The sequence below is a fragment of the Armigeres subalbatus genome, chromosome 2 (genome assembly GCF_024139115.2).
Source record: "Armigeres subalbatus isolate Guangzhou_Male chromosome 2, GZ_Asu_2, whole genome shotgun sequence".
NCBI lineage: Eukaryota > Metazoa > Arthropoda > Insecta > Diptera > Culicidae > Armigeres > Armigeres subalbatus.
Window position 1 is genome coordinate 374,693,841 of NC_085140.1, and position 72,089 is coordinate 374,765,929.

The 72,089-nt window shown below is 41.6% G+C and overlaps 1 protein-coding gene and 1 pseudogene across 1 annotated transcript; one reads left to right on the forward strand and one right to left on the reverse strand.

The window, feature by feature from the left end:
- Positions 1 to 10,134: 10,134 nt before the first annotated feature.
- On the forward strand, positions 10,135 to 13,510 carry LOC134217256 (uncharacterized). Its single transcript, XM_062696025.1, has 8 exons — positions 10,135 to 10,634; positions 10,696 to 10,841; positions 10,902 to 10,992; positions 12,217 to 12,420; positions 12,480 to 12,641; positions 12,697 to 12,814; positions 12,877 to 12,995; positions 13,055 to 13,510. The coding sequence occupies exons 1-8, from the start codon at positions 10,449 to 10,451 to the stop codon at positions 13,337 to 13,339; spliced, it is 1,311 nt and encodes a 436-aa protein (XP_062552009.1). The 5' UTR covers positions 10,135 to 10,448; the 3' UTR covers positions 13,340 to 13,510.
- A 20,636-nt stretch (positions 13,511 to 34,146) lies between these two features.
- Positions 34,147 to 35,808, reverse strand: LOC134210125 (uncharacterized; annotated as a pseudogene).
- Positions 35,809 to 72,089: the final 36,281 nt, after the last annotated feature.

The following is a 72,089-nucleotide window of genomic DNA, read 5'->3' on the forward strand; positions in this document are numbered from 1 at the left end:
CCCGGAAAGTCCGATCGCTATCGTCGGAAAAGGGTATCCTTTTTTGTTTTAATTACTACCACTATTATCTCGAAACTATGTTTTCAAAATTGTTCGTTTGAATTTTTGAATTCTAAGACATTTTTCTGTCGTCGTGTGTCAAAACAAAATGCTCTTCGCTGCAAGCTTTTAGGTCCATTTCCTTATTTCCGAAAACCTGATTTTTTTTTAAAAGACGTTGTCAATTTTTATTTTCTAATAAAAACACAAAACTTGATTCTTCAGAGGAAAAAGCACCAGCAGGAAGATCGAGACCGTGAAGAGACGGAGCAATGGTGCTAATAACGCACGAAAGTTCTATGAGAAGTTAAACCGTTCACTTAAGGGCCACGTGCCACAGTCTGATATGTGTAAGGGCATAAACGGGGACCTTCTTATGAACGAGCGTGAGGTGATCCAGAGGTGGCGGCAGCACTACGAAAAGCATCTGAATGGCAATGTGGAAAACAACGGTGGCGGTATGGTAATGAATCTGGTAGCACGCGCGCAGGACATATGACTTCCGGCTCCGAATCTCCGGGAATTCCAGGAGGAGATTGACCGGCTGAAAAACAACAAATCCCCTGAGGATGACCAACTACCAGGAGAGCTGTTTAAACACGGTGGTGAGGCAGTGGCTAGAGCACTGCACTGGGTAATTACCAAGGTTTGGGAGGATGAGCTTCTACTACAGGAGTGGATGGAAGGTGCCATGTGTCCTATCTACAAAAGGGGGATAAGCTGGATTGTAGCAACTACCGCGCAATCACATTTCTGAAGCCGCCTACAAGGTACTCTCCCAAATTTATTGCCTCCGACTAACACCAATTGCAAGAAAGTTCGTGGGGGAGTACCAGGCGGGATTTATGGGTGAACGCTCTACCACGGACTAGGTGTTCGCCGTACGTCAGGTACTGAAGAAATGCCGCAAATACAACGTGCTCACACTACATCTATTTATCGACTTCAAAGCCGCATATGTTACAATCGATTGGGACCAGCTTCTTCTTCTTCTTCTTCTTCTTGTTGGCATTACATCCCCACACTGGGACAGAGCCGCCTCGCAGCTTAGTGTTCATTAAGCACTTCCACAGTTTTTAACTGCGAGGTTTCTAAGCCAGGTTACCATTTTTGCATTCGTATATCATGAGGCTAGCACGATAATACTTTTTATGCCCGGGAAGTCGAGACAATTTCCAATCCGAAAATTGCCTAGACCGGCACCGGGAATCGAACCCAGCCATTCTCAGCATGGTCTTGCTTTGTAGCCGCGCGTCTTACCGCACGGCTGAGGAGGGCCCCTGGGACCAGCTATGGCAGCTAAGGAAAACGATTTTCCGGATAAAATGATACAGTTGATCGATGCATCGGGTGATGTGCGTAGTTCGAGTTTCAGGGGCATTTTTGAGTACCTTTGAACCACGCAGAGGGTTACGGCGAGGCGATGGTCTTTTGTGTCTGCTATTCAACATCGCTTTGGAGGGGTTTTTACGAAGGTCAGTGATTGACACGAGTGGGAAGATTTTCACGAAGTCCGTCCAGTTATGTGGTTTTGATGACGACATAGTTATTATGGCATGTAACTTTGAGAGGATGGAGGGAGCCTACATTAGACTGAAAAGCGAAGCTAAACGGATGGGACTAGTCATCAACACGTCGAAGACGAAGTTCATGATAGGAAGAGGCTCAAGAGAGGACAACGTAAGCCACCCACCACGAGTTTGTATTCTTGGTGACGAAATCGAGTTGGTTGAAAAATGTGTGTACTTGGGTTCATTGGTGACCTCCGACAACGATATCAGCAGAGAAATTCGGTGACGCATCATGGCAGGAAATCGTACGTACTTTGGACTCTGCGAAACGCTCCGATCGAATAGAGTTCGCCGCCGTACCAAACTGACTAAGTATCTACAAAACGCTTATTAGACCGGTAGTTCTCTATGGTCATGAGACCTGGATGAATGCCGATGGAGGACCAACGCGCACTTAAAGTTTTCAAAAGGAAAGTTCTGCGTACCATCTATGGTGGGGTGCAGATGGCGGACGGTACGCACAGTGGCGGGCCCCAATTCAAATGCCGGACAAAAACTAATATGTTGCTCGAATCTTTTACCAAAGAGTAATTTTGTGACGCTAAATTAATTTTGAGTTTAGAATTGTTATCCAACATATACTATGCTAATCGAGTAGTTCTGGAGGCGCAAGTCTTAAGGTCTGAAGCATTAACAGCGTCTTCATTCTAACATTGAAGCAGTCAATTTCCAGCTTTGGAGCAACTATGAGCAAATCACCAAACTAACCACCGGAAAGTAGATCAAAAATAGGTTTCTATACATGACAGCAGATTGTTCCGAATCGTTCCCGAAAAAACTTTAGTCAAATTTTCATTTTCCATATAAATTTGTTCGGGAGATGCTTTTCAGCATTAACTTCAACAAGCCACCAAAAATTAAATTTACAAGCTACAATCATCAAATTTTGGAATCAGTTCATTTAATATATGTGTGAAATTAAAAAAAAAACAAGTTTTGTGAAACGAACGAAAAAAAAAATTGAGGTTTTGTCCGGGTTTCCGCCATTGTGGTACGTGGAGGAGGCGAATGAACCACGAGTTGCATCAGCTGTTGGGAGAACCATCCATCGTTCACGCCGCAAAATCGGAAGACTGCGGTGGGCCGGGCACGTAGCCAGAATGTCGGACAGTAATCTGGTGAAAATGGATCTCGACAACGCTCCGACGACGGAACAAGAAGGCGAGGTGCACAGCGAGCAAGGTGGATCGATCAAGTTGAGGACGATTTGCGGACCCACCGCAGACTTTAATGCACTGCACAGGCCTTTCCGGCCTTTGTCTGAAAACAAATAAATAAATAGATCTCGCCGGAACCGGTTGCTCGTTCCCCGGTTGACATCAGGAAGAGGTAGAGATAGAAGCTGAGGACCACGGAACGGAGTCTAATTTGATTCTTCTTGGTACGCGATGTACCACCTGTACGCATCACCAAGCATTTACCATTTACCTGTTAAGGGGTCGTTCACTAATTAAGTAAGCATTTTTTTCATGTTTTTCGGAGTCCCCTTTTCTCTTGTAAGGTTTTTCCCATAATTTTTTTTCTTGTTTATATAAAGAGTGAGATAATGGCAGATACCCTCTCCCCCTTATGTGCTTACGTTCTTATTGAACGACCCCATTATTTCCTCAATTTTCTTGTAGATGGTATGGGGTTTGAGTAAAATGCCTTCAGCGTGTGTTAATAGATTCACACATCAGCATGTCAATCGGCGAGCAGCAAGCCATGATCTAGCCTCTTCTGGTCAGACCTCCGCGGCATGCACACGCATCCACGGAGAGTCGCTGTCATAACTTCGTTCCGGCCATTTAGGGTCACACATTTTGGCGATCCTGCCAGTCTATTTTTTGGATTCTGTCGCTGATTTCATGAGGTGAGGTGGTTTGTGGTTTGCTAAATCACAGAAGCGTCTTGAAGACCGTCGGAAAATGGTTTGTGGTTTGCAAAATCACAAGACGCGTCTCGAAGACCGTCGGAAAATGGTTTGTGGTTTGCTAAATCACAAGATGCGTCTCGAAGACTGTCGGAAAATGGTTTGCTAAATCACAAGACGCGTCTCGAAGACCGTCGGAAAATGGTTTGTGGTTTGCAAAATCCCAAGACGCGTCTCGAAGACGTGAAAATGGTTTGTGGTTTGCTAAATCACAAGACGCGTCTCAAAGACCATCGGAAAATGGTTTGCTAAATCTCAAGACGTGTCTCGAAGACCGTTGGAAAATGGTTTGTGGTTTGCAAAATCACAAGACGCGTCTCGAAGACCGTCGGAAAATGGTTTGTGGTTTGCAAAATCATAAGACGCGTCTCGAAGACCGTCGGAAAATGGTTTGTAATTTGATAAATAACAAGACGCGTCGGAAAATGGTTTGTGGTTTGCTAAAACAACGCGTCTCGAAGACCATCGGAAAATGGTTTGTGGTTTGCTGAATCACAAGACGCGTCTCGAAGACCGTCGGGTTTGTGGTTTGCAAAATCACAAGACGCGTCTCGAAGACCGTCGGAAAATGGTTTGTGCTTTGCAAAATCACAAGACGCGTCTCGAAGACCGTCAAAAAATGGTTTGTGGTGGCGCGTCTGAAAGACCGCTGGAAAAATGGTTTGTGGTTTGAAGAACATCAAAACCTCGCCTTGAAGACCGTAAGAAATTGGTTTGTGGTTACAATGCGCATCTGGAAGATCGGTGGAAATAGTTTGTGGTTGTGGTTTGTGGTTTGCTAAATCACAAGACGCGTCTCGAAGACCGTCGGAAAATGGTTTGTGGTTTGCTAAATCACAAGACGCGTATTGAAGACCGTCGGAAAATGGTTTGCTAAATCACAAGACGCGTCTCGAAGACCGTCGGAAAATGGTTTGTGGTTTGCTAAATCACAAGACGCGTCTCGAAGACCGTCGGAAAATGGTTTGTGGTTTGCAAAATCACAAGACGCGTGTCGAAGACCGTCGAGAAATGGTTTATGGTGGCGCGTTTGAAAGACCGCTGGAAAAATGGTTTGTGGTTTGGAAAACATCAAAGCCTCGCCTGGAAGACCGTAAGAAATTGCTTTGTGGTTACAATGCGCGTCTGGAAGATCGGTGGAAATGATTTGTGGTTTGCTAAATCACAAGACGCGTCTCGAAGACCGTCGGAAAATGGTTTGTGGTTTGCTAAATCACAAGACGCGTCTCGAAGACCATCGGAAAATGGTTTGTGGTTTGCAAAATCACAAGACGCGTCTCGAAGACCATCGGAAACTGGTTTGCAAAATCACAAGACGCGTCTCGAAGACCGTTGGAAAATGGTTTGTGGTTTGCAAAATCACAAGACGCGTCTCGAAGACCGTCGGAAACTGGTTTGTGGTTTGCAAAATCACAAGACGCGTCTCGAAAACCGTCGAAAAATGGTTTGTGGTGGAGCGTCTGAAAGACCGCTTGAAAAATGGTTTGTAGTTTGAAGAACATCAAAGCCTCGCCTTGAAGACCGTAAGAAATTGGTTTGTGGTTACAATGCGCATCTGAAAGATCAGTGGAAATGGTTTGTGGTTTACAAAACTATACGGCGTGTCTGAAAGGTGTCCGAAAAAATGTATTGTAGTTTGTGAAACTACAAGGTGCGTATGCAAGACCAAAGAAAAATTGTTTGCGATCTAGAAAATTTAAAAGTCCTGCGAGCATTGATTTTGACTAAAACAAATTTAGATTTCATGAATCCACTTGGCGACGTACATGAGACTACCAGTTGAGCAATGATATAACGAAATCTGAGAGAAATGGAGAAATATTCAATATTATCTAGAAATTTATCTTGGAATGTACTGAATTAGTAGCCATATCGGGATTACCTGTAGGAGCAGATATCTTGGAATTTGAAAAATAATAAGGTTGCCGAGTTTTACAAAGCTATTCGGAAGATCGAATTTATTATGCGTAAGATTAGTTTGGATTTATTGGCTAGCAATACTAGTTGATGGCAAATTGTTGATGGTGTACTATACGCGAAACTAAAAGTTGGATTAAATGTACGGATTTAGATTGGATTTGGATTGTATTTAGATTTGGATTTAGATTGGATTTGGATTAGATTTGATGCGAATTTGGATTAGAATTGGACTGGATTTAGATTTGGATTTGGATTGGATTTGGATTTGAATTCTATTTGGATTGAGTTTGGATTGGACTGGATTGGATTTAAATTAGATTTAAATTAGATTTAAATTAGATTTGGATTGAATTTGAATTGGATATGATTTGGATTAGCATGGATCTTTATTAGGTTAGTTTTGGATTGCATTTGGGTAAGATTTGGAATTTTTTTTTGGAAGAAATCGTCATTGTATTTGACAAACAACAGAAGGCCATTGGCTTCGTAAAGCTGTTGTTCCCTAATCATCCAATGAAAGTATGAATCACGTTTTATCACACTCTGAATCATTGTTCTAGTATTAAACCAAGATGTTGAGTCAAGTTTATTTTGGTGTGCAGTTTTCAATGGAGCTAACCGGTTGCTCAATTGCAACCGATGTTCATCTTCGTCTCATTTAAATAACACAGGAGAAAAACAAGCATTGAACCCTATGCAAGAAGTTTTTTTTGCGTTTTTATTGAGAGAAGAAGGGAAATGTGGGGTTTGAGTAAAATGCCTTCAGCGTGTGTTAACAGATTCACACATCAGCATGTCAATCGGCGAGCAGCAAGCCATGACTTGGCCACTACTAGTCAGACCTCCGGGGCGTGCACACGCATCCACGGAGAGGATTATAAAATCGCAATTCAATCAACTTTTTGCTGGTTGCAAGATTGAGGACATGAAGCACCAAACTGCAGAAAATGGCAAACGAAATGATATCATGAGTAGCAAGCGCTGGACCTGGACCCCTTGAACATTAAAGTCACTAGATATCTAGATCAACAATTGAAAAGGGCGTAACAGCCAAAATTTATTCCTTCTGATTCTTCGTCTACATATATAGCTATGTATGTAGGCGAGGAATCAGAAAGAATAAATTTTGGCTGTTACGCCCTTTTCAAATGTTGGTCTAGAAATAAAGTGTGGCGAATTGAAAACCGTGAGATTTTCCAATCAGAAAAATCTTGTTAGATTTTGGCAGCCCTTGAAAAAGTTCAAGCTCTCCCACGATTATCAGCTTTATAAGTTGCTTTCACAAAGCAAAAACACTTATTCCACATTTTATTAGCAAAAAATTGAATAAAATGTTGCTCAACTAGTAAATCCTAGAACAAATTCCTTTACCTTTTTTCTTGGACTCTACACCCAACCAGAGATTGCAACATTTTATTGCAATCTCGCATTAGTTTCGTGTACAGTTTGCCATAATTTGCGACATATGCACAGATTGTATTAAGTAAACGGCAGGCCCTTGTATTAGGTCTCCGATCACGAGAAAATAAGAACTGGTTATGTGTTAGTGTTGTCTACATTGAATCTAATTTTACACTCCCCCATCGAGGAGTGAAATGCTGTATACTTCGACAACCTCAGCAACCACACAAAAAAAATTCGGTCAAAGACGAGAATTGAACCCGGACCCACCACCTTTAGCACATATAGACTGACGCGCTAACCATATGGACTATTTACCAGATAAGGAACGAGGCGACCGAAGGCAATCATAATCCACGTTTCATGCTATGCGGATAACAGGGATAGCAATGAATGATTCGAGTGGAATAAGCACCATGTATATTTGTGTCCTTTTCCGTTATCAAGCTGAATGGAATCGAGAAGATTGTGTGGGTTAAAGTTATATTGCTGTACACACACTTAACTAGATGTTCTGAGTTCGGTAATTAATTTTACCGATTCAGACGGTAATTTGAAAAATTACGGTTTTTTCGGTAATTTTGAATTCACGTCTTCATATCTGTAATCACAATTACCGAAATTCTGTGAATTAGTGCAGATTCACCGTATACGGTATTTATTTTTACCGATGCCTCTGTGAATCGGAGCAACCACTGAAGTCGGTAAAATATTTCGCTGGACTTTCGGTAATTGGAGCTGTAGAGCCCCGCACCAGACAGAGAGATGTCAAAATCGCCATTTTGTTCTTTTTGAATTTATTCAACACGTTATTACGGTCGGTTGTGTTTCCTGTGCGCGGTGGATAAAATTATCATCAAAATGGAGGCCATCATACAGCAGCTTCGTGAGCAGGATGAGCGAATCGTAGACATTTTCCGTAAGTACCTAGATGTTATTTTACTGACATGCGTATTGTTGCAGATGGCTGATTCGGTTACTTGCTTTTTCTGCCGGGCGCATGTTCCAGGTTATGTTACTGGACTGCATCGGCATATTAACGATCACATAAAAATGAAGGATTTTGTACCAGCGAACATTCTTTTCGATTGCACATTTTTGAAATGTGATGCAAGATATGGTAACTTTTATTCCCTCAAGCGTCATATTATTGAAAAACATCCACTTGCCAGTTTCGTGGCAAGTGGTAGTACTACGAAAGGCGAATCGTTCAATGACACATCGCACATTGATCATGAAGTTTCGAGCCGCAGCGAAGACCCAAATTCTTCTCATCCCGATGATTCAGCAATTTCATTGGATGAACTGCAAAAAATTATTAATCTGAGTATCTGCCGTATGACTTCAGATGTCGGCCTGCCACAAACTAAGATTTCAGAATTCATTAGGCTTTGCAGTGTTATCGTCAATCATATTTCTGAATATTTGGAGAATGAAACCATAAGTTTCATTAATTCCCATGTAGATGAAGTGATTCCAGAAGAAGAAATCGCTCTTCGAAACAAGTTCAAGTTGGGCCATCTGTTCGACAAAGTAAATACTTTTCCCAAACAAAGCAAATATCTAAAAGAACTTGCGGTTTCAACACCAGTGTCCCGAGAAATTCTCTTGAATCGGCGAGAGGATGTGCGCCACGTGAACGCCGTTCCGAAGAAGGTTTTTGTGAACGAAACTGCGTCATACATCAGTATCGTTGACAGTTTAAAGTTTATTTTACGTGATCCGGAAACGAGGCAGCTGATGAAGGAAACTGATTTAACTTCTGCCAATATTCCTTGCGTTACGGAATACAGTACTTTTCGGTCGGGAGAAACGTTCAAAAAAAAATCAGTATTCCAGGACTACCCAGACGTTGTAAGAATCAGCCTCTACCAGGACGATGTAGAACTGGGTAATGCATTCAGTTCGCGGGCAGGTATAAACAAGGTTTCGAATTTCAGCTTTAAAATTCAGAATATTCCCGATAAGTGGAATAGCTCGCCTCGAACTGTATTTCCGCTTTTATTCTGCACCTCCGTTGACGCTAAAAAATATGGTTACCGAAAAATATTGGAACCTCTTATTTCTGACTTGAAACGGTTAGAAGGAGGTATTGCTGTGTTTTACGGACAAGAGAGATATGTAATAAGGGCCGTGGTTACAATTTTTTGCGGGGACACATTAGCAGTCCACGATGTTTTCGGTTTGCTTGGACCTAGTGCAAAATATTTTTGCAGAATCTGTCAAATATCACGACAAGAATTCCACGAAAACCCATTCCAAGAGTTCCCAGAACGAACTCGTGGTTGGTACGACAAATGCCTTGAAGATGTACAAAACGGTTCAATCACCCCAAAAGATTGTGGATTGAAACAATCAGGATGCGTTCTCAATGAACTGAACTATTTTCATATCACAGACAACTATTGCCTCGACAGTATGCACGACCTAGCGGAGGGAGTAGTTCCACTGACCATACAGCTTGTCCTCGGGCAATACTACACGCGAAGCGATATGAATATGAATATCAAATACATCAACAATCGCATTAACACATTTTCATATGGGTTTTCGGATCGCTGTAATAAACCATCCCCCAACTTCACAGTTGAGATGTTGAAAAACCCTGCTAAACATAAGATGCGACAAACATCAGCCCAAGCCATTTTACTGTTACGTGCGTTTCCCTTCTTGTTTGGTCACCTGATTCCCAAAGATTGCGAATTAATGGCAATGGTAGGGCACTTGATTAATATCGTTAGAATAATAATGTCTCCGGTTGTATCGACGAACCTACTTTTCATGCTGGAGGAACATATTCAATTCTTTGAGCAAATTTTCTACAACAATTTTCAACGACGTATTAATAAGCTGCATCACCTGAAACATTACGCTACTTGCATTCGCAAAAGTGGTGCAATGAAGCAGTTTAACTGTCTTCAATTCGAACAAACGAATAAAGTAGGCAAAACTCAAGCAAATACATGCCGAAATTTTAGAAATATTTGTTCCAGTTTAGCTAGAAGACAATGTCTCAAAATGATTGTTAATGTTCTTGATAAGCCATGGCGCGACAATCTGAAATTCACTTCCGGAAAACTAGTAGCACGATCTGATTGCTTAAGTGAAGCGTACCTGGATCCCTGCTCGGAGTTCATTTTCATACCAAGCACTGTTACGCTGAACGGAATCGTTTTTAGACAAAATCAACTGATTGGAATAAAGCAACACAAAAACGAATACTATCCGAGCTATGGAATAATACGAGAAATAATAGTTGTTAGCGGGAAACTATTTGTGTTGCTACGTTTATGCGACACTGTATCCTATGATGATTTTCTTGGAGCCTACGAAGTCGAAGTCAGTCGAAATGAGGCATTGATAAGCATTGACGAATGCTTTACTCATGCTGTATTTTCATTCTGGTCCCCATACGGAAGTACGACGAAATTCATTTCGCGACGGTTTTATAACCGCGATTATTAAACCAAGCCATCTGTAAATATCACTTTTCAAATATTCCTAAAACTAGCTATTTCAAAATCCTAATAATTCTAGGAACAGAAGAAATCGACGACTTTGAAACTTTTCTTTCTCTGAACGATAATGATTTTATCAGATTAAAAATGACAACTAAAATGATCAAGACCATACAAAAAATTCAAAAGGAGCAAAATCCCGAAGAATGGATCGTTGAGGAAATCGTGGTATCTCCGACCAAAGCCCAAACTGACAACCATGCTGACAACATTGATGACGCACCGGAAAACAAAGATCTTGGTAACCCCTATAAAGGCATTAATTTGGACAACGTAAGTTGATGAATGACTCTACTAATTATATGATATTCATCCATTCTATAATGCATGTTAGGTAATTGACATAGACATCATCTTGGCAAGAACCAACGAAGGCATCACTATCATGGAGCTGTTGAAGGAAGGATTGCGCCCGAGTGAATCTGTTTTTAAAAAAATTAATGACATTTTATGTGATTGCCTGAAATCCGTGTATGGTTGGTGAGTAAAAGGATTTTAGATGTTCTGCTTTCTGACCACTTTACTCTATATTATTTTCAGTCGACCGAATCGTTTTTACAAGGATCAAATTGCACTCTCTCTCGTCCAATCTTATCCAATACTTGCTGCCAATGACGCAAATGTTCCACAGGTAAGATCACAAACTGAAAATGGATGAAGCATAATGCAACTTGAACTATTTTGTTTACGAGCCCATATGACGTAACATTTGTGCAATCAATTTGTTCTCATCCGCGGTTTCAACTAGCAACATCCGTAGATCTAACTGCACATTTAGTTCGGAAATGTCTTAAAACTACCGTAACAAGATTTATTTTTTGAGTCCGACTCTCGGTCCGACTGGTCTCATTCTCGATGCCGACCAGATAGGCAAGTAACATTGATTAAATTGCACGGACATGAATACTGTACTGCATTGTACTCAGCGGGAATTTCACTGTCTACATACCTGTTCTCAGAGATTATTCCTTTGGAGCACACCGGGCACTATTTCTTCTAAATTAGTTTTGCACATAAGAATAAAACTTTTTAAGATATACTGTATATACTGTATTGAATACTGTATTTTTAAATATTTGCTCCGAAGTAGCTTTTACCAGAAATCAGAACAACACAGACAATAACAAAAAATGACAGCTTATCATTAGAATCATTACTTTTGATGATTGAAATATATCATTTTCGATGGCACCTAGAAGTAACGCTACGTTTACACTCAGCTAGTAAAAATATGTTACTGTGATTATGTTATGTTTAGATTAGGCAAGTAAATTATCAAATTAAAAAAATGATTGAAAATTGAATTGATTTACCAGAAATTGAACGTTTAACTTTTGTTCAATTCGAATGAGTGTTTTAGTCGTTTGATTCTCGTTCGATTCAAGTAACTTCCTCATTTCATTTATTACACGAATATCTTTATGGCACTTCTTTTGAAAATAATTTTGTATTTCATGCAGATAGTGCAATTAAATGGAATGGTACAAACTCGTCTTATGCTATGTTTAGATAGTTCAAGAGAGCAAGTCGCTTGAATTGAACGCGAATTAAACGTCTTCAACTCAGGTGAGTGAAAAGAGAGTTGAACATGTTCAACTTTTGGCAAGTCAATTGAATTCAACTGAGTCGCATTATAACGAGTTTGTATTTCATTTGGTAATCTGTACTTAGCATTATTTTTTTCGTATCTATGTACCTAGTTCTAGTTGTAAACGTAATTAGGGACCTAAGTTATTCGCTCGTAGACTAAACGTAGCATAATTCGATTAGGACGGCCGAAATATGGGTACATTAAAAATAATTTTAAATTAATCAACGTGAATGCATTTTATTCATTTTCGGTAACATATTCCAGGCATTGTGGTTTCATGCTCACGCACGAGGACCAAACCGTCATGCCGGCCGCATACATTATCGCATGGAGTATATGGCAAGGACTTCTGGGGAACGCGTTATTAAACGTCGTCGTACCGAAGAACCACAAACTGATCCGCTTGCACTCGTAGGATCGGATGTATCTCATGCAAAAGAGGAGCTTCCTGTCAATCTGGAAGAATTAGTATGCAGAAACAACTGAAGTTTATTTATATGAATAATCAATAATCAATATTTTTGTAGATACTCGAGTTACAATATATTGTGCCGAATTCAGGGAGTAAGCATCGCGTACTAGAGCTGTGGAAGGCAACTTTCCTCAAGCGGCAGGAATCACGGGATGCGGGTGAATTTTTGCAGTACTTACAAACTTTTCCTGTTGCGGCAGCCTATGATGGAGAATTGGTAGGTAAATTTAATACAGTATTAATGACATTATTCTAACTAGTGCTATTTTCAGATTACATCTGACTTTTATGCATTGAACACTAAGGCAACCCTTTTCATAGAAGAGTGGAACAAGTTAGAACATAAAATTTTAACTGTTCACAAAGTAATGTTCAGAGAGATAACAAATGGTAATTTTCTCAAGAGTGTACAATTAATTGTAATTATAATACCAATGTTTGTTATTTACTAGATTTCGTACGTGCTCTGGCAATCGTCAGATTTAAAAATCCGTCACGTGGGTCCAAACGTTCAAGAAACGAGGAGCCGGCGTTGGACAATCCGCTGGCCGGTTTGATAAAATGGATACAGGTAAGATATAGATTTCATTATATAATGGTACTCTGACTAAATAATGTTATATTTTATAGCCCGAAGAAGATTTCCCACAGGATGCTGAAAGCGTTCCAATACTGGTGGTTCGTGGACAATTTCCAGACGTATCTGAAGGATGTGCGATTTGTTGGGAGTCTACAGTTATCCCTGTTGGAGAGGACTTTAAGGCGGCATTCGGCATCTTTTGTCAATGTTTCTCCGTTTTTAACCGAATTCCAAAACCTGCAGATAAGAACTTCTTCCTCTTTATCGAAGGAGCCGTTTTTAACACCAATACATTGACAACAACCGGAGCAAAATTTCTGCACGGTTTGCAATGAACGAATATTTGAATAAATATATCCGTAAGAAGAAAAATACAACGAATCAAATTGTTTTCTTAATTGAAATGTGAAACACGTCGAAATTAACTTACAGATTTTACAACAAGATTGGTAAAAAGAACCGAAGTGTCGGTAAATTTCATTTCCTTGTCAATTCGAAAATTACAGTATTTCGGTAAAAGCGAATACAAACTTAACATTTTTTTCGGTAAAATTTACCGATCTGTCAGTAAATTTGAAGGATTGTCGCCTCATGCAATTTACCGATCTGGTTCAGTTTTCGGTAAACTTTACCGAACAGTCAGTAAATCTGACAGTTTTTCTCCCCATCTCAGGTTACAGACCTTTCGGTAATTTTATATTTCACCGAAACCATTACCGACCGTTCAGCTGTTGAGAATTCGGTAATCGAATTACCGAAGTCGGTAATTTTTTCTAAGTGTGCACGATTCATATACTTGTTCTAGCAGGAGCCAACGAGATTCGTTTGGATGTATTGATCGAAACCAAATAAACTGATTTAATGCAATGAGCTGTATTAACTAGTATGACATTCTCTGATCGGTTTAAATGCGAGATTTGATATAAAATGGTTATTACAAAGAATGTCACACAGAATTGTTTTGGGTGTAGCTTTTAATATTTTTGGAAAAATGTTCCACTATATTTATCAGCACAATCTCAATACTCTCCATTGGTTCAAGCCCATTTGAAGCGCAATGTTCGATTGGATCCCGCAAATGACAGTTCGATTGGTGATCTGTCAGTGTCTTCGCCAGATTTTATATCTAGTGACTTCATTAAACATACGGCCTAGTTTTTGTAACCAAATTCAGAATAAATTTGACGAATCTGATAGCACTCTATCGCAAACTAACATCATCAATGCGTACCCGATAAAAATCGTTTACTACTTAATGGGTACTTTTTCTCTGCCATCTCTTTTTCTCTCCAGAAATATTTACCCATTTTTAGAGAATAAGTGGATCTACTCATTTAAATGAGTAGATCCGCTTTTCTTCCAAAATGTGTTTTCCGTGTAGGTGAACGCTTCTGCTGTGCTATCAGATTCGCCAAATAAACGTTTGAATCTTTGTTTCCAAAGCAGATAAATCATTTTGAACACTTGGTATTGAATTCTGTTTTGAGAAGATGGCTGTAAAAAACATGGCCTTGTGTGCCAATCACCTGCTACTAGCGCTCACTTCATACACTCGATGATTTGCCGCTGAAACGCTATAGACGCCATCTGACGCACGCTTGTGATTTTGCTATCGATTGCATTCGTGGTAATGTACACAAGTAGGTACTTCTTCGGGAAATTCCACGGAAATTTGTTCAAATAAAGGTAGGGTCATTTGCTTGAAAATCATTCAACGGAAAGCCATTTGGCCAAATTCCACTTTTCTATCTCGCTCTCCCTATGTAAGATTCCTTTCATATAAATCATCTATGGTAACGATGGTATTTTGGACATCTGAATATGTCGGGTTCCTTCCGACCTAGAATTATGTTTCCACCCACAAAAGCACCAGTGAACTCCCAATCCAAAACACTTTTTCTTAGGGGGGCTTTTCGTCATCCAAAGGGACCATCAGGCTCACAAAACGCTAATAGTTTCACATTCACTACGCATGTTTTGTGTACGTCGAACAACTATAACATTTATTTTACACTAATCAACGAAACAACTTTATTTACAACACTACATTTATTACTAATTAAGTCTAAACACGAAACAATTATTCGATCGAGGGTTCGCCCCTCGATGTGCGTACGACGACGGTTTGTTTTGAACTATTCTATGCAGCATTCGCTGCTGCTGCTGTAGCCCTTGCGCTACCGACGCCCCGAACGACGATCGCATCGTCCGCATGAGAAAGTGACTGCGAGAGAATCTGGTTACTACCACGACCGTAGCCAATACCAATAGAAGCGCGACATCATTGATATCGCGCATGGAGTACCTCACACTGGGAGTGTGGTTGTTTTGGTAGCTCGATCGATTGCTCGCAGACAGAATATATTTTGGACTTTTGGCTATATTTTCTTCAATTTATTACATAAATATGGTTAGAAACGTGAATATGAAAGAGACTAAACAGACACATGATTCCTATTTATTTAAAGAAAGCTAAGTAGAAAAACAGGCTAAATATACCTGTCATAAGACGAGTTTATACAATCCCATTGAATTCCACCACTTCGACTCTCACAAATTCGTGGGTGTTATAAGCATAGACGAAATTTAAATGTTATATATGCTTGTGAGTTAGAGAAGGATGAAATTTATTTAATATTTTTTATACTTATTTATTTAATTCATCTGATAGCAGTCTACATGAATGTCTTAGATAACTTATTTCGTCTTCCGGATCTTTTTACCCTAATAATGAACAATCTACAACTTTCCTTTCCATTGTCATAAGACGAGTTTATACAATCCCATTGAATTCCACCACTTAATTAAGTGGTGGAATTCAATGGGATTGTATAAACTCGTCTTATGACAGGTGAAAACATTCCACTAAAAAGCTCAAAATAATTTTCTTATCAACATGCTCAATATAGCCAAAAGTCCAAAATATATTCAGATGTCCAAAATACATCATTTACCCTATATGGTACGCAGAGGCGCATCCACGTTCCGAGTCGTGGGTAGGACAAATAGGAAATGTTGATTTGTCGAACAGTTCTGGTATAAGCATCAGCTTAAATCGACTCTCACAAATTCGTGGGTGTTATAAGCCTAGACGAAATTTAAATGTCATATATGCTTGTGAGAAGGATAAAATTTATTTAATTATTTTTTTATTTATATATTTAATTCATCTGATACCAGTCTACATGAATGTCTTAGATAACTTATTTCGTCTACCCTAATAATGAACAATCTACAACTTTCCTCAAAATCAAAGAGATCGTCTACTAATTATTCTATGTACGGATCAATAGTGTGAGCCATCTCACTAAAGGAGACAGACATTTTGTTCCCAAGATCCGATCCGCATAATAGATCCGGATCGTTCGACAGAATGATCTAGATCTGATCCGTTCAACGAAGGGATCTGTTTTATCCATCTCTAATTCTAACCACATTTTTTCGGATTTCAACGGGAAATCTTTGGTAGTTTTTCGGACAATTCTTCGGAATTTCCATAAAAAATCTCTACCGCTTTCACAAAAAGCTTCTCAAAATTTGTATGCTAACAATTTGCTAACGAAAAATTACAGCAAATTTATATGGAAACGGAATTTTAACGGGAATGTTTTTGGAAACTCAAGGAAAATTATTTGAATTTCAACTGAAACTTGTATAGAGTTTCACGGAAATTTTTTGGATGTTTTGGGGATAGAACACACATCTCACCTTTTACTTCTTACTTTTCATTTCTACCTTCTCGCAGCGAGAAGTAAGTATAAGTTAGAAGTGAGATGTAACAAGTGAGAAGAAGAAAGTTTTTTTCTCATTTCTCATTTTTTTTCTCTCACTTTTCAATTATCATTATCACTTCACCCTTATCACTTTTTATCTTGTACTCGGAAATCAGGCATTAAACCGAGCATTAATCTTTCGTTGAACTCAATATTTTAAATCTTGATAAAATGTGTATTCATTTAATTACTATTAAATAACTCATGATATCTGTTAAAACGCCTAGAATCAATATTTTTCTATTCTTTGGTGGATTCTTCATAGTGACGAGCCGACAAAACCTACCACCATTTTTCTAAATGGCATAAAATCAATGCCCAACAAAATATTTTATAATTTTTTTCACAATGTTTGAAGTTAATCAAATCTCTCCACCAGTAATTAGCTTATGCCTCTTCTAGGCCTTCATTGGTTTGTAAATATCACCACATCATGCAATTGGCTGCTAAGTTTATGAACCAAAAACAAAAAATCAAAGAAAATTCAGGTGGTTTTTAAAAGCTGTGAAAAATCAGGTTTAATAGTGAGATTACAATAGATTACAAATCTTCCGATTTTGTATATGTCCAAAACTTTATGAAGATTTGACATGGTTTTAATGCAGAACTGTATTAAAATCTAATACACAACTTTCTGGAACGCAGATCTTCATTATTTTCGTAATTAAATGTTGTATCCTTCAGTACCGTACGAAGACGGTCTCACACATCTTCTTCAGTTGCATCACCATCGCACATGATCATCCTAAGAACCTATAACGCTGATTAATTGTTATCCGATCGCATATGATCCATATGTAAACGTACATACATACCTACGTGGCCAATTAATGTAATAGCCAGCATAAATTGTCAGATTGCGGTCATCGTGCCAATCAGCTGTTTATGCGCTATCTACCAAACCTCTGAACCTCGGTGCCATCAGCTAGGCTCCATTCGCTGATTCCCATCCGGGGTGTTCACTTCAAATATGGTACTTACGCCTAGGTGCCACCAGCAGGTTCGATCTGTACAGCAGAACAACCATTCAATGCATAGCTCAAGCTGGCGCGTAGGCTCATAAACTATAACAAATGGTTGGTCGATCGCCGCACCGGAGCTGGAGTTAGTGCACCTGAGTCTGTGTGGTACCGTTTACCATCCCAGTTTTACTGGCTGAGTCCCTGGCGAAAAATTGAGATATGAACCAAGGCAGATATCAATCTCCCCGAAGCGATTTGCCGACTCGTGGGTAGGTACAGACTCTAGCAAAATTGAACCGCCATCGTCGTTGGCGTCGGTTTCAGTTTCTGCTGTACCTTGCAGTACTGTCTCTCCAGTCGCAGCGGGCGTCCTAAGAAGCTTTGTGTGTTGACGATTCAATTTGAATAATTTACTCCGATTAATGCAAACATAATTGACAGCTTGCACGCTGCGACGCGCCTGGGCTATTAATTATCACCCCTCGGACGACCCTGACGTGGAATAAGATCGCACAGGACCCCCCAGAGATGTAATGAGACCGAGAAGATCCGCTTCGAGAGAACACAAACATTAATCGCGTCCAGTCGGCCAATTCAGAAAATCCTGATACAGGTAAGCCGCCCGCGCAAGGGCAATGGATCACGAGGGATCAAGCATTAAAGTTGATTGATCTTTGACTATTGAATGGGATCGACCAGCTGGCGAGATGGAACTGTTTCGAAATCGATATTGTGATTTACGATTGAAAATCAATAAAAGAGCACAAGAAACTGTCCGCTACACTGTGAGAGTTGGCCTCAGGAGCAGATATCAGAAGATCGTTCAACCGGGGCTGATCGGCGGTGGCAGGCGCGGGCGTTCAGTTGGGTTCGGAGGTTTTGTACAGGTTGCCCAATGTGAGCTGAATAGAAAACAATGAAGTTGTTGCGAATGGCAGTAAAATAAAGTTTCCATAGAGAATTAGAAATTTTCCATGAAAAATAGCCAATGAAGAAATCAAACTATAAGCTCTAATTAAAAAAATTCCACAAGTAATGCAAAAACTCCATAAACAATTAAAAGATTTCCACATAACAAAAATAAATAAGCACTTTTAAAAGCAAAAATTGCGATTTTAAAAGAAGAATTCCCGGCACAAATAGAACATTATTTTGCTACAATTGCGCCGTAATCATGCTCACTCACTCACTCGAGAATTTACGATGTAGCTAATTTGAATTGAATTTAGAGATGCAATTGCGGTTTTAGTGAGGTGTGCCTTTTTTTATTTAAATTTAAAATTCTGTTTAATTTTCTGTTTTTGTACATTACAATATTATAACAGGACAAGTGTTTGGCCTTTTGGCCCAAATTTTTTTTGTGTTGGCTTTTACTTTTTAATTGAAAAATCATACAGGTTAGCCTTCAATAATGGCGTTGAGAGGTGTGCCAAAGCGCTCTAGACTGCCGGTAATACTTGTCGATACCTCACTTGTTGTAGTGCGGTTGTACTTGCTTTATAAACTCAGGGTTGTTAATCGATAAATTACTGAACACTTAACATCTAGCATGAGACAACGGACAGGACATTTATACAACACCCAGTGGACCAGTTGAGAGCTTTACGCTTTACGCTTTTCTCCTTCTCGGGCGGGAATCGAACCCACACTCCACAGCACATGCGTCTAGACGATTGACGTCGCTAACCGCACGGCTACGAAGCCCACATAAATTATCGGCGTTAATTTAATGCCATCTTCGAGAACGATTGCGATTGTACGATGATGCTTCGTTGACGATAAAGTGACCGTTGAATCACGCTAAAAATGAACTACTCAAAATTGAGTCGAATCCGACTCATTTTCATTAAAAACGGGACAACTCAAAATTTGAGTAAAAGATACTACTTCAATAAAATGATGATTGCACTTAAACTAGGAGTCTGTTTGTTGTAAAGTGCACATGGATAGATAGATAAACTTGATTCGCATCTGTCGTATTAAAAATTGATGGAAGGCCAAGCTTAACTTTCGCGAAATCATCATTTTATTGAAGTAGTATCTTTTACTCAAATTTTGAGTTGTCCCGTTTTTAATGAAAATGAGTCGAATTCGACTCAATTTTGAGTAGTTCATTTTTAGCGTGACTATCATTGTCGTTATCGAGTATTCGTTGATTTATCGACAATTATCGTGTTAACTGTAATGTGTACTACCGTGGGGCATCGAAACCCGTACACTTAAGCACCTTAGTATATGAAAAAGTCATTAGAAAATAGGAATTTAAATAAAACGTTTGTCATTGACACAGGCGCATGAAGGCTTCTACTTTTGAAGTGTTTCACATTCACATTCACAAAACTACGAAAAACTGTCCACCGTGGACGGATTTCGAATCAAAGGATCAAAAATCCGTACAGCTATTTCTTAACTAAATATTTAAATTGAAACAATCTGATTGACTAAACTACCACTGTAAATAGTTCGATGCGCACCTTGAGAAGCGATCCCTTCGATGAGTATTCCGCTTATCTTATGTAATGATTTGCAATTAGCAATTAAAACACAGTTACTTTTGGTGCAATCATGCTCTACCCGAAAACAAAATGGCGGCACGAACTCCGCGTTTGGTGGGTGGAGATTTGTTTTTGATTTTTATTGATTTAATTTCAAAGCCTTCTGTCCAATACTATGCCCTAAAAGCAAACTGTCAAGTATCTGAACAGGATAAGATTAATTATTCCTGCAATAATAACCTTTAACCTCCTTTAATTTATTGATATCTCATGAGGTGGACGGATTTCGGTCCCACACGGTAGAGTAAAGGGGGTCCCGTAGCGTAGTTAGCTACACGTTCGCCTTATAAGCGGACGGTCATGGGTTCGATTCCCAGCCCCTCCACCAAGCCCAGTCGCCTGAGGTACAGCCCAAACGGTGGCGTTTTGGGGTGCGCGTCTTACCGACACGGCTGCCCGATGACGACTGACAAATTGTTCTTCTCGGAGGCATTCCTCCAACGTACCCGGATAAACGGCAACCGAACAATGCAACGAGCAATTGGATACACGATACGGACAAAAGGACACAATGGACTCACGATGAGATGGACCCGGTAATTCGCTTTGACGCAGCCGCGCTGTTGCCATCTAGCGGTGACGGACGTGTGCGTGAAATCACTGTTTTTCAACATGGTGAAGTATAGGAAGTATATTTTAAAATGCTTTTAAAATGTTATTAACAGTGATATGTTGAAAACTTTTAAATACGTAGGGTTAGAATTTTGAAAAACTACATGTTAGGCTCTTCATCTACACATGTTTTTTTAATCAAAATAATTCAACTTTCGTGTTACCTAAAGGATAGTAAATTAAATTTCTAACCCAAAAAAGTGAACAATTTTAGGCTAAAATGTGTTTTAACGCTTTAAAAAGCATTTTAAAATTGACGTCCTATATCCCTTGCTGGGTGAAATAAAAAAGCATCAGTCGGCCCCCATTTTGTTTTCTCGCTTTCGTCAGGGCCAATGATAACAACAACGAATGTCTAAAAATAGATTCTGTGTGGATTCTGTACAGCAGAATACCACAGTAGATCACGGCACAATAGCGGTTAAGAAACACAGAGTGCCTACCAAATAAAGAAATGAATAAAAAAACGAATATGAACAAATTGGTTTTGCCAAGATGAGATGCGGAACACCTATATAGGGGAAAATACCTATTCTTGGCAGTCTAAGACATTCGCCAAATTGAATGATGAAAATAATGAATAATTACACTAAAACACAGGTACAGATTAACTGGTATACATTTGTATGCTCTTTCTTTGATGACTGGTGTTCACTAAATATAGCAGCTTTAACCAAAAACTCAGTAAATCAAATATAAAGTAACAGGTCAACGTTTCTTCTATTGGCATAGCAATTTCTATTATCAGCAATGAGTTTGCTCCCTTTAGCAACTAGACATGGAAGTAGAAAACTGGTAATGTATTGGTGCAAAATGCTGGTTGTTTATATCCTCCAGTGTAAAATTCATTCATATTAATCGGCCGCACGCTCATCTCGCTTCACTTAATTTTGGAACAAACTTTATTATTTATCAAAACTGGCTTAAAACAAAACATGAATTTTTAGCCTTGGCATCAATTTTATGTCATGTAGACAGATAGGCAAAAGCATTTAAACAAATTGTAAAACATTTAACCCTTATGCGAAAATCGGACGACTGCGATGGGCCGGGCACGTAGCCAGAATGTCGGACAGTAACCCGGTGAAAATGGTTCTCGACAACGATCCGACGGGCACAAGAAGGCGAGGTGCGCAGCGGGCAAGGTGGATCGATCAGGTGGAAGATGACTTGCGGACCCTTCGTAGACTGCGTGGTTGGCGACGTGTAGCCATGGACCGAGCCGAATGGAGAAGACTCTTATATACCGCACAGGCCACTTCGGCCTTAGTCTGAATAAATGAAATGAATTAACCCTTATGCGGCCAACAAAAAACAGACGTGAATGGCAGATAGGGTACTAGTGTATTCAGATATTGACGTTTTCATAACTATTTTCAACCTATTTGAATAATGTTGGCCATTCTATATGCTTTTTGTCCGCTGCCAAGATTTACATATGTTGTCTTTTGTAATGCCTTAGAGTCGTACGCAAAAGTCTATCAACCAGTTTCCAGAGGGGCGACAACGGATTTTTTCATATGGAGTTTGGCAAGTATGACAGTACCTCTTACCCAAGCAACACCTCTTGTTTCTCAGTGAGTAACAACAACTGTGGTGTGACTTACTAAAGGTCTGACTTATGCACAACGCGTCGTATTTGGAACTCCTTTGTGACACAAAAAGCGCAAGAGGTGGAGCCTATTTGCAACATCTTGCGGCTACAATGAAAATAAAATACAAAAACCTACCGGGAATCGAACCATGGACCTTGAGATTTGCAACCTGCTACTATAATCATCACACCAACAATTCTATTTGGAGATTCTGCTACAAGTGCACTACATAAACAACAAGGTCATTTGTAACTTCATTGTACCTTATACGGAAAATTACTGCTTAAAATACTGCTCAGCTGAGCTCAAAGTGTTTTGCAACATATCAGAAACACTGTCGTAACAGCAATGAACCGAAGTGTTATTAATTCTGCAACTTATCTGCTTTGTTTCTGACATGGAACACTTCGAATTTTAAACCACCCAAGAAGTCAGATGGGTAAAATATTGCGACGCCACTTAAACGGAAATGAAACATTGTGATTTTCTGAAACTGGAAAGTGGCTTTAATGTGACTCGATGTATTGCCAGTGTCTTCAATGCAATTTATTAGGAACAAACACCTATTTGAAAGATGTTGCGCGTGCTGCTTGAGTATTTGGCGCATAAATTTATACTCCAATGTCAAAATGCTCATATACTATCATAAATTGTCGTGGTATTTGTGAAAATTTGTATTGTTTACCGTTTTTACAAGAGAGAGTGGTGTCGAAAGCACACATGAAATTAAAGTTTGCTACGAACAAAAATACACCAAATCCGTAAAAATGTAGTGTTTTCACTTTGTTCCTTACGCGAAATATGCAGATAAATAATTATGTTGGTAGAATAAACTCTGTGCTGAGCAGAAACAGTTGTTTCTGGCTTTATCCAAACTTTGTGCGTTTTAGAACATTCTCACTCACTGCAGTGTTTATTTTTCATAGACTACAGCGTAGTGTTAGTGCCGTCGGCATTCGCTTGATTGGTGGCAACAAACATTTGACACCTTGGCACCCGCCTGCCAGTTTCAAATATACAACTTGCTCTTTGCGGTCTTTTCATGATATGTTTGTTTCACACAGTTGAATAATAGATAATACCCTAAAATTAGGCAATTATTTATGGTTGAAATGCCCTAAGTAGGAACGGTTATGATTTTTAGATAAGCTTGGAAAGTATTGAAGCTGCATAAGGAAAACGGTTCTGTCAGCCACATAAGGGTTAAAATACTACGGTGTTACTATCACTTTTTATATAATTCATGGTCTGCGTAAAAAAATCTGAAGCATTTGTATTTTAACACTTTTTTTTAAATAAATGCCATCGCCGGATATTTTGTTCGTATTTTACTAACATCAACTCACATAGAATTGTGCGTGGAATTTTTTAGCGTGTGCTTGATATGCTCACAAACACATTCTCTCGCTCTATTCCGAAGTGTGCTGCTGTCAAAGTAAACGAACAGTCCAGATTTTATTTAGTGAAACATAGAGCAAATATTGCATAAATTTGCTCTTTGTGGGGATAACCAAGTGGTGATAAAGTGTAAAAAGTAGTTTACGTACTTAATTTGTCGTGTCAAATGCAATAAAGAGGAGAAACAGGCGCTTCAAAAAAGTAAGTTACAGTTTGGTTTTCGTGCGCTGCTTTTTTTAGCGATGCAATAAGGGCAAGGATCTCGTAGGTGCAATTTTGTTGCGGTGATTAACACATCAAATCTTGTTACTTTCACATAAACAATTTATTCAAATGAATGCTTGGACTTGAAATTGTGTGATTGAATCAAAATTATGTTCATAAATAGTGTATGTTTGCTGGAAAACGCAAATATTGTTGAGGGTGCCAACAACTGCACACCCTGCCAATGCCGTATTCTACCTATACATATTTCTGGTACTTATTCAAAAGGAAGTTTGTGATTTTGTAAACAAAGATTCAAACGCCGATTTGTCCAATCTGATAGCACCCTCACGCAAACCATCACCACAGGCAGGTAGGGGAAGCCTCCGGCTACCTGTTGGTGGTGTTGGTTTGCGTGGGAGGGCCATCAGATTGGACAGATCGACGGTTGAATCTTTGTTTACAAAATCACATACGTCCTTTGAATAAGTACCTGAGATTTATAAATCCCGCATGGAAGGATGTCTAAAAGCGAACAGGAATCTACCTGAATAAGACGCAAACCTCCCTAGCGAAGTTTCAAATTCATCTTGGGTTCAAACCATTTGCCTTCGTCTAAGCGCAAATGTGTGTGTATTCATGATGTTCACCGGTTCACTCACACATCGAGCATTCTAAGCGGTTCAACGGGTTCAACAGTCAAATTTTTTCTTTTCGTCGCCATCTTTTGTACCGGATAAATCTCATTTCTTTCCCGGCCGTGACCGTTTTATTTATTGAAAGCTCCGACCGTTCAAACTCACGAGGTTCTCCCCCTTTCGGATCCAAGGAAAAGCCTACAGTCAAGAGGACAGTTTCCGGCACTTTGATTGGAGAAAATGCAAAACATACGTCGTAAACACAAACTTTTCAACTCGAAGAAGGCTCCATTCGAGGCTCCATCGTCAAGAATGAAACTGTTGGCGTTTGCTAGTGACGGATTTCGGCTCAAATGGCACTTTGAGATATTCCAAACCGTGCGTCGTCAACAGATTGGGAGCACAATCGAAATGCAAATCGATTCAGCGGCAAACTTCTCCCGCGGATGATCGTATACTCCAATTGTATACGGGACCGGCCGCTGCCTTTTGCTGCCCATGAACAACAGAGTGCTTTCCCCAGACGTGTCCTTGGTCAATGAAACCCGGAACGGATAACGGAACGATACAATAATTGTGGGTATGGTGTGGGTGTTTCATTGTTATTCAAAATGTTGATCATTGATTTCCTTTTTTGTTGTTGTTTTTCAGGTGATTTTATGACAGCAGGCACAGCCGCAGTGCAAATAAACCCTACGCCGAATATGTACGTCACGCAGACGGAACTCCCAGCAGCGACGCCATGCCAAATCGAGCGTCTCCAACAGATTGGCAGCACAATCGAAGTGCAAATCGGCAAATTCAGCGGCGAACTTCTCCCGCTAACGATACACCTAGTGGCGACTCCAATCGTACAAGACCGGCCGCTGCCTTTTGGTGCCCATGAACAACAGAGTCCTTTACCCAGACGTGCCCTTGGTCAATGAAACCCGTCACTTCGTCAAAAAGATACAATAATTGTGGGTATGGTGTGGGTGTTTCATTGTTATTAAAAATGTTGATCATTGATTTCCTTTTTTCAGGTGACTTCATGACAGCAGGCACAGACGCAGCGCAAATAAACCCTACGCCGAATATGTACATCCCACAGACATAACTCCCAGCAACGCCAGGCCGGCAGAATCGGCCGCTGCTCTTCGATGAGTTCCGGCAACGGAAAGATGCTTTCCCTGGCCGTATTCCCCGCTAGTGAACACTATCGCTTTATTGAACCAATTCTTCCATCACTCCTATAAGGATTCCGTTTTTGGAAGGATATAACGGTCTTGTTTTTCCCAAAAGGAACGGTTGGACCATAGCCGTTTAGAACGGTGGCGTCCAAGCTCCTCTCGGCGGCGCGGCATCACACGATGCCAAATCCCGGTGATGCCTACGGGTATTGCCGCGCCGACCTCCCGAGGGGGCCCTTCACTGGTTTACACCAGTTAGGGCATTGGGCGTCGGCAACCGCAACAGGGCCGCAGGTAAGCTTTCGTTTAATCTATGTCTTTTTTTTTTGTATATTTTTAGGACCAAAAATTTGCGAGCAAGCGTGTATCTGGAATAATGGATCCAGTGGAGATTCCTTCTGCAATTCCTTGGAGATTATATCTGGAATCCAGTGAGGATTCTTCTGAACTCCAGTGGGAATTCCTTCTCAACTCCAGTGAGGATTAATTCTGTGCTTCAATGGAAATTCCTTGTGAAATCTAGTAGGGATTTCTCATGAATTCAGTTTGGATTCCTTCTGAAACCCAGTAAGGAATCCTTTTGAATTCAAGTGGGGATTACTTCTAGATCTAGTAGGGATCCCATCTGGAGTCTAGTGGTGATTTCTTCTGTAGTTTAGTGAGCAATCCTTCTGAAGTCCAGTGGGATTTTTTTTGGAACAACCACGTGTTTTTTTTTTTCTTGAAATCAGTGTAGATTCTTTATGGATCCAGTGAAGGCTCCTCCTCATAAATGCAGTGAGGATTCCTTATCCAGCTAAGTTTCTTCCTTGAATCCAGTGTGGATTCCTCATGAACCCAGTTAGGTTTCGTTTTGGAATTCAGTAGCGATTACTAATTAAATCCAGTTAGGATTTCTCGCTTAATTTTTCAAAAGGACCTAAGTAGACCATTTTTTCATGAATTAATTTGAATATTGCAATCAACAGACCAATATGAAAGCTATCGATTGCAGTACTCAAATTGATTCATGAAAAAATCTTATGGATTCAATGCAGATTACTTATGAATCCTGTTAAGATTTCCTCTGGAAACCTCTGGAAAGATTACTTTTGGTATCCAGTCGGAATTCCTCACGAATCGAGTGGAGATTTAATATGAATCCAACGGAGTTTCCTTATAAATCTATAGAAGAGTGCCATCTGAACTTTAGTAGGAATTCCTTCTTGAATCCAGTGGGAATTCCTTATGATTTCTCAAGGAATCACCTCAGGACTCCCGATTCCCCTTTTAGGATTTTCTGAAATTTCTGTAATAATTCTTTCGGAATTCCCAAAAGAATCATCTAAAGATTCCCTAAGAAATCCGACCAGGATTCCTAAAACAATCCTTTTAGGCTTCCTTAAGAAATTCGCCCAGGACCTCCGAAGGAATCCATCCACGACTCCTCAAGGAATCCACCATGGATTCTCCAATCAATCCTCCCCTTCGATTATTTCCAGAAATTCCGTAAGTATTCCTCCAGAAATTCCAAGGAAACTCTTACAGGTGTTCGGAAAGTATTCCTTCAGGAATTCCGAAAATAATCCTCAGCGAATTCAGAGAAAATTTCTCCAGGGATTTCGTAAAAGTAGTAGCGATCGCTCCTGCTAGCAGAAATCAATAATGGTTATAAGTAGATTCTACTTTTTTTATAAATACATATGATCGGGACCGTTTGAGTCGAGCAAAAGGTATATCCGGGCTGGATTCCAGAATATATTCCGGCTGGATTGACGGAATTTCAGAAAGAATTTTAATGGACTGCAGAAGTAATTTGAATCAAATTCCAGAAAGAAACCCGACAAGATGTAAAAGAAATTTCTTTGGGGCTAATCTGGTTTTCTTCTGCAGTCTAATCCAGAATCGTTCTCGTTTGATCCTAAAAAACACGACGGATTTTTAGAAGGGTCGACTGGATTGCACATAGAATCACGAATGGGATCCAGAAGGAAACTCAACTTTATTCCAGGCCGGGTTTCTTCTAAAATCCTGTTGGAATTCTTTCTGGAATACAATCCACATTTCTTCTGTAACTCGCATGGGCATTTTCTCTAACCCACTTAGTACCTATATTATTTCTAGAATCGTAACATAATTCCTTCCTTCCTTCCAAACATGATTAAAATTATAATGAACGGCACCGTTTTGCAGGTTTGCTGTTTTCCAGGGCCATCGAATAATCCAGCGGTATGCTGCCACTCGTCGATCTCAGAGAGTCTTCATAAATTTAACCTAGAGTTCATGAAGCGGACGCTCAATTGTAATTGACTAGTATTATTATTTACTAATATTAAATAAAAATAAAGGAATAGGTATATAAAAAGAAAGATTTTTTAATATTTTTTACGCGCAATAAAATCTACCAGAAGTCACACAATGGAAACAAAAAGAATAAGAAGAAGAATGACATTAGGTACCCTTATCTCCACAATGTCTAAGAAAAATCTAGTAGAATTGTGATACCCATATCTAGGAGCTATCTATGAGCTTTCTAAGAGACCATAACTGTCAAATCTCTTCCGGTTCAATCGGTCTACTCGTCTAAAATTTGAGGTAGACACCGGTTTAAACGGTTGTTGCATTTGAGGCGGATTTGAGGTCTGACAGGTTCTAGACATCGAAGAAAAATATCTAGGAGACTCATTTTTTTGTCTCAGAGATATCACGGTAGAAGTCTAGAAGATCTTTCCGAGTGGGATATTGTACGACTCAAAGAGAGCCTAATCAAACCGTGTTGAATAGGAGGCTAATTCGTCACCGAAGGTATTTTCATTGTGTTTGGTACTCTATGCCTGACCCGCAATACTACAAGTAGCTACAAATATATTGTGTTCTGATTCCAGCTGCCTATTCTTGCTTATCTGATGTCTGATATCTCATGTCTAGGAAAAAATCTTCATATATTGATATGTGTCAGAGAAGCAAGTCTGCCTGGTTTGTGCAGATACTCGCATTATTTTATGCTCCCGGCACTAAATCCGTAGAACATTTATGCAGTTCTCGAAATTTCACCAAACCATCAACAGAACAGCTCACTTTTTTTCGCTCTGTATAGTGTCAGGCATTGGGTATTTATTATTTGTAGATAATCTAGCTTCAATGAAAATCATCTATGGGCAATCTGCTGCATTCTGGAAGATATTCTGGAAAAGATCAATATTGTCAAGTCAAACATTGACTTCTGTCAAAAATATAAGCTAACTTTATTTGCGTAATCTAGTAACCACATTATCACAAAATTATCGAGTTAACTTACGTTAAATTAGCGTTCAAGTCTCGAACTCCGATAATTATGCGCTATCAACAATCAACAATCAACTTTATCGGCGATAACGATAAATTAAGGATTAACAATCCTGCATGAAACAGAAGGCGCAATATGAGACAGTACCTATTTTCATGTGCTGTGTAACATATACTAAAAGACATCTATTGAAAGTTCTTTTTTTATTTTGTTTGTAGGGTAACGGGAGGTAATGTTAGGCCTGGATGCAACGTTGGCTCATCACGCAAATTAATCAATAATTCAACAATAATACATCGTTTTGTAGAGAGATATTTATCAATGCTTCTTTGAAAAAGTGTATCAAGCCGACTTTATTTATATTACGCAAGATTCATGCACTTCTTCAACTGATAAACGCAATAAACCTGCGTGAAAAATTGCTTTGACTCGGTTTGTTAGCAACCACTTAAGTAGGCAGGCAGTACAAGAGATTTTTCTTTTGCCCAATACCTAAAGTCATTTTTGGAATGAATTTACCTATTTTCGCACATTAGATGAACGGATAACAATCGCATTATTTTAGCCACATTCCATTAGCGGTAAAAAATAATTTTGGTTCCCATAGTGGTGCTATTCATTGATTTCTTATGAGACTCGCCACTATTGGTACAGTTGCACCACTATCTGTGCAAGGGAGTCAATCTTATTAAGGAACATCATTGTTTTCAATAGTTTTCTAGGCAAATCCTTAGGATTAGTTGCATTTAACATGATATTTAAAGCACGGCGTATCAATTGAAACCATCGAAAAGTGTATTATTATGATAAATCTCATTAAGGTGAAGGTGGGTTGAGTACCAACACAAAGCTTTGAAGGTATTGGTACAATAAAACTGTCATATACTGTCCAATACTACGGTGTCGTCTTTATAAAAAAAGAAAAAAATATTAGTAGGGTGGTTCAAAAAACGACCCAGCACCCCACGCTCACTCGATTCCGTCCCATCCTCCGAGTGTCCTCCAAAAACCGATTTAAACAAAAACTGGTTGAGGGCAAGCCGGTTCAAGTTTGTATGAAAACTAATATGGGAAACTAAACCTTTTTTACACTGGCTACAGTGCCTCCCCTCCAAACGCTGGCGAAAAGAGAGCCCACATAGCTGAAAGCAACATTCCTGAGACTTCACTGAACGAAAATCGCACCGCAGGAAAGATCCATTGATTACGTAACGTTGCATTTTATACTCCACTCACCCCCACGTCACACTTTTTGTATGAAGCATTTGCCCCTTGCGCGATTGTGTAGACTAGACTAGAAATATCTGTCCCTGGTGCGATAGATATCACAGACAAATTCTGGGTATTTTGCAGACAAATTCTGGGTATTGCACGTTCCACTGATGCCTTCTGAGAGGCCTAATGATCATGCTAAAGATTCGCAACCTCGCTTAAAATCGACTCCAAACTATTGGAACGACCATTCTATATGGATTGTCTATGGAGTTGAAGCTCTTGAATATTTCATCCAGTCATATGGTCTCCCCCTCGCCATCGCCCAATGACGGAGTGCCAGAATCAGAATAATGTTAAATTCAACCTCGCCATATCAACTGTCATACAAACCTGAAACGACCTGTGCACGGTAAGCCTCTAATCAAACCATCGGATAACACCCAAATTATAAATCATAATCGACTGAGCGTGGCGGAGCAAAATTATTTTTTGAACCACCCTGTTTATTAGTTTGCTGCTGCCGGTGCCGTTGTTTACATTCGCTCCGCGATCAGTTTTTAATCGTTTTTCGGGCAAAAATAGCAGTTTATATTAAGTTTTCGGTTTAAAAAAGTGACTGATTTCGAAAATTGATGTTTAATTTGCATTCCATCAACATTTCGGGGTGTTCATGTGCGGAGAAGTGAGTAAAAACTTGATATTTTCAGTGCCCTTTGAGAAGAAGTGAAGCGCAGTGATAACCCCACAAAATCGCGAACGGCTAATAAATTGGCACGAAACTGCTGATTTATGATATAACTTCTCGCTTAACTTTTCAAAAGGTCCTAAGTAACATTTTTTTCATGAATTAATTTGAACAGCGCAATCAACAGAACAACATGAAAGCTATTGATTGCAGTATTCAAATTAATTCATGAAAAAAATGTTACTTAGGTCCTTTTGAAAAGTTAAGCGAGACTTGAGCCAAAATACATAGGACTCTTTGGATAAACATGTTCATTATCACGGGAAGTGAATAAATATGCTGTGAACAGGTTAGTAATTTGAAAATTAAACTTTTGTTCGATGCTGTTCGAAGCATTTGAATGCTGGTGGGATAGGGGTGTGGGAGGTGTGGGGTTGACCCGTGGAAGGTCCGGTGCCATCTTGACTGCCATCGTGGTACTCCTCCAACTATGTCCTTAAAACCCCACTTCCTCCACTATTGTATATCCACTATAATAATAATAAATGATATTTATTGCTTCACTGGTTTCAAATGCAGTGAACTCTCCCTAACTCGATGTTCTGTAACTCAATATTTATCCTTACTCGATGAAACTCGAAGACCCTTGAATCTACACTCTAACTTTCACCTACTCAGTGACTGAGTTAAATGTTATTGCCATCTCTGCCATTTCCCACGGAAATTTTACTCTTCTTCTTCTTCATTGTCATTACATCCATTATTACATTGTGAGCAGTGAAAAGTGAGTAATGAAAAATGAGAGTTAGTTGGACTGATGAATTCAAAGTGAAAAGTGTGAAGAGGAAAGTGAGAAGGGGAAAGTGAGCGGTATGTAGTAAGAAGTGAGAAGTGAAAAGTGAAAATTGAGAACTAAGAAGTGAGAAGTGCTAAGTGAGAGGTGGGTAGTGAGCAATGAGAAATGAGTAGTGAAAAGTGAAAAGTGAGATATGAGAAATGAGAGTTAAGAATTGAAAAGTAAGAACTGATAAATGAGAATTGAAAAGTGAGAAGTGTGATGTAAGAAGGGAAAAGCGTGAAGTGAAAAGTGAATAGAAGAAAGTGAGAAGTAAGAAGTGAAAAGTAAAAAGTGAGAAGTGAGAATGGAAAAGTCAGAAGTGAGTAGTAAGAAGTGAAAAATGAGAATAGAAGAGTGAGACGTATGGAGTGAGAGCTAAAAAGTGAGAAAAGAGAAATAGCCCCAGGAAGAGTATCTAAAATTAAAAAAAAGATTAGTCTAAACCGACAATAGTGCAATTGATAGGGGAGACTGGGCAGCCTTGATCCACTTTTCTCATTTTCATTTTTCTCATTTGTATCTCAGCGCATGCAATCTTCAAAATTGGGGAAACTTTATCCCTTTTATATAATATCTATATCCTTTCTCATTAAAATTGCATCTCATTTTATTGTCTCCATTCTTAATTTTCTCAATTTTTATTGTCTCAATCTCGATTCTTTGGCTTATTTAAGGTAAACTTTCTCTCTCTTTCAACTGTCTCTCTCTCAAGCCTCCAACTATTTTAAAAATCCAAAACAAAAGTTAAAAAATGCTGCACATGTGAACCGGTCTAAAAAATTCACCCGCTGTTCGTTCAAAATCGGGCAAATGTTAGCCCAATCTTGAAAAACAACACTTTTTAAATATTTTGTTTTAAATTTAAAAAATACTTTGAGGCGTCAAAAAATATGGGTTCTTTGGGAAAGTTGACTTTAAATAAAATAAAGAATCGATTGAGCAAGTTAAAAATTTTGACGGGAAAGGTCAATTAGCTACTGGTGAAATACCAATAAGAGCAGCGAGTAATATGGCTGGCGAAGTTTCAGGACGATCATTTTTCCAAGATCCGTAATTTCATTTCCTTCATGAACAAAGCATCATCCGACTTATATATAGAGCTTCATTCAAAAATAGTCAATAGTTTCAAAATAGTTGAAAATAGTGACTTTTTGGGAGAAAAAGTGACTTTAGTGACTTGAGGTCGAAAAAAGCGACTTTTTAGTAACTTGCCCGAAAGAAGTGACCAAGTCACTAAAAAGTGACCCGCTACCAGCCCTGTACTCATGCAATGGCGGGCATGTACAATAAAAGCCTTCAATTAATAACTGAGGAAATGCTAATAGAGTACTGTTTAAATTTGAAAAGCAGGTCAAGTTCCAGTTGGAATGTAGAGCCTTTGAAGAAAAAGAAGAAGAGTAATACTTTTACGACTTTTTCAATGTTTGTTTTGACATTTATTATACATATTTTTATCAATCAGGCAATTTTCTTATCAATCGAATGGTGCTTATACATAGATTTGTTGAACCTACGCTTTAATTCTTTTGTTAATTTTAAATTTGACGGACCTCCTTGATGGGTTACTTTTACTTAATCTTTCGCCTTTAAAATTGAATTTTATTTCGTCTTATTGGCATTGTACATTGAGAAAATTCGTTCTACGCATGCCGACGAATGGGGAATTATTAGGAAATTCCTTACGAATTTTCTAAGCTTTGGGTACAAGAAGTTACCAGATCGCGATTTAACATCCAAAAGATTTGGCCAGTAAGAAGTGAATGTTGAGGAAGTAAGAAGTGAATGGTGAGATATAAAAAGGACTTATTGTCTGAATTGCCTGTTCTGACGAGAAAGATTTGTTTTCATTAGCCTAAATTCATTTTTCAAATCTTGTCTGCTGCTTGAACCAACGAAACTGGGAAACTGTTGCATTAACTTATTCAAATTGGGTAGCTCGACCAAGGTTTTAGGATTTATTACCCGAGCAACACAAGTCAGCCAAAAATGGTTACAGCAACTTGATTGTGACTGAATCTGGTCACATATCAGTTGCAGAAACCAATGAGGAACATGTGTGCTGCTAGGGTAAAGCTGCGGTGCTGATAACTGGGTCTTTGAAGTCAAACCTTTTGATTATCTGTTTCACTAGTTCAATGTAGAAGTCTCGACAAATTGATTTGAACGTCATTTTTTACTCATCCATTTTTCAGTCTCCCTACATCGATACCAAAGTAAATATTTAACGGGTTCATTAAAATAGTTTGAAATCTTTGGCATCTGAGTCTGTACTTGCAGTGCGCTTGACATACTCCTCCTCATAAAAATTACCTAACAGAATTAATAACAACGTTTTTGTTTCATTGTAAATTTCGAAAATATGTGAGCTTTCTGATTGAAAGTTGCGGTTCACGTTATTGATTAGTGGTAACACATAGTTGAGAAAAAGCATCAACGGTTTTGTCATTGGGTCATTGAGATGATTCAGAATACGAGTAGCCGACTGATTATGGTCATATTTTTGTTGTAGAGAGAAAAATAGTTTTAACTCATCGAACCTCTCAAGGTTTCTTTTCACCACAGCTTCTAGCGATAACCATCTCGTTGCAGATGGATGAAGTACCTTCAACGGTTTGAGTTCAACAATTTCCGGATTTTTTCGAATTCACTTGATCTCTTTGGACTGCTCGACAAATAGTTATAAATATCTCGCATAAGTTGTTCCAGATAAGCTGGAACTTTCTCGCACGCATAGCTGGCACATAATGCTAATGAATGACAAGTACATTTAATAGCAATCAAGTCTGGGCAGTCTTTTTGGAACATACGCATAACAGAATTTTTTCTTACCATCATCACCGATGCTCCATCCGAGCCAAACCCTCGGAGCCGTTTCTTATTCCAATTTTATCCTCGTTAAACTTCCCAACGATGACCGTATAGAATGACATATGGTTGGCACATTCAACCTCAATTGATGTATAGTATGTGTCAGTAGCGCAATAATTGTTCTGATCCATTATCCTTACCACAATTGCAAGGGTCTTCTTGCTGGAGTTATCAGTCGATTCGTCAATAATAATTGAAAAATCATCGTTTCTCATTCGTTCCACCAATTGATCGTGCTGCGTCGAGACAATCACCGACTCAACCATCGACGCAGTTTTCGTTCTCCCTAATGTCATTTTTTCTAGCAACTTGGGCTCGACAGCTAGGCTTCGCAGCACCTCTGCAAGTTCGTTAACTGCGCGCGTATTTTCCCAGTTTTCGACTCTGATTCCAATGGCATATCCAATTTTTCAGAAGCTTCTCGGTGCCGCTTGGTAACCAGATGAGTGAGTAAATTGGACTTTCCACCACGAGCAATGCAAAGTTTTCCGAGGCAAATTTTGCAATATGCAAAATACGGGTCGGTTAATTAACCCACTTCAATGAAAATTTCTGGAGCACCTTTTCTTTAATTTCTTTTGAAGTTCCGCCTCGATTCTTCTTGAGATCTCCAAATGGAACTGTACAGTCATCGATGTTTTCATTTAACTTGATATCTGAAAAATGTAATACAGAAGAAAGAGTTATAACCAATATCTTTGAGACGTAGTGAGCGCACATTACCGTCAGCTTGTGTTGGTATTGAGTGAAAATCAGGTTTTTGAGGCAAAATCACACTGCCTGGTTTGCAAGGTTCTGCTACTGTTAATATATAATATATAAATAGAGGCGTAAATAATTAAACACGTTCTGATGCAAATGATAAATCCTTGCGTTTTAGTTCTTCTGACAAAACGCTTGACTGGTTATCACGCACAATTCTCAAATTTGTTGTTTCGCCCCTTTCGTTTCCGGCTGTGGGCTTTGGCGGTACAGCAGACACTTTTTCACCCTTGAAGAAGTACGCTTCTAGCGTTCTTTTAGCCATTTTCAGGATAAGTTTTCGGCCAAAAACTTTAAATGAAATATGGCGTTCGGTCGGAGATGTTTTTTTCTTCCTCTGTGAAAGTCCAAGTGAGGATGAGGTGACAATGTGACATGGCAATTGAGCTTACTGACGTCTAATCGCCTTTCTCTTTCAAGCGCTTAGGTAAGATGGGATTTGTTTTCATCGGGAAATGTTTCCCGATGGAAACAAATCCTATCCTTCATATGCGTTTGAAAGAGATAGATGATTAAACGTCAGCAAACTCTATGATAGAATAATTTTGTTTTGATTTAAAAATTGTCAAATGAAAAGGCCTTTTAAGGTCAGAGATTTTCCTGCTGGGGCATATGATATTAAGGTGACTCGGGGAGGCACTAAACACCGTGTTATTTTTCCTATCTTCCGTCTCTTTCTAGCATTATCACCTCGCAACTTTGGAGCGGCGTATTTCGGGTTTCAGTTGTTTGATGTAACTGTAAATGTATCAGCATGTAGATTGCGAGTAAGCACGCGCCGGTGATACTTTTTCTAAATCAATTTTTGTTGTAGAAAAAAAGTTAAGCATTCAATGATGAAAATGATGACGATTTGATGATTGTTAGTGCTTCCCATGTCACCTTAAAAGCAAAAGTATAGTTCAAGTAGATTAAGAAATCTCGGTAATTATTTTCAAATCACAAACGTTTGTTGTTTAGTCAAAATTCTGTTATTCTGTATACACAGATTCTTGGTCATACATTAGCCGAGAAAATCTGTAAAATACAGAATAATCTGTATATGTGGCAACCCTACTCACTTCTTATTTGTAACTGCACACATCTCACTACAAAGTACTCATTTTCATTTCTCAGTTCTCACTTCTCACTACCCTGTACTCACTTCGAATATCTCACTTATCACTTCTCAGCTCTCACTTTTCACTGTTCAATTCGAACATCTCAATGCACCCTTCACTGAATATAGAAACAATTTCAGCTATTTGGCCAAACAGCGTTCGGCCAAATGGCGTTCACCCAAATGACCCTTTCGGCCAAAAATGACCCTTTCGACCAAATGGCATTCGGTCATGGTCCCGTCGTTCACTGTAATTGTGTATAAATTTTGAAATATTTTCCACGAAGCTCTCGTCTTCAAAATTTGAAATGTATTCAAACGGACGAATCACTTGTCGTTCGGAAAATGGGGAGTGGAACCAGCTCGTTTGAAACTGGTTCGATCTACAGAAAAAGTAAACTCCAGCTCCATTCATTGAACCGGCTTCCATCACAATTAGCATTGTATCGATCGATGTTGCTGCCACAATCAAACACTTCCTATATTTCATAGGAGAGACCACCATCCCCCTCCTGAACCTTCCCAACAGGGAGGAGATCAATGCGCTTCAACATAGCTCCAAGGCGCGACGAAAACAAATCGCTCACAAAGTCAGAGCACAGAGTTACATCGCGTTTCAGCTTCTCGCGCGTCGGAGATTTGCATTTAGTAACACTTTCGCGCCCATTCAATCCGCCACAAGCTTTCAACGCCTTCGATATGGACAACAAAATAAAGGAAACTAAAAACGGGAAAAATTGCCCAGCTCAAATCTCCCTAGAATTTATTGAGCCTCCATTTGGAAATAATAATTCCGAAGCGCACCCCCATTCAAACGAAGAAAATCGTGGATGCCCCTGGCGAAAATTCGAGTTGTGTGGAAAGCTCGGAGGGCAAAGTTGCGCCGGCGCTTGTTGTGGGTTCGCCTTGCCTCTGTGAATGGATGCGGTGGGTGGATTTGGATACGGGTTGGGAAGGTTATGTTCGGCAGAGAGAACAAACACAATAATGGTCCCGATCGCGGTGGAGAGCGTTGTGAACTTTCAATGTGTATTGAATATGGGTACTGTTTTGGGCGGACGAGAGAATACAATACATTATGGGTGTTGAAAACATGAACCTCGCTACAAAAGAAATATAGTTTAATAACGAATTGATATTTTTATTATATCTATTCTATCTTATATTTATGCAGATAGTGAATAGTTGGACTTCGGGCATTGGTTGGAACAAATTTTCACTTTTAAACATAGTTTATTTACGTAATATGGGTGAATCAATTAACATGCTATGCAATGCTGATTACTGATCCTTAGCTACTTTCACTTTCTTGATCGATGGTGGAACAACATTTGTAATTAATGTAATAATGTAAAATAAAAACTGTAATAATGAATAGGAATACACCTGGCATAAGATACACGCGCAATGATAATCTTACTGCAGATGAAAAATTGTTTAATCAATGCAAATCAGATGCAGCCATGTAACAGATCGTTCATAATTTTCTCACTGCATTAAAACTGAAAAAAAACGTCAACATAATGACTGCCGTCTTGCAAAAGATGATTTATGCAGTACAAATTTCAGCCGTCGGTATCGTTGTTTGACTCTGGGATGACAAGCACCAACACTTGCCTGTCACGCCAATCCTTGACGATTATCAGCAGATCAGATCTTCCGCAAGGCTAATCGATCGATCTTGTCTGGCTATATGGTTCAGTTCCCAAAAGTTTTCGGTGTGTCAGCGTGCCTGACCACGGTGTAATTCCTGACAATTTTTCACAGATCAGCCAGATTAACTCGTCTGACATAGATCGCAATAATTTTGAGCGTTCGAAGGGTTATTTCCAGGCATATCTTGTTTCGAGTCGAATTAATCTTGTTGACTGTGGTTAGTATCCGCTGGTCCCAACGAAATGCGCTGCCACAATTACTAGATATTGAGACGGCCTTATCTCTGCTGTCATTAAAAACTGCCCGGCCTGTAATGGAGGACATTACTTAGCTGAAATGCACCGTTTTGGGGGGAGAATTCGCACCCAACGATAAAGACGTCATAAAGCACAACAACCGAAATGGTTGGAATGTTTGCGAAATCTGAAATGGTGGTAAAATATCTTAGCCGGGATTAACGCACGGCAATTAATCACCGGCGAACTTCGCCCTTGCCGGGGAAGCTGCAGCGCAGGCCAAAGCGGTCGTAAAAAAGGGTAAAACAAAACCAGAAAAGAAGCATAAATTGGTCATTTTTTCATGCTTCTTACAGAAGAAAGGCACGTACTTACTTTTGTGTTAGGGTGTGGCGGCATGAAAGCATATTATTGGAAATGTTATTTTTCTAAGATTTTTTTTCTATTTTTTTACCTAGAAATTTTCTTTAGGTACTTAATTGACAACATCCCGTCTAGGAAAGCCAAAAAAGATTATAACACAATTGTTGGGTCTCCAATTAGCCTTGCGTGCAAAGGCGTAGGATTGCCAATCCGGAGATGGCGAGTTCGATGCTCGTTCCGGTCCGGCATGTTTTCGGGTGGGAAACATTCTTGACTCCCTAGGCATAATGTATCCTTGTACTTGCCACACAATATACATACTCATGCATTGGTGGGTATAGTGGTGGGTAAGTTGAAAGGCAGGCCAAGTTCCAGTAGGAAGGTAGAGCCATAGAAGAAGAAAAAGAAGACGAAGAAGAAGAACACAATTATTACATAACAGCACACCCAACCAGCGGATGGCAGTTTTGAATACAGTTCTGCATAAGAACCTTACAGAAACTGTACAATAATTGGGCATATACAATTTCGGAAGATTTTAATACAATTGTTGTATTGAAATAATACTTATCTGTATTAATTTAATACAATATTTGTATAAAAAGCAATACAATAATTATCAGATTTGTTTTTTTTGGGTGCATAAGTTAGGAAAGCTGTTGAACTCAATAGCACAACAAGATATAAAATTATTATTCTCTTTTGCATGGGATGTTGTGGAGTATGTAAAAAAACATAAGACACACAAATCACATTGAATGGATTATCATTTCGATAAAATATAAAAATATTTTAACGTTGGACGCCGTCTTACTCGATGGTACTAGGTGTCAAATCAGAATCCAAAATTGGGGACCGCCACGAAATCATGTAACATTTTAAACTTTAATAGAACCTTTATCTTTCGATGGATTTTGGAGATTTATTTATTAATCGACTCGGAATCTTTCTAACATTTTCATTGAATTTCAATTTCATTGAAACTTTTGATTATTTTCTATAAGCTATTGAACATTTCTATCCTTGTAATGTCCAGCAAAAATATCATAAATTCATAACCAACCAGTTCCATTCATGCATACCCAAGACGGACATCAGAATTGGGTCTATTGATATCGGGATATCGGGTCTATTGACCCACCGTATCATTTTTTCTGAGTATAAAAGGCCCGTGTTTTGCAATCGCGCGTCAGTATTTCAGTTTGTGGCAGTAGCGCGTACGAACGTGCTTTTTGCTCGCAATTTTTTTTTCAAGTGTTTTTCTTGCTCGTTCGCTGTTTTTACCTTTTCGCTTCGTCGCGTTGGCGTTATTTTTTCCTGGACTTATCATGGGAGGTACCGCGGCCAATTCGGTCGCGAATAAAACGCGAAAGCATCCATCGAAGGAGACTCCGGAGGAAAGTGGTGTGAAGCCGACCAACATTTACAAAATCCGCCGGCATGACACTTCCCAGACCTACCGAGCTGTACATGGTGTACCTGGAGCCATGTACTATCACGCTGAAGGACCTCAAGCAAATCAAGACCATCAAAAGCACCGTCGTCGAGTGGACAAAGTACAAGCCCGTGCATCGTGACGTGACGTAGTGCATGAACTGTCGCCACTTCGGCCATGGCACACGCGGAACTGCTTCATGAACGCACGATGCAGCTGGTGCGGCGGAGACCACGGCATCGTCGAGTTGGAGTAAACGCACATACAAACAGACATAACACATTGAATACTTACTCATCAAATTCATCGTCCTACAAAGATTAACGACATCTGCTGTTTCTACTAAGCTGGGCAAACCACGGTAGTAAGCAAACGTCAAAGCAAATCCGATGCGCGTGCCACGAGTGATCGATTGGCCAACTAATGATTATTTAAATTGGCCAGTAAATCAGTGAACGATGAAAATTTCACAAGTGTTGCGTCTGTTTGTCTATGGCAAATGGTTGCTTAATAAAAGAAACTTCCCGACAATCCCGCTCCGCGGTGGCCGATCCCGGTCCTTCCGGGTCCAACCGCAAAGAAGACTCGCAGCTGCTGCTGCCTCGGTTCCACCGAAAGTCAAACCAAGCAAAGCAACATCCAGTCCGTCCACCAGCGAATGGAAGCCGCTCCCTCTCCCAGAATTCCGCTGGCAGCAAGATAAGCGCTCTCTACACCCCGGAGCAGCTGGCTCCAATATTCAGCCAACTTGCGGCTTGGCTTCGAAGCTGCAAATTCCGTCTCAACCAGATTTGCACTCTGGGCCTTTTCGTAATTGAAAATGGTTTCTAGGTTGGGTCTGGTAAACTGCAACGCTTGCTCACTCAAAAGCAAAATCGTCGAGCTCAGCGATTTCCTTCAGGAGAAGGAGATTCACCCGGCTTTCATCACCAAAACCCACCTGAAGCCCGAGGTAAGCGCAACAATTCCGGGTTTTAGGCTGGTGAGGTTCGATCGAACCATATTTCAAGCTCAAAATAATCGAAGTCGTTGGAGTGGAAGTCACCACCTCCGTCGAAGTCGTCACGTTCATCGTGGCTTACTGTTCCACACAATTCAAAGTTGACGACGGCACGTCGGCCGATCAACGAAGCGATATATTCAAGCTCACTCGGCGGCAGGGGCAGTTCATCATCGCTGGAGACCTGAACGCAAAGCACCAATCGTGGGGAAACACCGTCTCAAACCGAAACGGAGTCGTCTGGTCCAACGACGAGCTGGAGGGTCACTACACCATTCTGAGCTCTGACAGCCCTACTCAGTTGACACGGCCCGGGCCCATGTAACAGCCGGTCGTCTTCCAGGAGCTCAGGTCGGACCACTATCCTTTTGTTTGCGGAAGTTGGAACTTCGGTGAATCGGCACGAGCTAACCCGGCGTAACTATCACCAAGTCGACTGGGGTCGGTTTCAACGGTGCGTGGACGAGAACATCGACTACCAGCGGCATCCGGTGTCATCCGAAGACGTCGACGAGCAGCTGAACGCCATCCAGGAGGCACTCTCCCTAGCCTGCGAGCAGCATGTACCAACGGCTCGGCAGGTAAGCAACACCCTAACCATTGATACACTCACCAAAGATTTGATCCGTCTGCGAAATGTCACTTGCAGGCAGTATCAACATACTGGGCTGCTTGCACTCAAAACCGTTGCAATCCCTTGACAAAAGTAATCCAGGCCAGAATGGTGGACCTCAGAAATAGTGTTTTTTTCCAATAAGATCCACGCTCTTCCAGGGAGTCTCGTTTCGGCCTTCTTCCAGTGCGGTTGGTTTTTGCACTCTACTTTTGTGTGGTGATTCGCCTAAAAGTAGAACAATAGATCCAGTGCAGTGACCGCGGTCGAAATAAATGTGTAGTGTATAAAAAGGTGCTGCAGATCCTGAAGACGTGCGCATGTTTGTGCTTACAAGGGCTGATCGATTGTTATCAGGGGCAATGCCCATGCTAATATTGCGATCAAGCCTATGTAAATGCTCAAACATGCTCAGCGTCAGAATTATTGAGGAGAGGTAAGGTTTTGATAAACTGTAAATTTATTTGAACACGCACGCACCCACACAAAAGCACACACACACATTCACATATATACACACATACATATACACAAATACATACATATACTGGCGCATGGGGGGTTCGAAGTGCCCGGCGTTTAAGCGTGCTGCAAAATCACAGTGCAGGTAACGCAGCTAAACCTGAACCACTGTGATGCAGCCCAGCAACTGCTGTGTCAAACAGTTGCTGAATGGGGGACGGATATCGCCATTATAGCAGATCCTTACCGGGTACCCGCCAGGAACGGTAATTGGGTCACCGATGGGTCTCAAATGGCGGCGATATGGACAACGGGGAAATACCCAGTTCAAGAGTTGGTGTCTTCGACACACGAGGGCTTCGTCATTGCCAAAATCAACGGGGTCTTCTTCTGCAGCTGCTATGCGCCTCCTCGATGGTCGATCGAGCAGTTCGGTCGAATGCTAGATTGTTTGACGGCTAACTTGATGGGGCGTAGGCCGGTGGTGATAGCGGGGGACTTCAACGCTTGGGCCGTGGAATGGGGAAGCCGATCCACGAATCAACGGGGCAGATCCTGCTGGAATCACTGGCCATGTTGGATGTGGACTTGGCTAATGTCGGTACCAAAAATACCTACAGCTGGAACGGTGCCGAGTCGATTATCGACGTTACGTTCTGGAGCCCTGGCCAAACGAGTAGTTCAAACTGGAGGGTAGATGATGGCTACACTCACAGCGACCACCTGGCGGTTCGCTACAGTATCGACTATACGACCAGCATTCAGCGGACGGAAGAAGGGGCGAGGCCTAGTCCTCGTATGTGGAAGACATCATACTTCGACGACGAGGTGTTTAAGGAAGCGCTCCGCCGCGAACACAATACTCTCGGTCTGAGTGGCGAGCAGCTGGTAACAGTACTCTCGCGTGCATGCGATGCCACCATGCCTAGGAAAGTCCACCCTAGGAATGGGAGACCACCGGCTTACTGGTGGACTCAAGCAATTGCGAACCTGCGCCGCGCCTGCCTACGGGCAAGGAGGCGGATGCAGCGAGCACGCACAGAAGAGGAGCGTGTTGAACGACGGGTGGCGTTCGTGGCTGCTAGAGCCGCTCTGAAGACTGAGATTAGATCAAGCAAAAAGCCTGCTTCGAGGGCCTGTGTCAAAGTGCCAACGCGAATCCATGGGGTGACGCCTATAGGGTCGTAATGGCCAAGACACGTGGGGCGATGGCCCCTACAGAGCGGTCTCCAGAGATGCTGGAGAGGATCATCGCGGGGCTCTTCCCACGTCACGACCCAAGCCCCTGGCCTCCCTTCGTGGAGCTGCCAGGAGCCAGGGTGGCCGACGAGGGAAGAATAACTGTGGCGGAACTTGCGGGGATTGCACAGTCCCTTAGTGTAGGTAAGGCGCCAGGACCGGATGGTATTCCGAACCTGGCCATCAAAGCGGCCATTGCTGAGGCTCCCGAGATGTTCAGATCTGTCATGCAGAGATGCCTGGACGAGGGAGTCTTCCCTGAAGCATGGAAAAGGCAGAGCTTGGTCCTATTGCCAAAGGCGGGAAAACCACCAGGGGATCCGTCGGCATATAGACCAATATGCCTGCTTGATACGGCGGGGAAGGTGCTCGAGAAGATCATCCTCAACAGGTTGTTGATACGCACGGAGGGTGCGGATGGTCTATCGAGTAACCAGTTTGGCTTCCGAAAGGGTAAGTCGACCGTAGACGCTATCTTGTCGGTTACCAAATCCGCGGAGATAGCTATCCAGCGTAAGAGGAGGGAGTTCGCTATTGTGCATTAGTGACTCTCGACGTGAGGAATGCTTTCAATAGTGCCAGCTGGGCAGCTAGTGCAGATGCGCTCCTGCGTCTTGGAATTCCCGAGCACCTGTACAAGATCCTCGGAAGCTACTTCCAGAATCGAGTACTGGTATACGACACGGAGGCGGGTCGGAAGTGCGTTGACATAACCTCAGGGGTTCCGCAAGGTTCCATACTGGGTCCGGTGTTATGGAACGTCATGTATGACGGTGTCTTGAGGTTGAAGTTCCCGGTGGGCGTGGTAATCGTCGGCTTCGCTGACGATATTACGCTGGAGGTCTACGGCGAATCGATCGAAGAGGTGGAGTTGACTGCAGCCCACTCGATCGCAATTGTGGAGGAGTGGATGAGTTCCAGGAAGTTAGAACTGGCTCACCACAAGACTGAGGTGGTTGTTGTTAACAACCGAAAGTCGGAGCAGCAAGCGGTGATAAGGGCAGGCAACTGCACGATCACCTCTGAACGCTCAATCAAACTCTTGGGGGTAATAATCGACGATAAGCTCACCTTTGGTAGCCACGTCAATTACGCCTGCAAGCGTGCCTCCACAGCTATAGTGGCATTGTCCCGGATGATGTCCAATAGCTCTGCGGTTGCTCTGTCCATACTGAGGTATGGGGGGCCAGCTTGGGGCACGGCCCTGCGTATTAACTGCTACAGAACGAAGTTAGAAAGTACGTATAGGCTCATGTGCCTAAGAGTTGCGAGCGCGTACCGTACCGTGTCGCACGATGCACTCTGCGTCATCACCGGTATGTTGCCTATTGACATCGTTATCGGTGAAGACATAGAGTGCTTTGAAATGCGCGGCACGAGAGGCATCCGCAGGACTGTCAGGTTGGCCTCAATGGTCAAATGGCAGCGTGCGTGGGACAGTTCCACTAAGGGTAGATGGACACATAGGTTGATACCGGAGATAGGTACGTGGGTCAAGAGGCGCCATGGGAAATCACTTTCCACCTGACCCAGGTCCTTACAGGCCATGGTTACAGGTGGTCCAAGGGTTCGGAGTCGGCTTCATGGGTCATACCGGTGCCCTGTAGTCGAACTCGATCCTTTTATCGAACAAGTGGCCGCGCGAAGAACATGGTATCGTCGCTTTCGCGGCGTCGGTAAACCGGGCGAGTTCCGAGTCCGAGGACGGAAAGCGGTCCTCGTCAAGGCTGGGGCAGGCGTAGGCACCGCGTCGTCAAGTCCCTCTGTATGTTGGCGAATAGGCCCTATCGCAGAGAGGTCAATTTGGGGTGCACGCGGCATCATTCTTGATACCAGTCGTGCAGAAGGAAGCAGGCGCGAAGTAGACCCTTCCCACCTTCCGAGGACATAGGGCGTGGTAAGGCCACCTGGAAAGCCAACAATGCGCTGGCACGATACCATGGTGTTCTTCTTCAAAAGCGAGTCACGATGTTCGATGCTGCAAGGACACACAGCTAACCTCGAGGGTGCGTTATGCACTGGCCCCCCTTTGAAGCATTACTTTCTGGTTGTACCGAAGGGACGATGGGCTTGGCGGCAATGGAAACGGTTTAGCTGGTCGGGGATGCAGTCCTGCCTCCCTCATTGGAGGTGGCCCCTAACCCAGCACTTCCTGGTCAACCCAGGATGTCTGTTGAGCAGATTCCCCCTCCATTGCTTAGGAAAAAAAAAATACATATACTGGCGGATATGAGCATTCGTCATATTTTCATAGTATATCTATTAAATCAATATTAACGGGGTGACTGCTCCAAAGGAGCAGACACAAAAACGGGGGAGACAGTCTCCAGAGGATGAGCGGCGACAGTGTGGAGACGCCCACCGCAGCCATTCGGCTACGGAAAGGTCCGGCAGGAACGCAGGTAGCATCGGTTCGACTATCGGCAGCGGACGCCTCCAAGGTAGTCAAGTTAGGGAGCGTCAAGGTGGGATGGTCGGTATGCCCTGTAGGAATATACGAGCAACCCGAAGTTTGCTTCAAGTGCCTGGAACCGGGGCACAAGCAATGGGACTGCAAAGGCCCTGACAGAAGCAATCTTTGCCGACGCTGCGGATTGGAGGGACATAAGGCACAATGCTGCACGAACTCTCCCAATTATTTGTTCCAGCAAAGCTGTAAACAGCAAGCACCCCATGGGGGGTTCGATGTGCCCGGCGTTTAAGCGTGCTGCAAAATCACAGTGCAGGTAACGCAGCTGGCTTGCTCGGCCTCGCCCATGGTGTGCGCAGGTTTAGAGGAATCGGCGGAACACGTGTTGTTCGTGTGCTCACGTTTTCGCGCAATGCGTGACCACATGCTTGCCACATGTGGTCTGGACACTATCCCGGACAACCTAGCTCGGAGGATGTGTAAAGATGAAGTTGGCTGGAACGCCGTTTTATCGGCTGTCGCCCAAATCGTCTCGGAGCTACACAGAAGGTGGCGCGTGGACTCAAGGATGGCTAGTTCAGGCGCAAATAAGAGGAGGTCCAAGGGATCGGAGTCGGCTTCATGGGTCATACCGGTGGTCATGCTCTGTGGTCGAACTCGATCCTTTTATCGAACAAGTGGCCGCGCGTAGTACAACATGGTATCGTCGCTTTCGCGGCGTCGGTCAACCGGGCGGGTTCCGAGCCCGAGGACGGAAAGGGGTCCTCGTCAAGGTTGGGGCAGGCGTAGGCACCGCGTCGGTAAGTCACTCTGTGTGTTGGCGAATAGACCCTGTTGCAGAGAGGTCAATTTGGGGTGCACGCGGTATCATCATTCTTGATACCAGTCGTGCAGAGGGAGGCAGGCGCGAAGTCGACCCTTCCCACCTTCCGAGGACATAGGGCGTGGTAAGGCCAGGTTGTACCGAAAAGACTATGGGTTTGGCGGCAATGGCAACGGTTTAGTAGGTCGGGGATGTAGTCCTGCCTCCCTCATTTGCAGTTGGAGGTGGTCCCTAACCCCGCACTTCCTGGACAACCCACACAGAAAAAAATTATGAAAAATAAACAGCGTGTAAAGACATGCAGAAATTTACGCTTTTCTACGCTGAAATGGCGCTCTTCCTTGTGACGACCCCAACTACTTAAATTCCTTCAGGGGGATTCGTCACAATATTTTATGCGGAGTCAGTTTACCTTGGCACCGACCCGCACTAGAAAAGAGTTTTGCGCCCAGCAACAAGGTTTTGTTTTTTAAGTCTGCTTACTTTTGCTTTTTAAGCAAAATACAGCACTTGGCAAGGTTCTAAATGAATCGTTATGCATGAGAGAGTCATTAAGTAAAGAGAGAAAGAAAATTGTCAACATAAGGTAGGTTAGCTGTAAGTTAAATGTAAGTTAATAAAGAGTCTAAGTTGTACCACGGAACCGGAGTGGTGTTTCAATTCTAATTCGAAAAGCCAGTGCCGCCGCGCGGCCCGTCAAGAAGGGAAAAGTAAAATTACAAAAATTGATTACGAAAAACAAATTGGCAAAAATGAAATGATTTGATGAGGATTACGGCTAGATAGGTTTTCTAATCAAAACCATTACCTTAGCTGTCTTGTATATTGGGAAAGAGAAATGGACTCTCACATTCCATCAGGAAGGGAAATGGACCCTTATATTCCACCACGAGCTGATTTGGAATGGGGTGATGCGATGACTCAGCTTGGCCTTTGACCGAGAAGGGAGCCATCACATTGTAATTTGTTTTTGTAAATGTTCCAAAGTTATATAATATGGTAGAGTTGCAGTATTTTACATGTGCCATTTTTGAAAACAACAACATGGTACATTTTTCTAAAAGTGGGTTTTATATACAACGTATGAAAATGTTCATATTGGCACATTAGTTTGCCAAATTTTAATAAGGGAAAATAATGAAGGAGGATATAATCCTATAGAAAGATTTATTAATTGAAGAAATAATACTATATTACAGGAGAAGAGTCATGCCTCCTATAGAAAGAAATTAAAAGAGATATTACAGGAGAAGAGTCATGCCTCCTATAGAAAGAAATAAAAAGAGATATTACAGGAGAAGAATTATGCCTCCTTAAAAAGGATATTATGGGAGAGGAAAACACCCTCCAGAAAATTAAACAAAAGGGGAGTACATTTATAGAATTTTTGTATTGATCTGGATACTGGGGATTATTAAGTGACTTTAGGTATTCCTGGAGTCACTCAATATATACTGCGTAGTTGGCCTGGCCGTATGAAAAAAAAAAAATGACGGAATTTAGAAACCGTCATTTTCCAGGATGCTTTCAAGTATTGGCTACGCATCTATGAGATTAGATTGGATAAGATTCACGCTCTTCCAGGCTGTGCTAAGCGGTGTTTGATCCCACTAGACAACAATGATTCTAAGGATCGCTTGGTAACCCCTGCGGAGAAGGCAGCTGAAATAGGTCGCCATTTCGTCAGTTCACACAACCTTGGACAGAACATCATCAGTCCACATGAAGCAGTGAGCTTGCGAACAACATCTATCTGAGTCCAAACGACTTCTCGGAAGAGTTGGAGATCTCGGCTGGTGAATTGACGGCCTATAGCAAATCATTGAAAAACATCCCAAATTTCGAGCTCAAACACATGAGTGCTCCATTCTTTGAGCACCTTTCGCTGATCTTCAATCAGTGTATGTGACTCAGTTACTTCCCATTGTCCTGGAAGTCCGCGAAAGTCATTCCCATCAGGATCCCTGGGAAAAATTCTTCCATTCAAAAAGCTATCGTCCCATCAGTCTTTTTTTAGGGTTATCCAAGCTGTTTGAAAAAGCAATTTAGCACCGTCTACTCGAGTCTGCCGAACATCATAACATATTGCGCGAGGAGCAGTAACCAGACCCGAGTAACCAACGTCCACAAACGGACCAATAATGCCTCTAAAACATCCACCAGGGCCTTACTTTTGTCGAGAAGCCATTTGATAATGTATGGCATGATGGTCTGGTGTACAAACTACATCGCTACAATCTTCCCAGCTACCTGGTGAAAATCATCCGCAACTATCTGTCGACTAGGACATTCCGGGTCTCAATCAGCGGAGCGAGTTCCAATGCGCACGGCATTATCGCAGGCGTCCCGCAAGGTAAAATCCTCGGGCTCCTGCTGTTCAACCTGTTCACCTCCGACATGCCAGGTTTTCTGAACATTTCTTTTCCAAAAAAAAAATTTCATCCAAAAATGTTGTCTCTGGGGGGGGGTTTTATACGCAAAACCACCCCCGTGGCTACGCCACTGGATTGTGAGGACGTAGCCGGCATCGTTATTGGTCTTGAATTAAAGAAACTTCGAAACATGTACGGTGAGAATAGCTCTCTAGTCCCGAGAGAACTATTCAATTGATGAGCTGTGCATTATTTGTTGTTTCTCGGGGAATCACGACTAGCAACTATGATGGGTACAGTTAATCAAGTTATGCTAAGCTAACAGTTTGACAAGGCGGTGACAAAGTGTAATGTTTTGTTAAAACTGCTGTACCCTTTGATCAACCTCCGGTCGTCATTGTACCTGAAAAATAAGCTTGCCGTCTACAAGCAATTCATCCTCCCCGTGATCGAATACGGCATGCCGGTCTGGGAGAGCTGCGCTAAAACCCATCACCTCAAACTCCAAAGAGTACAGAACAAATTCCTAAGGATGATCCTCAACACCCCTCCCAGAACACGAACTTCTGAGGTCCACCGTCTGGCAGGGATCAAACCACTTAACGACCCCTTGGGTGAGTGTAAAACACGGTTTAGGGATCGTTGCATGGCGTCCGCCCAGCAGGCCATCCGGGACCTGTTCCCCGACTAGAATAGTAAATTTTGTGTAAATATTGTAGCTAGGTTATCAATTTTTGCCTTTCTCGTACAACAAAGTTGTACCGAAAGGTAATATGATTGCTCCAAAAAAGAACTTTTTATAGAAGGCCAGGAGAGTGGGGGGTCCCGTAGCGTAGTTGGTTACACGTTCGCCTTATAAGCGAATGGTCATGGGTTCGATTCCCAGCCCCTCCACCAAACCCTCGTCAGTCGCCGGATGCGCAGCCCATGCGGTAGCGTATTGGGGAACGCGCCTTATCGTCACGGCTGCCTGATGACGACTGACAACTTGTTCTTCTCGGAGGCTTTCCTCCACGAGAAGATGAACTGGCAACGACAACAATTACGAATAATGGATATCTGAAAATAGATTCTGTGTAGATTCTGTACGGCAGAATACCATAGTAGATCACGGTAGCGGTTAAGAACACAGAGTGCCTACCAAATAAAATATATGATTAAAAAAAAAAAGGCCAGGAGACCCATAGTGATATATACCGATCGACTCAGCTCGACGAACTGAGGTGATGTATGTATGTATGTGTGTGTGTATGTGTATATGTGTATAAATTTTGTAGACACACCTTTCGGAACTTAGCATTATCCGATTTACTCGCAACAAGTTGCATTCGACGGGGATTGCGGTCCCATTGTTTGCTATTGAAAATTGGCCCGATCGGATATTGCATTTTGGAAAAAAAATCACAACCGATTTTTTTATTTTTAGAAATACAAAATCAGCAAAAAAGTAGTAAAAAATTTTGATAAGAAAATTATTTTGAGCTTTTTAGTGGAATGTTTTCACCTGTCATAAGACGAGTTTAAACAATCCCATTGAATTCCACCACTTTAATTGTATCCTGACAGATACGTATTTCGACCTCAACAGTAAGGCCGTCTTCTCAACAGTAAGGCGAGTCAAGTACGAGACACTGAAGACGGCCTTACTGTTGAGGTCGAAATACGTATCTGTCAGGATACAATTAAAGTGGTGGAATTCAATGGGATTGTTTAAACTCGTCTTATGACAGGAGTAGTAAAAAAGTTTAAGCCGAAACAAATTTTCAACAAAGTGCAGCAGCAGAATCACAAGCATCTTCTTCTTCTTCGTTGGCATTACATCCCCACTGGGATATTGCCGCCTCGCATTATTCAATAATCAATACGCACTTCCACAGTTATTAACTGCGAGGATTCTAAGTCAGGTTACCAGGCATTCGTATATCATGAGGCTAACATGATGATACTTTTATGCCCAGGGAAGTCGAGACAATTTCCAATCCGAAAATTGCCTAGACCGGCACCGGGAATCGAACCCAGCCACCCTCAGCATGGTCTTGCTTTGTAGCCGTGCGTCTTACCGCACGGCTAAGGAGGGCCCAAGAATCACAAGCATGAGTCGTTCTATTGAGTGGATGCGGAAGTTGTCCGAATATTGAGAGAAAATTTAACTTGAGCGCTGTTGATGCTGACGACGTCATTTCCTATGCTCTCCACTTTCCACGACATCTCAAACCGAATGGCTCGCACGCGCGGGGAAAGCAGCTTTCTTGCAATCAATAAAGTAGGTCCATTAGTCAAGCCTTTTTGTTAATCGGTATGGGTACAAATTTTATGTGCAACCTAACCATCGATTGGCAATCATCAGTGGCAGTAGCTCTCAAGCCACAATTTTCTTGCAAATCCAAACTGTTGAGTGATTGCTGTTAGTGATTCAAAAGTCGCAGGACCACCATTCTATACAAGTGAAGGTTGAGCCGAGACGAGTTTAGTTCAAAGTGCAAATAAATCGCTTAGCGACGACAGAAAGTTCCCAGAATCACTAACAGAATCACGAATCAGTAGCAGAATCACGAGTGCGCGTTAGAGGCAGACGCTGCAAATATTAATTCGCATAGATGACATTAGTCGCAGTCATGGGAAAATTTCTCTCAAGAATATCATTTGGCTTTGCTGCTGAAAGACGCATTATTGAAAATAAATCGTTTCTTTTCAAATCCAACTTTGTACACAAATGAAATTTGATCCGAGAAGAGATTTCTGCTTAGTTACGGCAGACAAATCAATCGCACCGACGCGTCGTCATTACGTTGTCCCATGTCTACCTCGCGGTCATGTCTTCTGATTTTTTGTCATAGGGAATAAGTACCTAAATTAAGGTTCAATCCACAACTTATGGAAGCATAAACTCTGAATATTGTCGGCGTAGCACCAACTTAGAATTCGGAAGTCAGGACTTCCGAACCGAACTTTCTTCCGAAGTTTTATCTGTCAAACTAATTGATGCGTTGTTTAGCGCATCTTTAGGGGAATCCAGCGCACTATTTCCGAAGTTGGGTTAATTGCTCGTATCTGGAGAAAAATCCAACTTCGGTATAAAAAGCGTTCTAAGTTTATTCCGGATAGACAATATGAAGATTTTTAGTGGCAGCTGTTTCAATTATATGATAAATATGATAATTTTGCTTTATGTTCATTTTGACAAATGGAGTATATATTAACCAAAAGTGAGGAAAGAATTTAACATCGCGATATTACTTGGAACACCCTACTCGGGATCCAATGCAGGCAACGCAACATAGCGCTTGAATGCGAATCCTCCGGTGTATACGGTAACGTGCGCAGTAAAATTTAACGGCCCATCATTTACTTTCCGTTATGGTTCAGTTAGCATAATCAAATTATCGGTTTTGTAGAATTAATTTTTGAATACTGCCCGTCCATATACACTTTTCCGAGCGGGAAGACACTGCGTGAGTTGCACCCTCGTGGTTGGCACGACCGTAGTATAGAGTCATAACGCGCTTCAACCAGCTTCCTGACCGTTTTGGATGCAGTTGTTGTTTCTGAATACCTACTTTAGTTTCTGGAGGCCGAAATTTCTCGCGCGAATTCTGCACTGGAAGGCAGCGCTGACAAAAAGATGCACCGAACGCAGCACCATGCCAATAACAATAACCAGTTTATTCACTTATTTATAGCCGTAATTTCTACGACATGAATTAATCGATGCAATCCGGAATTATACACTAAGAGGAAGGGGGGATAAAATGACCAAGGTTTGGCATTTATAAAAGGAAACACATTGGAACCATTACTTTTGAACGTCAAAAACATTGAGGCTCGAAAGAACTTCTTATCGTGTATGCATACAGAGATATAGTACTTTTGGGGCATCTAATCAATTTGCTCCATTTTCTCCACTTCATTGTGGAGGAATAACGCCGGCACAACAATTCATGAGTTTAATATTTTCAATGGAAGCAAAAAAGATTTCACAACTCACCGACAAATACGGATAAGCCGAACGCAGTAGCGATGTACGCTGGAGCGACTAAATCCTTATGAATGCCTAAGAAGTGGTTGTAAATTTTGACTGCCGAAAATCATCGAGGCATTTCAATCCAATACCTACACGGTGCGCGACGGATTGTCTCGAAGACGCAGAAGAACTGTGCCTGCTGCATTATTGTTGCCCTGGTCAGTCAGTGGTCACCAGTCGGCTTCCAATAAATTTGACACGCAAATCGAACGATTAAATCTCAATTCCGAGTCTGTCTTGGAGGGCCCAAGGGCCACCACTACCGCATATCGCAGGCCGCTCAGAAGAAGGATGAGATCTGACATAACTGACCGGACGACCAACCAACGAACCGACTTGGCTGGATAATACGCCGACGAAAGGATCTACGGTTTGGGTGGAATTTATTGGACATTGTGTGCCACCTTCTTCGTGTTGTGAATTAAATATTAATTTTATTAGCGAAAGCGTTCGCATTGCTGTGTTTCGCACAGCCACTGGATTGTACTTCGAACATGGTGTTGAAATTTGGGGAATTTCTAGTGTTATTTATGTTATTTGTTCAAGATTTTCTTATGCTTTTATCTTTTATATTGAATCGCAAGAAGTCTTTCGTTAGCCAGCAGGATTTACATAAAGTGTTACTGCTTCTCGAAGAAAACTATTTGAATACACCGAATTTAATTATTTTTCAAGTCGAATACAAGTAAATGACAAGTGTGCTTCTTCTTCTTCTTCTTCTTCTGGGACAGAGCCGCCTCGCAGTTTAGTGTTCATTAAGCACTTTCACAGTTATTAACTGCAAGGTTTCTAAGCTAAGTTACCATTTTTCATAAATTGCCTAGACCGGCACCGGGAATCGAACCCAGCCACCAGTGTTGTAAAATGTCATTTGCATTCGTTTGTATAATTTTCCAGGAACTTTTTCCAGAAGGTAGCTATCAATTCATGATGTATGACGAACTTATAGCGCTTAAATGTGCCTACAACTTTGTCTAACAAGACATTGCTGTAAATATGTAATCTGGGGCGTGGGAGGCAAAATGTCATTCAAATGACATTATGTCAAATGACACGTGACATTTTGGAGAGTTTTCACTCTCCAGCCTCAGATGTTATATTTAAAGCAATGTACCCTTGGACAAAAATATAGCCCTACTCAAGCGTTATGAGTACATCTAAAATTATGGACTAAATTTGGCTTCTAGAGAAAGTTATGAACAAATTAGTCAAATGACATGCAGATGACATTTTACAAGCCTGCCAGCCACCCTCAGCATGGTCTTGCTTTGTAGCCGCGTATCTTACCGCACGGCTAAGGAGGGTCCCTGTCAAATGTGCTACTCGGTCCAATAAGTAGCCGAGGAAATCCACCCCGCAGTTGCCAACGGTAATCTGTAAGGGGAAGGGCCGTTTGGCCGAAAACCAATTGGGCCGAATGCCACTAGGTCGAAACTAGGGTGGTCTAACCGGTAGTACCGAAACCGGTAATACCGGTATTACCGGCCAATTTTGGGTACCGAAAATACCGGTATTAGAGACGGAAAAACCGGTATTTTCGGTATTTCAAATTTTGCTGCCAGTATAGAAAATCTCGAATAATTTTCCCCTACATGTATTAGCTCAGCTGCATGAAATCGCATATCATATCTAAATCAATTAGGTGAGTGAATTTGATGAACTACTGCACAGGTCGTATTAATTGCCTGTTGCTTCATTCGTTCCTTTGCCATCTGTCTAACTGTGAATGACTTTTTTTCTTCAATGAACATGTTTGACATCGTCGACCATTTTCCGCAATGTATGAAATTATGAAAAATGTACGAGCCAATAGTTTTCCGGCGATCACACGTGAAAACGATTGTCTGCAAAAATATGTCCGTTTTAAATTCGGAAGAGAATTTGAATTAGTGGCAGATGCCAAAGCACGCTGGTATAACACGTTAACTATAGAAATACTAGAATAAGAGATCGGCGAAGACGCCATCTTGTTTCCAATCGAACCGTCAAAAGCGGTTCCATTTCGACTTGTTTTCTTTTTGCATCCATAAGAAGCAAGCAAAAAGTTCAAGTGCTGCCAGTATCATTTTCACGATTTCATGCATTTTCTTACGTTGCCATTTCGACAGTTTTTCACTCCGCCGGTCTCTGGTTATAGGGTTGCTAGTTATCTATGCTCAAACGGATCCATGAGTTGATGCTTTAATATAAATTTACCTTCAGTGATGATTGGCGGTTGGAGAAATAATTTAACCCCTCGAACCTGTTCAAGCTGCTGTGAGTTCTGCACTCTATATGAAGCCGACGTGGCGCTGCAATATATGTTGGAACAATTATCAAATCAAGCCACAGAAATTTCCACCACTTATTTGATGCTTTTAAGGAATGAATCCAAGAGAGACGATCCAAATACGCCGATCTGTTTTGCTTTTTTGAATAATTCTGCCCTGAAGCAATTAATCAAAAACGATTTTGGCATTTTCTTCGAGGCATCCAGAGCTACTTTGATTAATCAAGCGGATGCGATCGTTGAAACTGTGACAACGACCATATCTGACGATCGGAACGAAGAATATGCCTCTATGGATAATTTTTCTGGTTTATCGGTTAAAGGACAACCTGTGAAGGGACTGTAGCAGAGCAAAATACTTGCGTTGCTGGTGGCAAATACGTTGATTTCATTATTCTTGCATGCAATCCGTAAGGAATTCCCCTACTATGAATCTGAAGGGATTAACGGCAAGCATTTGACACTGATTTTTGACGGTCTTGGAACAATTCGTCGAATTTCGGTTGAATCAGAGAGTGCATTCTCAATAGTTGGAAACATTGCCAACAAAATCCAAATTTTAGTCGTTTGTTTTTTGTAAATAATACCGCAAACAACAATTATTTTCATGAAATAACTTTTACCACCTGTGGTTTATTCACTTCTAAGTACCTGTTATGGATTTTTTAAGCCTTTTCGACAAGAAATAACGCGTACCGTTCACGCATTTTACCTTTCCGAGGCATAAACTGACACATATTTGGTCGGGGTTCAGCCAAACCGCACCAAGCGGCTTTTCGACTGACTTGTGATATTTTGTTCGTAAAAGGACTACGGAAATAGTTTCATATTAATTTAAACGTACATTTGCAGTAGGAGTTATGGGGTTGAGGGATATCCGATACGATTTACGATCAATTAAATCTGCTAAACGAAAGTTTGAGCAGAAACATCGGTAATTTTTCGTTGACGCTTGGTGCGTTTGTGAAATGACCATTTGTGAAATGAATTAAAAAAATTGAAAATTTATCACCTCTTGTTGGATTTTGGAGTGAGTAATAGGAATATTACTGTAGTACGAAGTGAAAAACGAGACGTCTCCCATCTCAATAATCTTTTCTCACTTCTCAATAATCATTTCTCACTATGAAAAGTGAGAAAAGCGAAGTGAATAGTGAGAAGTCTCACTTCTCACTTCGCACTTCTCACTTTTTACAGTGAGAAGTGAGAAGTAAAAAATGATAAGTGAGAGGTGAGACGTCTCACTTCTCACTTATCATTTCTTATTTCTCACTTCTCGCTGTAAAAAGTGAGTAGACGAAATGAGAAGTGAAACATCCACTTCCACGTGGGATGGGTGAAGTAAGAAGAGAAATGCCTCTCTTTTCACTCATCGTTTCTAACTCCTTTTTGGCAAATAACATATTCGGCCAAATGATCAATTCGGTTAAATGACCTATTCGGCCATATGACCTGTTCGCCCATATGACCTTTTCGGCCAAATGACCTGTTCGGCCAAAATAGTTTTGGCCGGAATTATTTTGGTCGGTTTCGGCATAGTGGCATTCGACCAAATGGCTTTCGGCCGAATGGGTTTCGGCCAAATGACCCTTCCCCGTTTATTTCTGTTTATATCTACACCAACAGACTAAATACTGTCCTAATGATGATGCATCCTTTCCCCTGCAAAAATATTAACAATATTGAAATCACTTAACCAAGAAACGAAAAATGAAATCGACAACATTCTAATCGCCGGTAAATTATTTTCCGACAACACAATAGTTCTTACTTACCGAATAAAGATAACCTCCTTGCAGTATGCTTGCGCTCCACACGCAAAAAAGCGTTCACGATTTCGCAAAATAACAAGATAACGGTGTACATATTTTGAGTCACGCACTGTTTCGAGAACAAGAGTCACGTTATCTGGAACGTTCTGAAAATGTGACTGGTGTTCCCGAATCGTAACATAAATTACTAGTTCACGAATTCGGGAACGCTTTTTTTTTAACGTGCAAGCTTTCGACGGTGTACAAGTTTTATGCCCTCGACTAACACCAATTGCACGAGAGTTCGTGGGCCAATACCAGGAGAAATTCATGGAGGAACGCTTTATCATTGATCAGATGTTCGACGTACGCTTGACTCTGCAGAAATGTCGAAATGTTCAATATTAATTGAAATTGAATCCAGTCATCTTAAGTATGCAGTAATACGTACCACAAATTTAACGACGCTCTGCAATAATATGAGTATGTTTTACTAAATATTGTCATTACATTAAAAAATCAACGTTTATGTGTTGCGCCACTTTGTTTGGCAACATACGATGTCGCTTTGGGAAAGGGTGCATATCAACATATCATCTAAAGTTTCCCGTCGTTTTCATCCCATTGAAGCATTCTTTGTGGTGGACAGGTTCATTAAGAGTTGTCTGTTTTAAAAAGCCTAACCACGTTTCACGGTCATGCTGTTTCCAAACTGGCCAAATAACTGCTAGCTGACCATCAGTTTAAAAAACCATATGTTAATCGATTGTGACAATATCCCTTGATCTGCTGGAATGCGCCGTTTACTCGTGATTGAGCCAAATCAGCGAATCCTTTCGATGGTTAAGGTACTAAGGAGTATAGTCGTTCCAATGTAGCATGGGGGATAGAAAAATGATCATTATGAAACTTGAACAGCTAGATTTGTTACAGTTATTATTACGCACGTTAAACCCATTCAGTTTGTGACATTATTCTCGATAGCAGCCAAAAAAAAATTAAAACTGTTCATCAGTTTTACCGCCAGACTATGGCAAGCTGATGGCAGTAAAGAGCCAGTTTCACACGGTTCAATCGGTGCCGCAGCATATCGTTGATAAAAGCGACTGCGCGGCACGGTGTACATATGTAGGAACGTAAGCCGAACAATCCAACGAACTAATTAAGTCGTCTGAAATAGAATTTTATCTCTGATTGTAATGTGACTTTGTGGCGCGCTTTAACATAATCATTTGCATTTTACATACCACTATGAGCTTATCCTCGGCACCGGTCTTAGTAGTGGTATCGGTACCTCTATGGTCGGAGCGGGCTAGCGGGGGAATATTTAGCCCAAAGAGATGTCGCTTCATTGCCGCGCTCCAAAGTGCTACGTTCTGGGAGAGCAAACGGGCGTGCGCCCCTTCAAAAACCACTTGCATCTTGGAACCTTGATACCGATGATGGGGGAAAGGAATGCCGCTCTGCGAGCGAATCAACCCAGAAGATCTACCGCTCGCTTGCGCGTAGCCATCCGATGTCGGACGTCTTCGGTGGAACAATTTAGCACATGTTCAATCTACACATTATGCTGCCAACGATGGTGCTTCCAAACTCCCAACTCCACTCCCTCTGTTTAGTTTGGGGACAGCAACGTATTCATACATTTCATTTAAATATTTTATTTATTTCATTTGCATTGCCAGTGCTAGTTCGTGGTTCGGTTTCCCATCACTCCTCCGACTGCGGATGACTGGTAATCTCGAATACGGCAGGCGACAAAGACTCTGGTCTGGTCTGGTTTGGCAGCTGTGCTTCCGAACTGCGACTCCTAGAGATCTGGCCTGCCGACGACGCGAGTGACGACTAGTTGGTGAAGGTGATCGGATGGGAAAATTGCATGTTTTTTCTTCTCGCGCTTCTAAAATGTGGGTATCATCTCTTGTACCTATTTAATTTCTCCCAGATCACAGTGAGATGGGATGGGCTGGGATTTTTCTCGTAGACTCACATGTAACATATAGTTTTGGGCTTGTTTGGTGTGATTGGGGTTGGAATTGTACTCAACATGTACATATTTAATATTCTTCATTATATTTAGGTACTTTCAATCAACAAGAAATGAGTGCATTTTTCAAACAGGCATACCTACCTGTTGTCTATACAGGTATGCCTGGCGTATTGAAGAGCTCCATAATCGTTGGGCGATGTTCCTCCAGTTTCCCCGAACGTTTAAGGTCCCCAGGTCCGATTCCACTGCGTGCATCCAGTTTGTTTGTGGCCTTTCACGAAATCGCCGGCCTCTATCGGCTTCTCTGCAAAATATTGTTTTCACTATTTTCGCTCCCAACAATTGTACTAAGTGACCAGCCCGCTGAAGTCTGCCGTATTTTATGATTCACAATATTTCCTTCTTTGTACATTTGATACAGCTCGTGATTCATGCGTTTGCCCACATACCATTTTCTAGTTTTTCTCTGAGTATTGTAAGCAGCACTTTTCGTCCTAAAACGCTGAAAGCTCTCCGGTCCGCCACTTTTAACGTTCAAGCTTCTAGTCCATAAAGGGTTACTGGTAAAATCAGAGTTTTATACAGAGTGAATTTCGTTTCCATTTGCGTGTTGCAGGACCTAAGCTGGTTAGGTATTCCGTAGAAGACTCTATTCGCAGCAGCAATACGTATTTTCACTTCACGGGAAATGTCATTGTCACATGTCACAAGCGTTCCATGGTAAACATATTCTTCATCCCCATGAAGTACTGGCTTAGCACCAACACCACTAGGTCTACCTATATCTCTACCAGCAGCAACCATGTACTTCCCAGTCAACACAAAATCGTATATGATGCAACATAAGATGCTAAAGTGGAGGTGATATACGTACATGTTGTATGGGGAAGTACCTATATCGCCTCCACTTTAGCATTCTATTCGGCATCATATACGATCTTGTGTTGACTGGGTTTGTCTTGGTAGCATCTCCTCGCAAGTCCATACTTCGCTCAAATTGAATCTTATTCGAACTGTATTTCCCTTTCGTTTCGAGCAGTATGATTATCACTAAAAAAAGCCAATAAAGTAATTTCAATACAGCATGGTTTTCGTCTGTCAGCGATTTCCCCTCTCGGTCATTGCATAGTCTTCTTGATGCCTTTTCTTTCTGCTGTGGATTCGTTTTTCTTCTGACATTGATACACTGGTACCTATTACTGGTCTCTATTACTTGCACTCTTATCATACCAACCATTCGCTCTGTCGTGCGTATTCTCCCACAGACTGTTGACGCCGTCAGATCCGTTGGCATCTCTTATCCGCTAGTCCTACTGTTCAGCAACTCCTTCAACTGCCAAGCATTGGTTATGGATAGTCGTGCCTGAATTTTCGCAACTACATGGAAGAGATCCGAACAAGCGTGCGTAATTGATTGTGTTTCCTTCTGGACTCCTGCTTTGCGTGGGTGAGGAAAATAATTAGAAAGTAAAATCTGTAGAGTGCGTTTTAACTTGTTTCCTTTTGATTGCAGAATGATCGCCCGATCATCGAAATATTTGGTTCTGCTTTGTGCGGTGGGTAAAGCACTGATCGCATTGTAACAGAACGACGACGGTAACGGCAAGATTTGACAGAAGGCCCATATATTTTCTGTCGAATTATGACGGATGTGCTCTGCAGTTTCGTCAACACCTGGGCAGCCAGAGTAGGCTGGCCACCATGTGCCAAAATCTGTGGAGGTACTGCCGAAACCCGAGAAGTACAACCAGATAAAATGGTTGCAACTCAAGTAGCAACTTGATTGTGACTAAATCTAGTCACATATGAGTTGCAGTAACCTATGCGAAACACGTATGATGCTCGGGAAGTAGCCATGGTCTGACAGGAATTGTGTCAGATGGAAGTGAACTTCACCATGGGGTATCCCCATCCTGCTCGATAAGTTGGGTGTCAGCCCGTTGGTCCACCAACCCGTCGAGGAGTTATCCCACTCGCGCTGCAACCGAAGCAACACTGATGGGCTTGCGGGCTCCTCTGGTACCACGTAGCTCGAAACACTCCTTGTTTTCCCCGATGACCAGCCGCACCAGATGTGCGGTAGGCAAATATCGCACTGAGAGACATATCAAGTGGTATAATATCTCCAGCTTCCGCTGGTAGCTGTTTATCCTAAGCGCACTCGCTCATGAGGGTTCGCCGTATGTAAGGATAGATACAGCCGTTCCTGCCATAAACCTATGTTTACTGGCGCACACATTAGAGCAATTGGACTGCCTTTCCATCATTCGGCTAATCTACACTCATCAAAGCTTCTCTGTATAGCTAGCCTGAAAATGCGCGGAAAATCTGCGCTGTGCGGAACTCTATCAGGACTTGGGGTTTTGTTCGTTACCAGGGATTTGGCCACCGCGAGTAACTCTTCGTTCGTCACCGGACACACAATTTCGGCCGCACTCATAATGCCGGGTGTTGGAGGATGAAACTTGTTGCTTGTTTGAGAAAAGCACCTCGATGATCCTCGCCAACCTACCCGAGAACCATTCGGGGGTTGGAGAGCCCCCTTTGGTCTTGGCCATCATAATCCTGTAGGCGCCACCCCACGACTTTGCGTTGGCGCTCTTGTATAAGTTGTCGAAACATGCTTTTAATTGGGCGGGCACGTTGCATCCTTCGTCTAGCCTTAAAGCAGGTTGATCGAAGAGCTGGAATCCACTCTACCAATATATCAGCCGTCTGCTATTTCTCGGCAGGGCTTTCCTCGGCATGGTGGCGTCGCATGCGTGTGATAGGACACCGCACAGACTGTCGGTGTTGGCCTTCAGTCCCAGGGCCGCTGTGAAAACTTCGCTGTCGAAGTGTTTGGTCTTCCACTCACGGGCCAAACAGGGATGCCTCGCCCTCAGATAGGACTCGTCCGTTACCCAGAGTCCGATATCGGCAGGGACGTTGTACGGATCGACTAGGAGAGCAACATCGGTCCTCTACCCCGAGACCGACAGCCACAGCAGCTGCTATGAAGATGCACAGTTATTAAGATTCAGTGCTTTATCGCATTCCTGCGCCTTGTGCCCTTCTTCACTACGGCGCCGATATAGGGAGCCACGCTCTGGGCCTTTCCACTCCCAGGCCCGGGCTTTAAACACCGATAGAACCTTTCGACTGAAGACGGCTGGAATATTGGGCATATACCAGCGGATCTTCAGCTTCCCTCGCTCTGAGAACTTTTAAGCGTCCACAACCGGTAACCTGGAGTAGGCTATCTGCATGCCAAAGCGTCCCTTCGTATTAATACAACGGTTCACTAACCGTTGTGCTTGCGTGCAGACGGCAGAGACGATGTCGTATGCATCCGTAGCCTCTTATAGGTGCTTACACTGGAGGGTCACTTCCGTCCCCAACGACCTCACCTCGACGCTGTCTCCAAGACCTCCTGGGCCAGCTTTTTGTAAGCCGTGCTGTTCGATTGTGCTCCATGTTTCAGCACCAAGATCACTTTCCCGGCCTTTTGGTGCGTCTGACGCTTCGCACGTCTTCTCCGAGAACCGAAAATCTGTCGGCCGTCCGCATCGACATAAAGACTTCGGCGTACTTTTTCTTGTCGGTTTTAACCCTTGCTGGTCCCAAGTCTCTGTCCTTAGTTCTCTTAGCCGGTCGAGATGCGCTCGACTTCCGCTTTGCCCTACTCTCCAGCTGCCAGGGATTCTCGGGTCCTAATGCCAATGGCACAGGCTGGCTGGTACCTTTTCTTGCGACTCGAACAGCCTGGCGGAACACCAGAAGGTTCTGCTTCAGTTCCATGCTGATGTTCTGCCTAACGCTCGCTAACTCGATGATATTATCGAGTTGCTCTACGACCACCCTCAACCCGGGTAGTGGCCGCCGAGCGTGCTGATAAACTTATCACTCATTTCTTATGGGTCTCTCTAGGGGCTACGGTCGAAATTAATTGTTCGTTTTCATGATTTCATAGTTGAAGTAACAACCATTCTGAATTTCTGCGAATTTGACTTAGGGAAACTGGGGTAATATGCACCCCCGGGGCAAAACGACCCTTTGACATTTTTGAGTACATTTTCGGCAGTTTTTCGATAGTATTTACTACAGAGCATGTAGCTCGGATCTCGAACTACCAACTCAGTAGTAAACATTCTTGAAAATATTCTTGGAACCCCGCTAAAAAAGCCAAAAGGTCGTTTTGCCCCGGGGGTGCATATTACCCCAGTTTACCCTACTACGTGTTTACTAGGGCAGTTCAATCACTGTAAGAACGATACGCTGCATGTTCCAAACCTCATTTATGTGTTTACTTATTGTAAAGTTTCAAATTTTAAAATGTTTGTCCTTGAATCATCTCAAATACATGCGGAAGTGCGATGGTTGTTACGGCAACTATGAAATCATGGGCCGACGAGGCAGCTGTGGTAGGAACCTCTTGAATTTGAAACCTCTCTACGAATTTCAATCAAATTTAGGTCACATGTTATCTGTTCTTAGGAGACGATTATATGGAGTAGGAGTGTTAATGGTTAAAGGGGAAAGCGTGTTTAAGGAAACGAGTAGTAGTTTACTAAGATAACGCAAAAGGCGATTTATAGGAATGAAGAAAGCTGAAGCCAGAGGAAAGTAGAAAGAAGAAAAAGAAAACAGAATAAATAAATGAAGAAGGAATAAGTAAGAATGAATAATGGAGACGAAAGAAGGAGGTAGAAAGAGGAGAGAGGGAAGGAAGAATGGAAAAAGAAAGAAGACGTAAGGCCATAACTTCTGAGCCCATAGTCCGATCTGGTCAATTCGCATGTAACCTTGTGCATTACGGAGCCAAATCACGATTTTCTGTGTACGGTACATGTATCACGCTTCCAAGAAATTCCTGGAGTGAGATCTTAAGGTCTACATGAGTAACCAACGATCTATCAGACTGCTTCGATAGTAATATATGCCCTTTGTGATACGTAGAATAGAATGTGTTCACATCATAGGTTCTTGATAGCCCAAGAAATCTCTGGATTAATGCCATAATGTCTATAGGAGCAACAAAAAATCGATCGGACAGTTTTAAACTTGGTACATGCCTTTTGTGACACATAGAATAGAATGCGTACCCAGCATAGGTTCTTGGTCGTCCAAAAAATCCTTGGAATAGGCCTTTGGGTCTACACGCGGAACCAAAGATTTCTTAGAATGTTTCAAATATGGGACTTGCCCTTTGTGATGCATAGAATATAATCCCAAGTAACACCGAAAACATCATTATTAACGAAGATCTAATAATAATGTTGAATAAAGGTCGGGAAAATGAAATACAAAACATGTTATGTTCAAGGAAAGCTATGAAAAGGTTTTTGCAAAACATACAGCAATTTGATCAGAGAAGAAGTTTCATACTACATTCTCACAACTTGCTGATAACATGTCGATTTTTGACATTTGTTTGGTTTTTTGAGATGTTTCGTTTTACATTCTCACAACATAAAACATGTCTACAGGAAGATTTTACGAACAAGGCCATAACATGGTCATTTTTGACATTTGTTTCGTCAGAATGTATACCCCAATGATATCAGTTTAGCTAAAATATACATTTCGAACGTAATTTCAACATCTTTTAAGATCAATGTAATGAACGTTCTTCATCGACCCTGTTGTTTACCGAGAATTCGCCATATTGTTTTTCTTTTGCAGATTCGAGAATTTGTTAACATATCAATTCCAAAATTATGCTTTGGCATAGTTATATTTTTCTTCAATAAATGGCGCATGAATTTATGAGAAGTAAAATGAAAAGTTGATGCCGCATATAATGTTTCGACCGAGACTTCGAAACAAATTTGATTTATTTATTCAGTTTGCATATATTTATTAATATTATTAAAATGGTGTTCATCATTTCATGCATCCTTGTTTTCATTCGTTTTTTGTATAAAATTTTCTTTGAACGTGTTGGTCAGCATTTTTGTTTTGGTATTCAAATTGACAGAACCATGTTGAAAGTCGGTTATTGAAAACATCCTAAGTACTTAAGTTTAGTCTTGTGAATGTGCAATCAAAAACAAGGTTGCGACTGAAACATGTTGGAAATATCAATAATTTTTGCGCTGCTTGAGTCGTGTGAAAGTAATGAAAGGAGTTGTTTATATCAAACGTAAAAAACCTATATGTTTGAAAAATGTATTTTTACAATCATAGAAAAAACCGTGTTACTTGGGATGTGATCACAGTATGAGTGCTTGGCCATCCAAGAAATATATGGGAAAAGGCCTTTAGATCTACATGCGTAACCATAGAATAATTGGATTGATTCAAATATGGTACATGCCTTTTGTGATGCATAGAATAGAACGCGTTCCAAGCATTGGTTCTTGGTCGACCAAGAAATTCCTGGAATAAGCCCTTAAGTCTACATGCGTAACCAAAGGTTACTTGGATTGTTTCAAATATGGAACATGCTCTTTCTGATGCATAGAATAGAATGTGTATGTATGAATTCTTGGTTGTCCAAAAAATCACAAAGGGCAATTCTCTTTTGTTTTGTAGTTGATCTTAAGGCCTTGCTCTAGGTATGTCTTGGATAACCGACAACATATGCCGTAGATACATCATATTCTATAATTAAAAATGGGCATGTACTACATTTAAAATCGATCGATTTATCTTCGGTTACTCGTGCAGACCTGTGTGCCAATATCAAGGGATTTCTTGGATGATCAAGAACCTCTGCCGCTAACTTATTCTATTCTACACATCCAAAAAGGCATATACCACATTTAAAATAGTCCGATAAATCTTAAAGTGTTGCGTGTAGATCTTTAGGCCAAACTTCAGATGTGTCTTGAATGAATCAGAATCTTTTACGATGGCTCATTCTATTCTACACATCCAAAGGGACATGTGCCATAACTTAAACAGTCCAATTGATCTTCAGTTACGAGTGCAGATCTGAGGACCTATATCCAGGGATTTCTTGGATGACCGAAAACGTCTGCCGTTGACTTATTCTATTCTACACATCCAAAAAGGCAAGGGCAAAAGGGTGTCGCGTGTAGATCTTAAGGCCTAACTCCAGGAATTTCTTGAATGACTCAGAATCTCTTACGATGGCTCATTATATTCTACACATCCAAAAGGACATGTGCCATAACTGAAACAGTCCGATTGATAGTTACGCGTGTATATCTGAGGACCTAAATCCAGGGATTTCTTGGATGACCGAGAACTTCTGCCGCTGACTTATTATATTCTACACATCCAAAATGACATGTGATACTTGATACTTGATGGGCCACAGCTCTTCGATGAACCTACGCCGAATGGAGTATCCTTCTCCACTGGACTCGATCCTGGGCCAATCGCTTCCAGTTGCCCTGAACATTGAGCGCCCTCAGGTCCTCTTCAACTGCAAAAAGCCATCGCGGCCTTCCACGAAGCCTGCGGCCTCTTCCGGGTTCTCTACTAAATATTATCTTCGCTTGACGTTCTTCCGGCATACGAACAACGTGACCAGCTCACCGTAGTCTGCCGTGTTGTATAAGCTTAATAATATCCAGCCCTTTATATACCTGGTACAATTCGTGATTCATGCGACGCCGCCAGATACCGTTCTCTTGTTTACCGCCGAGTATTGTCCGCAGCGCCTTACGCTCAAACATTCCGAAAGCTCTCCGATCAGCCTCCTTTAACGTCCATGTTTCATGGCCGTATAAAGCCACCGGAAGAATCAGAGTAGTATACAGCGCGAGTTTTGCTTTCGTTTGGACTACGGGACTTAAGCTGGTTACGAAGTCCGTAATAAGCCCTATTTGCAGCTGCAATACGCCTTTTCACCTCGCGGGCAACATCATTATCGCACGTCAATAATATTCCAAGATACACAAATTCTTTCACCACTTCAAATTTTTCACCATCCAGCATCATTTCACTACCACCACCTAATAAACCCACGTTGATTGCCAGCGACCATGTATTTCGTTTTGCTGGTATTGATCGTGAGTCCAATCCTCGCTGTCTCCCTCTTAAAAGGCACAAAAGCCTTTTCCACGGCACGGCGATCAATTCCGATAATATCGATATCGTCCGCAAAACCCAGGAGCATATGCGATCTTGTGATAATGGTACCGCTTCTCAGCTCTCCTAATCCCTCCCTCGAGCGCTATATTGAACAGTAGATTCGGGAGTGCATCACCCTGCTTAAATCCATCTAAGGTAACAAATGACGTCGATATTTCATCCGCAACGCTTACACTTGGTCCCGATGCTTCCAACGTTATACGAATCAGCCGTATCAGTTTCGCAAGACAACCATGTTCAAGCATAATTTACCATAATTCATTCCGTTTCACTGAATCGTACGCCGCCTTGAAATCAATAAACAGATGATGTGTCTGCAAGTTGTACTCCCGGAATTTATCAAGGATTTGTCTCAGTGTAAACATTTGATCCGTCGTTGATAGGCCCCCACGAAAACCTGCTTGGTATTCACCGACAAAGGACTCTTCAAGCGGTATCAATCTGTTGATCAGAATACGGGACATAATTTCGTACCCCGAATTAAGGAGGGTTATTCCTCGGTAATTGGCGCACTCCAGTCTGTGCCCTTTCTTACAGAGAGGGCAAATAAGGCCGTGCAACCAGCTAGCAGGCATTTCCTAGTCTACCCATATTTTCGACATAATATGGTGCAGAACTTCATAAAGCAAGTCTCGAAGTGTTGCTTCCACCTGGCAGCCACTTCGGTTTTATCTGTCAGCAGATTCCCTTGTTGGTCGTTGCACATGACGGGAGATGACGCTGTCTTTCTCCGCACGCCATTGACAGACTCATAAAACCTCCGCATATCGTTCTGCTCCATTTTTTTTCCTGCGCCTCACTAATAACTTGTTCTTCGCACCCTTTCTTCCTCCTGCGGTGGGTTCGTTTTTCGGCTGGTCTTGCTTCCTTGTACCGATCTCTATTCGATCGGGTACCCGACACCAATATTCGGCTTCTGGCAACGTTCTTCTCGTCTGTCACTCTTTGACACTCCACATCGAACCAACCCGTCCTGGGTCGTCTCTGTGCAGTGCCTACCACTTCTCGTGCTGTTGTGCTCACCGATTGCACTTATCCGTTCGTCGAGCTTCTGGCGGTACTCAGCCGATACTCCTTCCGCCGACAATCGCTGGATATTGTAACGCATCGTTCGCTGTGATCTTTCGTTCGATACAGTTGACAACCGTGATCGAATTTTACTGATAACTAGGGAGTGATCAGAGTCAATGTTCAGACCTCTGAATGTCCGCACATCGATAACATCCGAGAAATGGCGCCCATCCACCAGAACATAAGAAAATTATTTTGAGCTTTTTAGTGGAATGTTTTCACCTGTCATAAGACGAGTTTAAACAATCCCATTGAATTCCACCACTTAATTGTATCCTGACAGATACGTATTTCGTGGTTAGTGGTTAGTCAAGGAGTTCCAGAGTATGCCGAAGCCGTTCCCCAGCAGATCAGTTGTAAACACCCAGGAGTTCACCAAGAGGATATTGGAATCAGGAAACATCGGAGAAGAGGACATCATGGTATCATTCGACGTAGCGGCATTGTTCCCAAGCGTTCCAGTGAAGGATGCTCTGAACCTTTTGGAGGATTGGCTACTAGGACAACGGATACAACATGGCGAGGAAAGGTGAAGATGTATCTCAAGCTTGCAAGATTATGCATGAATGAGAACTACTTTACATTTCGTGGAAGCTTCTAAAAACAAACGAAGGGTGTACCGATGAGAAATCCGCTATAACCGTTTTTGTACGAATTATTCATGGTGAATTTGGAGAAAAATCTAGAAGAACAAGGAGTACTACCCGAGAAGTGGTGGAGATACGTGGACGACATTTTCAGCATCATCAACCGGAAAGATCTACCCAGGATTTTGGAAGCGATAAACAACGTGCATAAAGACATCAAATTCACCCACGAGGAGGAAAAGGAAGGTAAATTACCTTTCTTGGATCTACTGGTTATCAAGGGAACAAATGCAACATTAGACTTCGAAATCTACAGGAAGCCCACCAACACCATGAGAGTCATCCCATACACATCAAATCATTCGTATCAGCACAAAATGGCAGCTTTTCATCACATGATCCACAGGATGCAGACGATTCCCCTGAGCGAAGAAGGAAAAACGAAGGAGCTACAACACATCTTGGAAACAGCGAGGATCAATGGATACAAGGAAAGAACAATACAAGCAATCATCAACAAGAAGCAGAGGAACCTACGGAAAAACGAACTGACAACACTAACACCGATCGATGAACCGCTGAAGAGGGTATCGGTCCCCTATGATCGACACATCACCCACCAGCTACGCCATCGACTGAGGAAATTCGGCATCGATTTAGTATTCTCCAGCAGAAGCAATCAACTGAAGACACTGTTGGGCTCCACAAAGGATAGAGTAGAAATGTTAAATAAGGCCGGGGTTTATCAAATTAATTGTTCACAGTGTGATAAAGTATATGTAGGTCAAACAAAAAGATCGTTAGATGTAAGGTTCAAAGAACATATTGCAGAAGTAAGTAAGGCTAAGAGGGAAACTGATAAGGGATTAAATTATGAGTTTAGGTCTAAGGTAGCTGAACATGTATATCAGGAAAATCATTCAATTACGACATCAAACATTAAAATTTTAAGAAATGTCTCTTCTCCGTGGAAACTTGATGTTGCTGAGAGCTTGGAAATCTACCGACAGGTACAAACGCGGTTGTTGAATAAAGATCAAGGAAATGGTAGCTCCTGGCTCTTCAAGTTTATACCTAAGCATTAAGCGCATCAAGCGAGTAGAAATAAGCACCGTAGTAAGATAAGTACCTGGATAAATTATTATACCTACGCATAGTATAAATAGCGTAAGCTGCGATCATTTTCTTCAAGTCGAGTCAAGTACGAGACACTGAAGACGGCCTTACTGTTGAGGTCGAAATACGTATCTGTCAGGATACAATTAAGTGGTGGAATTCAATGGGATTGTTTAAACTCGTCTTATGACAGGCACCAGAACATGGTTTATCTAGTTGCAAGTTTCACCATTTGGCTGTCTCCAGGTTTGCTTTCAGATATTATTTTGTGTAAAGTAGGTGCTACTGATGGCCATCCCTCTGGCAACAGCGAAGTTTACTAGCCGTAGGCCGTTGTCATTGGTAGCGGAGTGAAGGCTCTCCCTACCGATTATGGGACGAAAAAAGTCCTCTCTTCCGACCTGAGCGTTAGCGTTTCCGATAACAATTTTCACGGCATGCTTTGGGCACTCTCCATAGGCTTTATCAAGACATTCATAAAACGTGTCCTTCACGTCGTCGGATTTATCGTTTGTCGGTGCGTAAACGTTGATTAGGCTGTAATTGAAGAATTTGCCCCGTATCCTCAACACACAGATTCGTTCGCTAATGGGTTTCCACCGCATCACTCGCTTCATCTGCTTGCCCATCACAACGAAACCAACTCCATGTTCTGCTTTTCCGCCGCCGCTGTGATAGATGTTATACTTGAATGCAGTGTTGGTCGTGGGGTCCACGGCTCGGAATTCACGTTCTCCGGATCTGGGCCATCGGACTTCTTGAATAGCGGCCACGTTCACTCAAATGTGCAAAAACGATCCATAAAAAAATGAAAAACAATCCGTAAATAACATTTGAATGTTCCATATAACGCTACCATAAATCCAAAAAATAGTTCAGGAGATTCCATAAAGAATAATTTTATGATCCATAAATCGAAAAATGATCCATAAAAACTATATTTTGATCCATAAAATTTCAAATTGGCGCAATTGTATCCTGATGATGATCCATAATTTTGATAATATGATCCATAATTTTGATAATGTGATCCACAACGCTTGAAAACAAGGCCAATGAAACAATATTAGTTGATCCCCACATTTTTTGAATTCTATGGATCATTTAGCATTTAGCATTTTTATGGATCATATCACCAAAACTATGGATCATTTGAACAAATTATGGATCAAATGGGCAGAATTATGGATCATATGACAAAAATTATAGATCATATTACTGAGATCATCATCAGGATAAAAATTGAACAAATTTGAAATTTTATGGATCAAAATATATTTTATGGATCATTTTCCAATGATTTGTGGATCATTTGTCATACGTTCATGGGAAAATAGCAAGAATTGCATTGTTTTTCTACACCATGTTAATGGAACATATTTCCCTATTAATTGCTAAATTTTAGCTTAGTTATGGATTGAAAAAATATTCTTAATGGAATCTCCTGAACTATTTTATGGATTCATGGTAGCGTTTTATGAAACTTTCAGATGTTATTTATGGATCGTTTTTCATTTTTTTATGGATCCGTCTTTATTGTTTATATGCAAAAGTATGTTTTGCAGAACCGCACCGCCCTCACGAATCAGCTGCTACACCGGATGAACAGCTATCTGATTGTGGGATAAATTTAACACTTCACGAATTATTTTCAAGATCACCACGCATGCAAAAACTTTGGAATGCGTAATAAATGGCAGCCACCATCAGCCGAATTTGCAATCCGTTGATGCAGATTTTCATCCATTTATTAAGTTTACATCTAAATAGATAACACTGACTCAACAATTTGACGCAACAATACACGGTTCGAGGCCGCATCTCTCAAACCACGGATACGCCCCACGCTCGCCAAGTCGTTTTGCACCTGGTCTGCCCATCTCGCTCGCTGCGCTCCACGCCGTCTCGTACCTGCCGGATCGGAAGCGAACACCACCTTTGCAGGGTTGCTGTCCGGCATTCTTGCAACATGTCCTGCTCATCGTAC

What these genes read in the sequence shown, in the direction of transcription:
- LOC134217256 (XM_062696025.1), top strand. Translation starts at nt 10,449, where the DNA reads ATGACAACTAAAATGATCAAGACCATACAAAAAATTCAAAAGGAGCAA. An exon ending in CTGTCAATCTGGAAGAATTA is followed by an intron (nt 12,421 to 12,479) that starts GTATGCAGAAAC and finishes ATATTTTTGTAG; the next exon opens with ATACTCGAGTTACAATATAT. An exon ending in GTTCAGAGAGATAACAAATG is followed by an intron (nt 12,815 to 12,876) that starts GTAATTTTCTCA and finishes GTTATTTACTAG; the next exon opens with ATTTCGTACGTGCTCTGGCA.